This window comes from Mus caroli, unplaced genomic scaffold, assembly GCF_978045245.1.
Source record: "Mus caroli unplaced genomic scaffold, Mus_caroli_1 scaffold_9, whole genome shotgun sequence".
In the NCBI taxonomy this organism is placed as follows: Eukaryota; Metazoa; Chordata; class Mammalia; order Rodentia; family Muridae; genus Mus; species Mus caroli.
The window spans coordinates 80,749,642-80,821,730 of record NW_028227264.1 but is presented as its reverse complement, the minus strand read 5'-3'; the positions used below and the strand labels follow the sequence as shown (position 1 = coordinate 80,821,730).

General features: G+C 41.7%; 1 protein-coding gene across 1 annotated transcript; it reads left to right on the top strand.

Moving 5' to 3' along the window:
- Window positions 1-22,286: 22,286 nt before the first annotated feature.
- On the top strand, window positions 22,287-50,825 carry LOC110303098 (uncharacterized). Its single transcript, XM_021174035.2, has 4 exons — window positions 22,287-22,454; window positions 34,539-34,624; window positions 35,202-35,294; window positions 36,292-50,825. Exons 1-4 carry the CDS (start codon window positions 22,320-22,322, stop codon window positions 50,732-50,734), a joined length of 14,757 nt encoding a protein of 4,918 aa, XP_021029694.2. The 5' UTR covers window positions 22,287-22,319; the 3' UTR covers window positions 50,735-50,825.
- Window positions 50,826-72,089: the final 21,264 nt, after the last annotated feature.

Sequence of the window (72,089 nt, the reverse complement as noted above, 5' to 3'; positions counted from 1 at the left end):
GGTCCCGCCCCATATGGGATGCAGCTGACCAAAGTAAAGTAAAGGAAGGGAGCCTGTCCATTTTTTGTAGACTCTAATTAGAATTTTGTTAGAGGTTTTTTGTTTGGTTGGTTGGTTTTGTTTTGTTTTGTTTTGTTTTGTTTTGTTTTGTTTTGTTTTGTTTTGTTTTTAATGCCCTGTTTATTCTTTTTTATCTGGCCAGAACTCTGAGGTTTATATGCAGAATGAAGTTTTCAATCTATGTGTAAAGCTTTAGCTATTAATTGAGATATTTTGGCTATGAAAGCCAGGTCATTGTTGGATGCCATTGTAAGGATGAAGTCAAATCAGGGTACCAGTTCTTGGAGTAGTTTTGAGTAGTTTTAGTCTGTTTGAGGAACACTTTTACCCACCTGGAAAAGGTATGTATAAATACTAGCAGTTACTTTTATCCTCCCTTGTCAGGCCAGATGAAGTCAGTTTGCCCAGAGTTTTTCCAGGTGTTGGTCTATCATTTGGACCCTTTCCTGGGAAAGGGCTCTCTGTGTTTGATTCACTTGAGCACAAACCTGGCATCTGGCTCTGAGACATTCCACGTGAGACTATGTAGTCTAGGTATAACACGCCTTGATCTGAGCAACTCAGAAAGTTTTGTGGACCTCAGATGCACAGTTTGGTGGAGGTTATTTACCAGCAGTTCTGGCAGTTGTTTTTAGAAAACAATCTTTTCCTCTTGTGTCTTCCATTAACCTGTGGGTCTGAGCTGTGCATTTCTTCTTTACCTTGGAGTCTCAGTCAGGAAGGGGTCTTGGTATGTCATCAGAATATCAATAGGCCCATTGTTCTTATGGCCTTGAGTCAGGCAACCAGTTAAGAAGCCCAGCTGTGGAAGACAAAATTTATATAGGAAGCCAAATAGCCTCTAGGGAGGCCAAACTTTTCTTTCACATTTTTTATTAGATATTTTCTTCATTTACATTTCAGATGCTATCCCAAAAGTCCCCTATACCCTCCCCCCACCCTGCCCTGCTTCCCTACCCACTCATTCCCACTTCTTGACCCTGGCATTCCCCTGTACTGGGGCACATAAAGTTTGCTAGACCAAGGGGCTTCTCTTCCCGATGATGGCTGACTAGGCCATCTTGTGCTACATATGCAGCAAGAGACACGAGCTCTGGAGGTACTGGTTAGTTCATATTGTTGTTCCACCTATAGGGTTGCAAACCCCTTCAGCTCTTGGGTGCTTTCTCTAGCTCCTCCACTGGGGGCCCTGTGTTCCTTCCTATAGATGACTGTGAGCATCCACTTCTGTATTTGCCAGGCACTGGCAAAGCCTCACAGGAGACAGCTGTATCAGGGGCCTTTCAGCAAAATCTTGCTGGCATATGCAATTCTGTGTTTGTGGCTGATTATGGAATGGACTCCCCTCCATATGGGGCAGTCTCTGGATGGTCCATCCTTTCGTCTTAGCTTCAAACTTTGTCTCTGCAACTCCTTCCTTGGATATTTTATTCCCTATTCTAGGGAGGAATGAAGTATCCACGCATTGGTCTTCCTTCTTGATTTTCTTGTGTTTTGGAAGTTGTATCTTGGGTATTCTAGGTTTCTGGGCTAATATCCACTTATCAGTGAGTGCATATCAAGTGACTTCTTTTGTGATTGGGTTACCTCACTCAGGCTGGTATCCTCCAGATACATCCATTTGCCCAAGAATTTCATAAATTCATTGTTTTTAATAGCTGAGTAGTACTCCATTGTGTAAATGTACCACATTTTCTGTATCCATTCTTCTGTTGAGGGGCATCTGGGTTCTTTCCAGCTTCTGGCTATTATAAATAGGGCTGCTATGAACATAGTGGAGCATATGTTCTTCTTACCAGTTGGAACATCTTCTGGGTATATGCCCAGAAGAGGTATTGCTGGATCTACCGGTAGTACTATGTCCAGTTTTCTGTGGAACCGCCAGACTGATTTCCAGGGTGGTTGTACCAGCTTGCAATCCCACCATCAATGGAGGAGTGTTCCTCTTTCTCCACATCCTCACCAGCATCTGCTGTCACCTAAATTTTTGATCTTAGCTATTCTGACTGGTGTGAGGTGGAATCTCAGGGTTGTTTTGATTTACATTTCCCTGATGATTAAGGATGTTGAACATTTTTTTCAAGTGCTTCTCAGCCCTTTGGTATTCCTCAGTTGAGAATTCTTTGTTTAACTCTGTACCCCATTTTTAATGGGGTTATTTGAATTTCTGGAGTTCAGCTTCTTGAGCTCTTTGTATATATTGGATATTAGTCCCCTATCAGATTTAAGATTGGTAAAAATTCTTTCTCAATCTGTTGGTGGCCTTTTTGTCTTATTAACAGTATCTTTTGCCCTACAGAAGCTTTGCAATTTTATGAGGTCCCATTTGTGGATTCTTGATCTTAAGGCACAGGCCATTGCTGTTCTGTTTAGGAATTTTTCTGATGAAGACAAGCTTCATGGACACCTTAAGGAGACAGATAGACTACCGCTCTGGTAGCAAGTAGCAAAGCTTTACTGATTTCTTCAGCTTATAAACATGGGGTATGACTTTGCAATTTTTGCTCAAAAAATAACATCTTTACTTAGTTACACCTGGCACACAATATTATCATTTTTGGAGTCATTTTCTCATAACAAGGACATTCTTCAGAAGAAGGAACTATTTATCAGCAGACCCAAGGACATCTTCCTCTCCGGGTAAATATTAACTCTTGACTAGGAACAAGGAAAAACTTTGGCCCACAGAAAGTTATGTTAGGACATCCCTCCCTTCCAGGAGGGACAGCCTCTGAACTTTCCCCCAATTAACTGCTCTGACCCTTTCAGGCCAGAACCAAAGGGAAGCCATTGTTCTCCTCATCCCACCCTTTTTTCTTTAATTAAATGAACATGGGAGGCGAATGATCCTTTTCCACAGTAAGTTTTAACTTCTTCAATTCAATAAAGCCTTTATGAGTCTGTTGCACTGCCCCACAAATTAAATAGGGAAATAAAATACATCCCATTATTAATAATCCTGCCATAATTATAACACCAATTATCCAATTTTTAAAAGATGTAAAGGATGGAAAAGCAGATTTAAGAGCATCAACAAAGGTTTTAGTCTGTTCCACAATGCTAATATCAATTTTTGGAGTGTTCATAATATCTTGAATATGTTTTTTTTTAACTCATTTAAATCAAGGGTCGTATTAGAATTATCCCACACTCCTTGTAAATGGTTTTGTATCTTATCCCATGAGAACTTAGTATCATCATATGGAACTGGGGTAACACAAATGGTCTTAAATTCAGCATGACAAATAAGTGATTCTCGAGTAGCCATCATCTGCAATTGACGACCCAATAAGTCAACTGTATCCTTCAAAGAATTCACTCTCATTTCAATTTTTTCATCCCATTCTTCTTGAGCATATGAGGCTTTTGTAACATTAATAGCCAAGCTATTTACATATGCTGCAGTATGTATACTTTGCACTAAGGACACAGAAGCAATTGCCGTTACCGTAATAGCAACTATCAGGACAGCCATTCCTGCTATAATCATGCCTATGGCCCTTTTATTTTTTTTTTCAGTTTTATTTTTTTTTAATTAGGTATTTTCCTCAATTACATTTCCAATGCTATCCAAAAAGTCCCCAATACACTCCCCCCCCCCAGTCCCCCACCCACCCACCCCCACCCCTTGGCCCTGGCATTCCCCTGTACTGAGGCATATAAAGTTGGCAAGTCCAATGGGCCTCTCTTTCCAGTGATGGCCGACTAGGCCATCTTTTGATACAAATGCAGCTAGAGTCAAGAGCTCTGGGGTACTGGTTAGTTCATAATAATGTTCCACCTATGGGGTTGCAGTTCCCTTTAGCTCCTTGGGTACTTTCTCTAGCTCCTCCATTGGGGGCCCTGTGATCCATCCAATAGCTGACTGTGAGCATCCACTTCTGTGTTTGCTAGGCCCCGGCATTGTCTCACAAGAGACAGCTATATCTGGGTCCTTTCAGCAAAATCTTGCCAGTGTATGCAATGGTGTCAGCGTTTGGAAGCTGATTATGGGATGGATCCCTGGATATGGCAGTCTTTAGATGGTGCATCCTTTCTTCACAGCTCCAAACTTTATCTCTGTAACTCTTTCCATAGGTGTTTTGTTCCCAATTCCAAGAAGGGGCACAGTGTCCACACTTTGGTCTTCGTTCTTCTTGAGTTTCATGCGTTTAACAAATTGTATCTTATATCTTGGGTATCCTAAGTTTTGGGGCTAATATCCACTTATCAGTGAGTACATATTGTGTGAGTTCCTTTGTGAATATGTTACCTCACTCAGGATGATGCCCTCCAGATCCATCCATTTGCCTAGGAATTTCATAAATTCATTCCTTTTAATAGCTGAGTAGTACTCCATTGTGTAAATGTACCACATTTTCTGTATCCATTCCTCTGTTGAGGGGCATCTGGGTTCTTTCCAGCTTCTGGCTATTATAAATAAGGCTGCTATGAACATAGTGGAGCATGTGTCCTTCTTACCGGTTGGAACATCTTCTGGATATATGCCCAGGAGAGGTATTGTTGGATCCTCTGGTAGTATTATGTCCAATTTTCTGAGGAACCGCCAAACTGATTTCCAGAGTGGTTGTACCAGCTTGCAATCCCACCAACAATGAAGGAGTGTTCCTCTTTCTCCACATCCTCGCCAGCATCTGCTGTCACCTGAATTTTTGATCTTAGCCATTCTGACTGGTGTGAGGTGGATGTTTAGATCATAACGATTCTGTGGTCGCATGCTCAAGAATTGCTAGGCCTTTATCATCATATTAAATTAATTGGTAAATAAACATAATCAGGTTGCTTAACAATCAAAAAAAATTACTTAAAGTAGAATTAACACAATCGGTTATTTGACAGTTAGTACAATTAACAGTATTATTATCTATCAATAAATTCCCACTCAAAAAGGCATATGGTTCTGGAACATACGCACGTACAAAAACTTCAGTCTTATTTTGTTCATCCTGAAATGCCATGATGTTCCCGATAGGAATCCAGGTGCTGTTAATTCTTTTAACTCTTATCATCCCAAGGGCTGCAACGGCTTTCCATAATGAAGAAAAATAAGTTTCATTATTTTTTGTCCAAATCTCATAAACCAAATTAATAGGACGATGATTAGTATAATCCAAAATATTCCAATCACACAAGGTGGTATTAGAGCAAACAGTCTCATTAGCATGGCAATATCTCCAAAAGGGAGAAAAATCCGATTTCGGGGGCAAAACAGTCCTGCATACAGGAATCTGTTGAGGAGGACGTCCAGGGCCTCTTCTAGGATCATTTAATATCAGATAATAAAAGTCCAGGACCCAATGTATGCCTGCATTAAAATTATTGTCCCAATCATCTTGTATGTTAACTTGTTCACAATTTTCAGTCAAGTTCTTGCCAAAACACAACAAAGATCCTTCATATTTACCAGAATAATTTTAAAAGGCATGAAATTGTAATATATGACCATCAAAATACTGTCCTAAATATTTGATTTGATTAACATAAACAGGAATAGCTACAGTCTCATCCCAAGTGACGGGATGAATTATAGGTGGATTTAGAACATATGCCCAATAAACTTCTGCAGAGCAGCCTTGATGTAACATCTAGATAATGCTAATCAACAGGGCAATCAGCTGCATTCAATCCTGTGCTGTCATAGACGTTATCATTCGAGGTTCCTGGCGGTGGCGCTGAAGGGAAAGACGAGACGTCTGTCTTCTTAATTTTCCCATCTTGGTTTTTGGCATGGCATACACACCAAGATGCCAAACACCAAGGGGAAGGTGCGTCTGTTGGGAAAACACAAACACATCCATGGCCCCATAAGAGTACAGGATCTGGGCCATGTAATGAGCTGTCCATCGGCTCTTTCCAATAGACTAAAACTTTTGCTTTATCTTTGGGATGCCAATGCCTGTCAGCTGCAGACAACCCATCAGCATCCAAATTTAAAAAACTTAAAGTAAATAAGGTATGAGAAAGAAGAGATTTTGGAGTATCCTTAAATCCCCATGTCCCCCTTTTTAATTTCTTCAAAGGAGTCTTTAAAAGGCCATTCACCTTCTCAACTATTCTCTGTCCCTGAGGATTATAAGGAATTCCCGTTTTCAAAACAATGGCAAATTTCATACAAAATCATTGAAAAGCTTTTTTAGAAGTATCTTTAAAAACCTGTTTTCCTGGGTTGGCTCATGCCCCGTTTAGAAGGACTCCAACCCTGAGTTACCAATTTTAAGCTAACTTTCTGTTATAAGCAAAAATCTGTTGGCCCCTTTAAGAGCTGCTTATGTAGATAATCAGCCTCTAGCAGGGCTTTTCCAACTGTGCTTGACTCCCAGCCACAGTGCAGTGTAACTTATCACTTTTTTTTAATGCCTTTTAAACAAGTTAAACTAAATCAAAGGATGGACAACCAGCAGATAAAGTTTTAACCATTTTTTTCAACATGAAACACAGAACAACAATCATTCAAACAACAAAACAAAAACAAACATAAATTGACAGACATATGGACAAATAGGACAGACAATAGACGGAGAAGGAAAAGAACTTGATGTCTCAAAGGGACCCAGATATCCTAACCAGAGCTAAGAATATCTCCATAGGAGCCAGAGAGGAAGCAGGACGTCTCTCGATTTTCTCCTGTCCCGAGGAGAGCTTTGAAATAGCTTATTTCCATTTTCCTTCTCTTTTGCTAAAAGGTCCCAAACAGGGGATAACTGCTTTTCTGAAACCTATTCTCTCTCTCTCTCTCTCTCTCTCTCTCTCTCTCTCTCTCTCTCTCTCTCTCTCGTCTAATTGTAATTCTTTATCTCCTTCTTCTGGGAATTCTGCCAGAGAAGTGAGAGGAGTCACAGTGGTAGCTTCTGATAGTTGCTGCCCAGTGCCCTGCTTTTCTAACTTTCCTAATTACTCCTCAAACTTGTCAAAATTTTCATATATATATATATATATATATATATATATATACATACATCATTTCTACTTCTGGGAAATAAGAACAACATAAATGTACTTGAGCTAAGAATTTTTCTAACACCTGTTATTTTGTTTTTGTAGTTTTGTGGTTTACTCTTTTTATTTATTTTATTTTAAACCTATTCCTCCCATCTGGAGCAGCTCTTGGCTGTGAACAAATTTTCTTAACCCATATTCCTCCTGTCTTGAGGGATTCCTTGAAATCCCGTTAAAAACAATTCAGGTTTACTTAATGCTTGCCCCATAGTCTAGCCACTCTTCCTACCTTTCTTGGATTTACTGTCGACCGAGTCCCCTGTGCCCATTTCTCATCTCCTATATCTTCTCTCAAGCATTCCTTTACTAAGGACCACAAAGTAAAAACTTCAATGGTCTCCTTTTCAGGACCATGAGCAACATAAAAGCTTCTAATTCGCTCACCAACTTTATTCCATGTTTCCATATTAATAGTATCATCCCTAGGAAACCAGGGGCACACATCCTCTATAAAAGCAAGAAAGCGATGAATCTGTTTTGCATGTATAGAAATTCCTCTAGCTTTTATCAATGATTTAAGCATTCCTTCAAAAAGAGCTCTTTCGAAGCTAGCAGAAACTCCCATCTTTTAGTTTCACTGTATTTATAATTTATGACTGTTCCTATTTTTACTCTATTTCTTACCTCCGATTCTCTTACCTAGCTGTGGCTTTTGGAGGCAAGCAACGTTCCTTTGGTTCCAAAGTTCCCAGATTTCCACACCAAATGAAGAAGACCAGCTTCACAAACACCTTAAAGAGACAGACGGATTACCGCTCTGGTGGCAAGTAGCCAAGCTTTACTGATTTCTTCAGCTTATAAACATGGGGTATGACTTTGCAATTTTTGCTCAAAAAATAACATCTTTACTTAGTTACACCTGGCACACAATATTATCATTTTTGGAATCATTTTCTCATAACAAGGACATTCTTCAGAAGAAGGAACTATTTATCAGCAGACCCAAGGACATCCTCCTCTCTGGGTAAATATTATCTCTTGACTAGGAACAAGGAAAAACTCTGGCCCACAGAAAGTTATGTTAGGACATCCCTCCCATCCAGAAGGGACGGCCCCTGAACTTTCCCCCAATTAACTGCTCTGACCCTTTCAGGCCAGAACCAAAGAGAAGCCATTGTTCTCCTCATTTTTCCCCTGTGCCCATATCTTCAAGGGTTTTCCCCACTTTCTCCTCTATAAATTTCAGTGTCTCTGGTTTTATGTGGAGTTCTTTGATCCACTTAGACTTGAGCTTTGTACAAGGAGATAAGAATGGATCAATTCTCAAGCTGGGTGTGGTGGTGCAAGCCTTTAATCCCAGCACTGGGGAGACAGAGGCAGGTGAATTTCTGAGTTCAAGGCCAGCCTGGTCTACAAAGTAAGTTCCAGGACAGCCAGAGCTATACAGAGAAACCCTGTCTCAAAAAACCATAAAATAAAAAAATGAAGAATGGATCAATTCTCATTCTTCTACATGATAACCGCCAGTTGTGCCAGCACCATTTGTTGAAAATGCTGTCTTCCAAAAAATTTTAATGTCCTTTTTTCCCCCAGTAGTGAGAAGCCCTCTTTCTCTCTCTGTAGATCATACCGTGGACCTGCTGGTTTTGCCTCTCGCTGGTTGCCAAGATAGGTAGCTTTCTACAAATTGGGCTTCCTTAGCCCACATTTTGTAGCCTAAGGTTGGTAGAGTCCCTCAGTGGCTCTTATCATCTGTTTCACAGGAAATCTCTGAAGGAAAGGCAGGAACTCTACACTTAGTGTCTTTAAATCCTAGGGCAACCTGGTGCAGGTATGCTGCCCATTGGAACCTCCAACTGGGTTTTTCTATTTAAAAGCAAAGATGTTTTGATTCAACTCAACCAATGGGAGGCTGAAGAATGCACTCTCAATTCCAAGACAATGTACACCTGTTTCTCTGGAATAATCAGATTCAGGTGACTCAGAGGTCCCAGGTTTCTTCCTATGGAGGAGAGGGACATTGGAGGTTAACTGGCAGGCACTGGGATGCCTGTAGCTTCAAGTCAGATAATATGGCCTCCAATTTCTCTTTTTTTCCCAGGGTCATTAGGTATTGTTTATCTTTTGACTGAAGGCAGAACTTTGGGGCAGAGGCCACAATTTTGCTGGGTACCTATATATCTTATTGTATCTCATTATCAGAGAAGGTGACAGTGGCTTTCAGTTTATGCAAAAGGTCTTGTTCAAATAATCAGTTTTTTGTTGTTAAACACCTTTTGGACTCCCTCAAGTAGCTGGAACCTCTCTCTCTCTCTCTCTCTCTCTCTCTCTCTCTCTCTCTCTCTCTCTCTCTCACACACACACACACACACACACACACACACACACACACACACACATACACACACATCTTTAACCTTTTTTGTATTATCTTGGGCCAGTTGGGTTGCAAAGGAAATCTTTATAGCAGCTGTGATTAATCTTTTTAAAAATTACTTAGGGAAATTGTTTAAAGTCTCCATAGTCTGTATTAGACAGAAAGGAACATCTGCTCTGTTCAGGCTATGTTGCATGGCAGCAACTCCCCTGCCCAGCCCAGGGGCAGAGCTTTTACTTTTATCTGAGAATACAGGGTTGTATGGATCACTGGTTTTAAAAGACACATAATTATGAAATTATGAAAGAGAAAGGAGTAGTAGAACTTGTCTATTTTCCTTTGGGCTCAGCTCAGGGCAATATTTTCCCTTCCTCAGGACTGCTTAGAGCAGGCACAGAGTCTAGGGAATGCTCACCTATAGAACTGTTTCCTCCTCCCTAAGTGCATTCTGCGTAGGTGGCAGGGATGGGGCTCATATGAGAGTTGACCTCTCTTCGTCTTTATACGTGGAGCAACCCTGACTGAGCAAGACTCAAGTAATAAAGCAAGCAAGTGCTCCTCCAAATAGGAGTGGGACAGGTGGAGGTTGGTTTGTTTGTTTGTTTGTTTGTTTCTCTGAGTGACCTGACTGAGCTAATAGGATTCCTGTCCCCAACAGGATGGAACATAGGTCTCAAACCAGGTGCAGGAAGGTTTCATACCAGAGACAGCCACTGATCAATACAGAAAACCAAACTGATAGAAACACATAGAAAACATATAGAGATAAACATACACAGACAGACAATAAAAATAGCCAGTGTTGCCATCACTCATTCATACCCCTGAATAGACAGAACGATCCAGTGATATCTCACATGGTTCCAGGACACTGGATTAGCAGGTGTTGAGAGCCGGCCCGCGGCTCACATGGACCAGGTTTCACCTGGGAGGCAAGCCGGGGCAGAAAAGAGAGGGAAACTAGGTGGTCGAGAGAAAAATGGAGCTAAGTCAAGATTCCTGATCAAAGCTCAAATATTTAATAGGGATCTGTGCTTATAAAGGGGGGAGGCCCATCCCCTGCTAATCCATTCTTGGAGCCTGGAACCAACAGCAGGTGACAATGTGCAGGATAGGGTGTAGTCTCCGGAATAGCTCAGTGACCTCTCAGCAGGTAGCAGTGCCTTGAAGAAGAACAGGGGCATTGGCTGAACAATAGAGTCATCTAGGCAGGAAGGCTTCACCCTAGGTAATCTCTTTAGTGGCAGCAAGGTCAAGGTCTGGATCAGCCTGCTTCAGACTGGGGGTGTTACAAGCAGCAGTGACCTATCTCTTCTATGTGTCCCAACAGAAGGCCCCCTCATCTATACTTACCTCCAAAGGTGACAGAACAGGTCACTTTCTGATTTTTTCTCTTTTTGTTGGAGGTATCAGATGTGTCTTGAAATAGGCAGCCAATAATCAAAGGAAGCCCTAGAGACCTGAAATGTATCAAGTTATGCATCCCATAGGAGTTCCCTTACTAATGAACTCTTGCCCTCTCCAAAGGGTGCAAGAGATGCCTATGCCTCCATGTCTGCTCTCTGTAATCTCAGTGGGACCTCCAGAAAAGTTGTTGGGTGATCACCAGAGAAGATTGCTAGGGAATGGGTTTAATCCAATAGAAAGTCCTTCTTAGGTTTTGTTTGAGATCCCAGTGTCACCCCAACAGTTTCTCAGGGTGAGCTTTTAAGCACAAAACTTTGTTGTGAATTGACATACTTCAGTCAACAAGAACAGTTAGCTAGAAGTGGAACTACAGAAGCTAAAAAGCAAGGTTAGTACATGTAGAGACTTTCCCACAGCTGTCAACTTTGATGAATTAGGCCTTTAGTTTTATTTTGGCAGGTGGTATACTCTATGTACTGTATTTTTATAGCCGGAATCCCACTTTCATCATGAAGTTAGTTGTGCTAACGCCTGCGGCCCGGTTATAGTGCTAAGAAGGTTTATTCTTTTGTGTTTGGTGTAGTAGAAAATGTTAATCCCAATCTGGGGTTTCTAAACATGCCTTTGACCATTTAGTTCCCTGATAAAAGATACACACAACCTTTATATTTACAATAAGCCTAAAACAGCGCAATAGCTGGGCAAATATCAACCCACTATGCTACTAGAATCTACTTTCCTATGGATAACCCTGTATTATTACTTACTATCTTTCATCTGGGCTGCTCCTAACTCCAGTGGACCAGCCCTCAAGGCGGCCATGTTCTCTTGAAGTCACCTAAGCCATGGCAGTGGCTTCTTCCTCCTCCATCTTCTTTCCCCTCCTTATTGCCCAGTTTCCTGAAGATGTCCAGTTTTAAGTGAGTTCATACCAAATGTGACTTTCTGGGTCTGCATTACCTCACTCAGGGTGATATTCTTAAGTCCCATCCATTTACTGGCAAAATTCATGATGTCTTTGTTTTTAATAGCTGAACAGTATTCCATTGTGTAGATGTACCACACTTTCTTTATCCATTCTTCAGTTGAGGGCCATCTAGGTTGTTTCCAGTTTCTGGCTATTACGAATAAAACTGCCATGAATATAGTTGAGCAAGTGTCCCCATGGTATAGTGGAACATCTTTTGTGCTGTAATCCCAGCACTTGAAAACCTGAAGCAGGAGAATCACTACCGGCTTGAGGACAGACCAGAGGACACAGTGAGACCTTTCTCCAAAAACACAAACTAATTTTCTCATTATAAGACCAAGAGAACAAGCTGTACAAATTCTGCAGTGTGTTACTGAGAAACAAAATGCAAAGTTTCCTAAGGCAGCAGGAAATCCAGTGGTGACGCCTCTTACAGGGTAGACTTTTCATTGGCAAGAGTTAAAAATTTTTAAAACTGGGCGGTGGTGGCGCACGCCTTTAATCCCAGCACTTGGGAGGCAGAGGCAGGCGGATTTCTGAGTTCGAGGCCAGCCTGGTCTACAAAGTGAGTTCCAGGACAGTCAGGGCTATACAGAGAAACCCTGTCTCGAAAAACCAAAAAAAAAAAAAAAAAATTTAAAACTAATCTATCATTTTCACTTCTTCTTCTTCTTTTTTTTTTTTTTTGCAAATTCTTTAAGAAGTTACCATGTGTGCATGTGTGTGTGTGCGTGCGTGTGTGTGTGTGTGTGTGTGTGTTTAATTAGTTGAGCATGGAGCTTTTACACCCATCATCCTAGTACTTTGGAGGGAGACTCGGGAAGTCCAAGATTCACTTGGTCCAAATACTAAATTCCAGGCCCTCTAGAACTATAAAAATGTTCTGTCTCAGTTAATACACACAAAATTACAATGTGTGTAAATATAAGTATGAGACCATCTGTGGTCAGAATTTGACCAAATAGTTCTGGTAACATGTAAGAAAAGTGCTTGGTATGCAGGCCTGATGATCTGAGTTTGACTCCAAGAACCCTTGGTGAAAGGGGTAACCAACTCTTGAATGTTGTCCTTTCATCTTCAAATTCACAACATGGCACTCTTATGCCTGTCTTGACACATATATCACCCATATACAACACAGATACACACAATAGTAAATTTCTTAATTGTCTGAATATGAAAGAAAAAAGACTTTTGGGTCTTGGATTATCCTTAACCATTGTGATGGGATTGAAATGTCTTGTCAACCTTTGTGTAGATATTTCAAATAAATAATACTTGCAATGAGAATGAAGTGGGTTTTTGTTGTTGTTGTTGTTGTTGTTTCTTTGTTTTGTAGCACTATTTTCTCCATTTCTCCTAGAGCTTCTTTTAATCATTCTTTATGTGTGACCTTAGAAAGACTTTGTTTTGTTTTATGAGATAGGATCTCAAGTGGCTGATCTTGTATTCCAGATTCTCTTGCTTCCACTTCCCCATTGGTGTATCATGGCTTTTGTCCAGAAAGTTGTCAAGGTTGCACTGGCAGATTAGAACCAAGGAACACTACAAAATCATACCATGTAACAGGCCTCAAGGGAGAGGATTATTGTGTGTTGTATACAGAGGTTATTTCTGAGTGAGGGTGGACAGAAAAAAAGAGAGTGGGCAATGAAGGCACTGGCTTTTTACAAAGGAATACATAGCATATATGCATAGGGAAAATACACTACTTGTGGTAACTGCAAAACTGTGTTGCTTTTCAATGACTGGTGGTAATGTCTCTCTGCTGTTTGTCCATTATTCAAGGTGAACTTGGAGGGGAGTAGTTCAAAAATTCCTTCTCTTCTTTATCATACAATGTGAGGAAATATTTAGACATGATTTATGAGCCAGGGATAGGGGTGCTGTGCTCTTTAGTTCACTTGCTGCTGTCTGAGGGAGGCAACATCTTTGGAGCATTGTTGGTCTTCATTATCAGGACATATTTGGTAGTCATGAGTCCCTGGTTCCTTTGCTAGCCATTGGTAATCCTGTAGCAATAACTGATTAATTGTTTGATTAGAGATTTTTTTAATTTGCCATTGCAGAATGAAGAATATAAATTAATGTAGGGGTACAGTTAGAGCAGGAAAACAAGAAGAAAGTGGTAGGAGTTTTACCCAGTTGAGGTGAAATTCTTGTGAGAGTTCTAAAATATTTTATAAGGAGTAATTAGTCATTCAGTTTTCACTGAGTAGTTGGGGTTGGTAGGGAATATGGAAATATCAAGGGTGTTGAAGCCTTTGGACAATATATGGCCATTGTCCAACTTGAGGGAGGTGGGGATTTATCTCCAACAGTAAAGGTTGGAGTCTGTCTTGAGCCCTTTTGCTGGCAGTGGCAATGCCTCCACCTACCCTGAGAATGTGTCTACCAAAAACTGGAGGCACCTAACACATTTAACTGTGGGCATATTGGTAAAGTCAAGTTGCTCATCAGCACTGGGGAAAGAGCCTCTGGGCTGGTAAGTAGGAACAAGGGGAATATGATAATGAGTTGGGTTCTGATTCTTGACATATTTTACAAGAGGCAGTAGTAACCTTTAAATGGGTTGCAAATGAGCCTTGATGAGATGAGACTTGGCTATTAGGATGAAAGAGCTGGTATAGATAGAAAGAATTTGTTGAGTGTGGAGGGTTTTGGAAATGATAGTGTGATGATGTCCTATAGTGGGTGGGACAGGTCTGGGCCTCTAAGGGCTTCAGTTTTAGCCTCCTCATCAGGTCTGTTATTTCCCTTAGACATTATAGAATTTTGGGTGTGGTGGAACCAGCCATGGACAATTTCTATAGCCATGGGGAGATGTGTGGCTTGTAGCATGGCCATAATTTGGTCTTAGTTGGTTATTGATCCTCTTCTTTTTGTAAATAGTTAGCACTCTTTCCAGATGGAAGTGTGAGACAGGGGAATATGAAAGGCTTATTTGAAATCTGTGGGCAGGAGATGGTCTGTGCTTCAAATACCTCAGTATCTGACACTATGGCATAGCCTGTTTGTTTGTTTGTTTGTTTGTTTTCTGCTTCCCCTCCCTTTGTAAAAAGGATCTGCCACTTGTGTACTAGGAATACATGGCCTGAACAATGTGCATCCTGTGTATGTAAGGAGTGGAGCAGTAGTTTCTCTAAGGTTTCAATGCAAGAGTGAGATGGAGAGTGGTTTGTGTTTGGTCTGGGAGGAAGATTTGAGATGCTTTCTTACCCAAGTTGATTTTGGTCATGGTGTTTATTACAGCCATAGAAAACCTAAAATACTCAGATACCCCCTTTTTGCAAATATAGCCCTCTTTGCTGTTCAGATTTGTTTTCACTATTCAAACAGTAGCAGAATATCCTGTCTCACAGTCACATCTCCAATGCTTCACTGTAATAGCCAGTTCCATTATCTGTTTTCATCTGATTAGGAACATCAAGCATAGAAAAATAATGCAAGCAATGACTAATTACATTTTTAGTTGCTTCTCCTGTTAAAGCAGTTACAACTAGAAAGCCTGAAAAGATATCAATAGTCATATGTGCATATTTTAAGTTTATAAAATCAGAAATATGAGTAACATCCATGGATGCAGCCAATAAAGAATACATTACTGTAAATAGCTCATCTAAGGGGAGAGAAGTATATATAATTGGCTCACATGTTTCTTGAGTTTCCCTCCACTTCAGCACAAATAATTGAATTATGTGCTGCAGCCACTGTTTTTGAAATATTGAAAAATCAAGCTTTTAATTTGTAGACTGATAGTCAATATATAGCTCATGGTTTGCAATTGCTTCAACTTGTTACTTTTTTAGATACTGCTAATTCTCAAATTTTGCAATTATTTATGCAAATGCAACTCAAGTTAAGAGAAAGTACTGTTCCTTTAAAGGACTGTCCTGGTCATTTAAGAGTTCATAATGGATTGCCTGGTCAGTCCCCTTAGGGCAATGCCATAGCAGATTTGTATACCAGGCAGATTATAAGCCTTACACAGGAACAATTGGCCATACAATCACATTCTTTACATCATAAAAATAGTAATAGCTTGAGACAATAATTTGGTATTTTTAGAGAATGTGCACATCAAATTGTAAAGACTTGTTCTCAGTGTCCTCAATTTCTATCTTTACCACATAGTGGTGTTAATCCTCGAGGTCTTATACCTAATCAATTATGGCAAATGGATGTTACTTGCATGGAACACTGGCAGTTTAACCATAATTTTTAAGTTTCTTTTGCAATATTAGAGCATAACCATAACTTTGAAAAGCAAAATTCAACTTCCAACAAACAATCCAGTCTCTCCAAAATCACCACTAAGTGTATCACCCCCATGCTACAAAGTTTTTGGCCACCAGTTCCTGTGCACAATGGTGCAGCCTCCAATACCTCAAAGAAATGCTGCCCTAAATCCTAGTCTTATTTCTAGGATAAGAATTACATACAATATTATCCCAATTTAGAGGTATCTTTAGAGACCTGTTTTCCTGGGTTGGCTCATGCCACGTGTTGTTGTTTAAAATGACTCCAACCCTGAGTTACCAGTTTTAAGCTATCTTTCTGTTACCAATGTTACAAAATTTCTAATACCCAATAACTTACAAGCCAGTACTCTATTGCCAAGATGTGCAGAACATATTTATACTTTTAAAACCAGTCAGAAACAAAAATGAAGTGGCTACACATCTTATATATTTAGACCAAATAAAGTTTTCTTTCTTTTTCTAGCTGTAATTTCAAGAAAGGAGCACCTGTTACCTTCTGAACCCAATAATCACAAGTGCATGGAATTTTCTAGAAGAAAGCAGCCATCAGCTTATTTACCATAGAACTTGAGAAGCTGCTGGCCCCTTTAAGAGCAGCTTTTCTCCGGCTGTGTTTGACTCCCAGCTACAGTGCAGGGTAACTTGCAGCTTCTGCTGTGCAAATTGAGACTACCTTCTAAACAAGTTCAACTAAATCAAGGAATGGACAGCCAGCAGATAAAATTTTAACCATTTTTTTCTTTTGAACATGAAACATAGAACAACAATCATTCAAACAACAAAACAAAAACAGACATAAATTGACACGTGGACAGATTGGTGCACCAAAGACAGACATTAGACAGAGAGGGAAGAGAACTTGTTGTAACCAGAACTAAGGATATCTCCAGTAGGAGCCAGAGAGGAAACAGGATAGCTCCTGATTTCCTCCAGTCCCTAGGAGAGCTCTGAAATCCACTTTCCTTCTCTTTTGCTAATGCATCCTGGATAGGGGACAACTGCTTTTCTGAAACCTATTCTCTCTCTCCCTTCTCTTTCTCTCTCTTTCTCATGTCATTTGTATATTTACCATTCCACTTCTGAGAATGATGCACAGCATAAACTTACTTGAGCTAAGAATTTTTCTAACATGTTTTTTATTGTCTTTTTTTTTGGGGGGGGGGGATCTCTCTCTCAAAAAAAAAAAAAAAGGAGAGAAAGAAAGAAAGGAAAAGAGAAAACTGCTCCTTTTGCCTGCACTGTTGACTGCAGACAAATGCCTATATAGAATTCCCCTGTCCCAATTGTACTGTCACATCCTAGGTGAATTCAACACTGACTCAGCCTGTATCCTCTCTTAAATGCACCTCCTGCAACAGCCTCCAAAAGCTGAAATGTATGGCTAGCGCTAGTGTTAATGCTGTTTGTTGCTTGCCACCCTGCAGGATATCATTACTTCTTCTGTTTTCTGTGGATCCACCAAGACAGTGTTTCTCAGTTCATCCCTCACCCCAGCCTCGTGTTCAGTGCCCTTGTTCGGGCATCACCCGTAGCTGCCCAGCAGCCAAGGAGAACTGGATACCTGAAAGGGAGACTGGAAATGAAAAAGGACGGGCAGGTCAGAGAAGGATGAAGCCAAGACACAGGTTCCTGATCAAGGCTCAAAGTTTAATATTCACTCAGCTCTGCGTTTATATAGGGAAAAACCACAGACCCATCCTTTGTTTCAGCTGGATTATGTTGCAAAGCTTGCTGCTCCTGTGCAGCAAGGCAAGAAGACCTCCACTTAGGTCGGGAAACTCCACCCTAGGTCGGTTAGGTCAGTGGAAGACCAACTGTGGCAAACAATTAAGGTCTGTTTAGCCTGCTCATGGTTAGGGGAAGGGCATATCTGGGACCTTGGAAGAGTCTCCGTCTAGTTCTGAGGTGACTTGTGCCAGTAATACACATTGTGGGACAAACTCAGTTTCTGGTGGGTGGGGCTCTAACAGCCCAGAATTGGGGAAGAGTCCTGTTGTCAGCTGGGTCATTTCTATTTTTACTGGCATCTTCTGATCTCAGAAATAAAACTAACTGTCTTGTGTTGGAACCCAACCTTTTTAATTAGTAATCAGACTTACTACACAAATCAAGGAAAGCAGGGGCTTCAGGTATTCCCAGTTAGAGAGAAGCTGTGTTCCAGATGTCATTCGAGAGAGAAAAAGACAATGCCAATTAGACAAGATCCTTGGGGACTAGGATGAATGCCACATCCATTCAGAGACCAGTGAGCAGGGACGTTGGCTACATCCTCTCCCCGTGTTTGCAAGAAAAAGTATAAGGAACTCTGGGGGGTGTTGGGCACCCTTTGGTGAGAGAATCCAACAAACAGTTGAAAGTTGTCTGCAGTGCTTTAGGCTGAAGCTGTCATGGGTTTTGATAAATCAAAGGGACCCAGATAAATCCCAGATCCAATCTTAAGGTGCCTGCAGCCAAGGATCTCACTATTGAGATCTGGCTCCCCTTTGTGACAGAAAAATAGCCAATTAATAGATTTCCCCCAGATGCTCCCCCATGGAGAGCATTCTGGGAACTTTTAGTGGCTAGAGTTATCTTGGGATATGACAGAGGAGGTCAAGAATCAAGGAGAGTTGTGGAACAAAGGAAGTTTAAGTGCGACAAACAAACTCTGAGAATGTCTTCCTTCAGGCTTATAGTGGTTATGCAGAGTGAATAACGGAGAATTGAGGCTTTGTCCAAGGATTCTGGGCTCTAGGCAGAACTAAAGACGTTCAGAAACGTGTTAGAATAAGTGGAGAAGTGAATGTCTGCAATCCCTTCACGTGGGAGGATGCGGCAGGCATGCGGTGGAACAGGGTGTGCCCTGGAAGCTGCATAGCAAGATCGCTCTCCCTCTCAAAAACTTATTCAGAGACAAATGTGCTACAGCTTGCCTTTAAATAGCTAGCACTATTTGAAGAAAACAACATTTGAGGGGATGAAAACAACTGAAGAATAGGCTGTGGTGGTGCTGAAAGGATAAGGGGGCAGGATGTGTAGGAGGAGGGGAAGGGCGCAGATGACCCAGAAAACTCAGGACCAAAGAAGACAAAAGGAAATGATCTCTGGGATACCCAGTGACCAGATCAAAACTGAGAGGACTTAGAGTAGCAGACAATTGAGTATTGAGCGCATATGAAGTCTAATGTGTTGAAAAGGGAACTCACGGCCATGCTGTCAGGTCATCCAGCAGCTGTTTTTCAAAACTTAGGTCAGCTAGCTTGGATCTTGGATATGTTTGTTAAAAAGTCTGTAAGATCAAAGAAGGGAGTTTGAACCAGGAAGGGCATGAAAGGACCAACCTAGCTCCATACATGGCCTCAACAAACACAGCAAAATGCCTAGTGTCCCATCTAAACTCAAGGTAGGGTTTGTTCACAGGGATTAAATCTTAGTGTTTCAAGAGCAAACTTAGCATATAGAATGTATTATAAAACACTCCCTTTGTAGGAGGGGGAAGAACTGGGTCTCTTTTCAGCTAGTGACTGAAGGCTACAGAGGGAGAGACATAGAAGGTGAGCTCTTTTTTATAGGGTACCCAGATCCCCCAGTGATATGAAGTGGAAACCGCTGGTTTATTTAGAAAGTCAGTTTTGTCAAATGATGTTTTCCTGAGGCACAGAGGTGTAGGGATGTCTTACTAAAGTAAACAGGTAAAAGAATGTTTTCTTGAAGCAGACACATGGAAGGACCCATGATAGAGTATAAATATGACCCCACAGAGTTGGAGAGGAGCATTGAGCATTGGTTTGTTTTGCTCTGCCTCACTATTCTTTGTTAATGATACACATATACTGTTTTGTCTTACACACTGTCTTAGTCAGGGTTTCTATTCCTGCACAAACATGACCAAGAAGCAAGTTGGGGAGAAAAGGATTTATTCAGCTTACACTTCCACATTGCTGTTAATCACCAAAGGAAGTTAGGACTGGAACTCAAGCAGGCCAGGAAGCAGGAGCTGATGCAGAGGCCATGGAGGGATGTTTCTTACTGGCTTGCTTTCCCTGGCTTGCTCAGCTTGCCTTCTCATAGAACCCAAGACTATCAGCCCAGGAATGGCACCACCCACATGGGTCCTACCCCACTGATCACTAATTGAGAAAAATGCCTTACAGCTGGATCTCATGGAGGCATTTCCCCACCTGAAGCTCCTTTCTCTGTAATAACCCCAGCTTGTGTCAAGTTGGCACACAAAACCAGCCAGTACACATAGCATTGTTGAGCCAGCTTGTGGTAATGATGCCATAGAGAGAAACTCGCTAAAGAACTTCTCAAGTTCCTGTGGCTTCTTGCTGCTTCTGCAGCCTTGCCTCGGGTTGGTTGGCGAACCTTGCAGTTTCTTCAGGATTGAACTATAGCTGCTGGTTCATGTGTAGTGTCTACTTGCTGAGAGGACTGGACTGCAGCTGCTGGTTTGTATCTGGTGTTTGCTATGGGACTGAACTGCTGACATGAAGACTGAGCTCACCCCACAAAGAATTATTGCTGAACAGGTCCATGTCCTCCATCTCTTAATAACTTTTCTCTTCCACTACCTCTGGCCAGTGGTTGGCAAGAGGAGAGGTTGAATGTTTATTAAAATAGGCTGCAAAAAATTTATACCTACAATGATGAAGTCTATCAAAAGCAAGCAGGCAAGAAGAGCTTCCCACATATAAATCTGGAAAAATGGAGCAAGAAATTGAAGGATATTACTAAGTCATAACACCAAGTACAAAAGAAATATCCATGCATCCATACCAATAAATATAAATGAACAAATAGAAGTGGTGAGGGTGTGGCAAATCCTTCTTACTCAAGAATTTCAAGTAGTATGTGTTTTATTATTCCTCCAGAAGATGGGGCTTAATCATGCTAACCCCATACCTCCAATAGGAGTTATATTTATAGGACACTTCTGGAAGCAAAGTATAAACAAAGGAAAATAGCAACGTCAGGTACAGAGATGCAGCCTGCATGCTCTGTAAATGGCTTGACACTAGTGTTACAAGTTAATAGCATGTTCCTCTTGATCTGCTGGAATACAGAGGGTGGACCACTGCTATGTGTTCTCCATTCTTACCCCTCCCCAAACACAGAATCTCAGCCTAACAAAAAGAGAACATCGCAAAGACTCAAATGTAGGGACTTTTCTTTGTTGGTGTAGTGGTAGAACATTTGCTTAGGACTCAGAGGGCTCTGGGTTGGGTCACCAGGAACATGGTGCTCCAGGTTGGATCCTGAATACTGGTGGGAAAATATGAGATGCAAGGGAAAGCTGGAGTTAATGTACAATGTACCCATGTTTTCATTTTATTGAGATAGGGCTTATGCAGCTCACACTGGCTTTGAACTTTCAATGTAGCCAAGGATGCCCTTTGAGATTCTGGGTCCTCCACCGCCCATTTTAATCTCATGGTCTTGAAAAGTGTGCTGAAGTCATATAAGATGTGAAGAGTGGGGCTGGGGAGACTGCTCAATGGTTAGAGCACTGGCTGTTCTTGCAAAGGACTTGAGTTCCAGCACCCACATAGCCTCTCACAACTGTCCCTAACTTCAGTTTCAGGGGATCTGATGCTGACTTCTGACTCTCTTGGGTATACATGTGGTACACAAACACAAATGCAGGCAAAATATACTTACACATAAAATATATCTTTTAAAAAGGTGTTAAGGATAGATGAGAAAAGGTAAGTGGGATTTACTGTACTACTATTGCAGCTTCTGTGGTTACTCCAAAATAAAAGGCATAGATAAACTTGGCAGTAAGACAGTAGGTCTTAGGATAAGGTGTTCCTCTAAGGCCACTACTCAATTTGATGTATCCCAGGTCAAAAGCAAGTAGAGAATATGGACCTGTAGACTTAGAAAACCAAGCACCTCATAGTGTATGAGGGTTCCCACTCCAACTTTTCTAACTCTCTCTGGTTCTGCTTGATTCTGCTTTCTAACCTGCAGTTTGAAATGTATGGCACAGGATCTAATCCAAACTTTAGACAGTGACTAGCTCCAGAGAAGATGTGAGTCTGAACAAGCCACTTTGGAAGACTTTGAAACTTTGCCTCATCAGTTCTTCCTTTAATGACACTTTGTCAAGCTGGACCTCAGAAGATTCATAGATATATTCTTCCCTGAGACTTGGAATATAGCAGCTCTGAAAGCCAGGGGCAGCCTCAGAGAAGGGCAGTGCCTGCAATGTACAGTGAAGTACCTATTATGACATACCTATTATGATGTCATGTGGAGAAGCTCTGCAGGCAGAGACTCTTGAGTTTAGTTTAGTTTAGTCTAGTTTAGTTGGGCTTGAGTAATGGAATCAATCTGGGTGCCGGCTATACCACTTCTGGACCATCTCAGCCTTATTCTACTTAGTTTATTGTTTGGTGGCATCTGGGTGTTGTTTTCTAGTTATTGGAGCCGAACACAGGTGGCATCCAGGACAGAGGTATGTGATAGCCACTCTCTTTCAAAACCCACTTCTCTCTATGCTGAATCCCTCTAGGTTAGTATAAATACTTAGCCTCTGGGCATCTGAGGGAATGAGCAGAGGGTAGAGGAAGTTGAGATAATGTCCATAGATGTCTTTCTCTTAATTCATTTCAAGAAGCTTTAGGTACACACCTTTGATGTCGGCACTTGGGAGGCAGAGGCAGGAGGGTCTCTCTGAGTTCAAAGTCATCCTAATCACCATAGTGAGTTCTAGGACAGCAAAGACTACTGTTTCAAAAAGCCAAGAGAAGAAGAGGAAAGAAAAGAAAGAAGAGGAAGAGAAAGAAAAAAGAATAGGAAAGAAGGAAAAGAAGGAAGAGGAGAAAAAGGAAGGGGAGGACAGGAAGAGGAGGTGGTGGTAGTATTAGTAATAGCTTTAGGATCATGTTATCAAAAAGACACTGAGGAAGAACATACACAATATTGAAGAAGTGCTGCCTAGGAACCTGAGCTGAAGGGAGACATTCAGACTAACATATATAAAACTTTGATTTGGTAAAACATTTGAGAAACTACAAAAACAAAAACAAACAAACAAAAAACTGGTGAATTATGGAAATTTTTTCTTGATTTAATACAAAGATGACAGATGCCCACAGCCTCTGCATATCATACCCAAAGTCATAATCATGAAAGCAAGGAGATTAAAAACACAAGGATTGGAAAATAAATAATAAAGAATAACAGAAAATAAATTCAGGTCATTGCTCATGCTAGGCAAAGCACTCTACCACTGAACTACATCTCTGGTCCATTTTTCCTTGATTTTCATTAAGGATAATTTCAGGCAGATTGGTAATGTTCCTAGCATGTGCAAGGCCCTATGTTCTATCCTTAGTTTAAGGGGCGGAAAGGCGGTCTGATGACTCAGCTCACTGACCTTTCATTCTGTTCCAACCCTTGCTCCATTATTTTGAAGCAAACCACAAATAATTTTGTGATAAATATTTTAGTACATATAGTTTGAGATCCTGCCTCCACTCTGCAAAGGAAAAAAGGAAAAGAAAAAGAATTAATCATATCATTATTACACCTAAAATTTATCAATAAAATGTGAACTGTTCCTTAATACCCCAAATATACATCAGTGTTTAGATTCCAATAGTCATGCAGTGACATGAATTATTCTTTAGCCAGACTCAGTATCACATGTTGGTATTGAACAGCTTTTTTTTATGGTTTTTCGAGACAGGGTTCCTCTGTGTAGCTCTGGCTATCCTGGAACTCACTTTGTAGACCAGGCTGGCCTCGAACTCAGAAATCTGCCTGTCTCTGCCTCCCCAGTGCTGCTGGGATTAAAGGCGTGCGCCACGCCCGGCTGAACATCTTATTTCTTTACTCTCCTCTAGTCTACAGATTATTTTTCTCCCTTCTAATTTGTTCTATTAATGTATTGGAGAAAAGGGTCATTGCTCTAGATTTCACAGCCAACATTTTGTTGATCAAATACCCATGCTGTGTAGCCATGTATATATGGGCAGTGCTAGTTGGACTTAGTGGATTATCAAAGAAACAAATAAAACATAAAATTGGAAGGTGGACATTTGTGGGAGGTGAGGGAAAAGCTGGAAGGTGAGGAGAATATGATTATACTTTATTGTATACAGGCATACAATTTTAATAAGAAAAAATTATAATAACCCCCTTCATGTGATTTGACACATTCTAATGCTTCTTGGACTTCCTGTGAGTTGGGATTTCTCTAAAGCTCTTGTGGAAACACATTTGCCAGGGAAGCAGGTTGGGAAGTATAACCTTCAAGAGAGATGAACTGCCCCCCACGCCCCCCACGCCTCCCACCGCCGCGTTTTCTTCTGCCAATGCCGTCAATGGGAGCACAGGGCGAGCTGAGGGTTGAAAGGGAGCGGTTCGGGCTGAGTGGATGCGTCGCCCTCTTGCCGGCTCCCTGTTGGAACAGCACCTTCTTACTAAATCATGGGTTGAGGGGGGGAATGGTCAGGTCTTAATTAGATTTTAGAATGAAGATTGTTCCAGCTTCCTCAATTAAAAATAGAAACAAATCTACATTTGCATCTCATTAGTCTAACAGACACCCTCAACATTAATGGAGTCACAAGGGATTTTGGAGTTCTGTACTTAAAATCTAGAACAGAGACCAGATTGTTCTCTCTCTCTCTCTCACACACACACACACACACACACACACACACACACACACACACACACACACACACTGGATCTCATAGCTCCTCTGAAATTCATAGACAAACTTGGTAAAAGCTAGTGTCATTGTCCTGAATCCAAAACACGCAGGAAAGGGCAGACTAGGAAAATGGCTACACTTTTTGTGCTTCACTCCTGTGGAAGAATTCTTTTCTCTTCGGGGAGTTCTGGTCTCTGCTCTTAAAGTCTTCAGCTGATTGGGTGATGCCCACTCACAGTATGGAAAGCAATCTGCTTTAAAGTGTACGGATTCTAAATGTTAATCATATGTAAGAATTACTGTCAAAGAAATGTTCTAGGCTAAAATATGACCAAACTGGGTTCCATAGCCTAGCCATGTCGACATAAGATTAACCATTATAATTCTTTCTCCTCTTTAGGTTTATTTTTATTATTTTTTAAATTGTGTGTTTTTAATTGTGTATTGTGTACTTGTATGTAAGAATATAAGCACAGGTGCCAGCAGAAGCCAGAGATGCCTGGAACCCCCTGGAACTAGAATTCCAGGCTATAATGAACCATCTGACATAGATGCTAGGAATTGAACCCAGGTGCTCTGAAAAAGCAGTAGGTGCTGTTAACTGCTGAAACCATCTCTCTATGCCCTCCTCCTCCTCTTCTCCTCTTTCTCCTCTCCTCCTCTTCCTCCTTCTCTTCCTCCTCCTCCTTCTCTTCCTTCTCCTTCTTCATTTGTAAAGAGTTTCATAATTTTAGTTTTTAGATTTAGGTTTTTACTCTATCTCAAAATCGTTTTTAAAAATGATATGAAGGCCCAACTTCATTCATTTACATGTGGTCTTCCACATGTAAGTTCTGGCCAACCCAAAGTAGGTGTACTGTGTTTATGCTTGAGGAACAATTTCATTTGACATTAAATAATGGAGTAGCATCTCTGTCTAATTCTAGACAAGCAGTTGTTTTCTTTTAGCACATTACAGAATGTTATTCTGTTTTCTGGTACCCAGTGTTGCTAATAGCACACCAGTTCTTCACTTGGATATGATAACTCTTTTGTTCGGGTCAGGTTTTAGAACTCTCTTTCATTCTTGGCATTTTTGAATGTACTTAATTCAGCTATTTTGGGGGCTTCTGTTGTTGTAATACTGACATATCAATGTTTCTCAGTTCTCACAACTTTCTAGTTATTAAGTCAAAGAACAGACGGCTGCAAAGCTGTTTTTACAGATGAGGAGATATGTCAGTTTTTACAGATGAGGAGATATGTCAAATATGTCAGTTTTTACAGATGAGGAGATATGTCAGATATGTCAGTTTTTACAGATGGGGAGATATGTCAGTTTTTACAGATGGGGAGATATGTCAGATATGTCAGTTTTTACAGATGGGGAGATATGTCAGATATGTCAGTTTTTACAGATGGGGCGATATGTCAGATATGTCAGTTTTTACAGATGGGGAGATATGTCAGATATGTCAGTTTTTACAGATGGGGAGATATGTCAGATATGTCAGTTTTTACAGATGGGGAGATATGTCAGATATGTCAGTTTTTACAGATGGGGAGATATGTCAGATATGTCAGTTTTTACAGATGGGGAGATATGTCAGATATGTCAGTTTTTACAGATGGGGAGATATGTCAGATATGTCAGTTTTTACAGATGGGGAGATATGTCAGATATGTCAGTTTTTACAGATGAGGAGATATGTCAGTCAGTTGGCAAAGTACTTGCTTGCTTTGCAAGCATGAGGACCTGACTTTGCTCCCTACAATTATGTAAGAGATCTGTGTTCAGTGGCACACACTTGTAATCCCAGCACCAGAGGTAGGGGGTAGAGACAGGTATTCTTGGGGCTCCCTGCCCAGCCAATTTAGACTTCCTGACAATCCCCAGACTAATGAGAGGCCTTGTCTCAAAAATAAACAAACAAACAAACAAGCAAGCAAACCAGTGTGGGTGGCACCTGAGGTTGACTTGGGCCTTCGTGTACACATGCCCCATAAGCAGGTATGCCTCTGCACATGTATCCTAACATGCACATGCACACACACACACACACACACACACACACAAATGAACAGTTTTTACAGTCATGGAAAACTGAGCAGACAGTGCTGAGTTCCCATATATTTCAGTGTTACTGATCTGCAAGTAAGGTCTTGCTACATTCTCCCCCACTTTCCTTCGGGGGCTCTCGTTACTGTCTCTTCTGTTTCTTGGCTATATTTTACCTGTCCATCTACACACCATTCTTCAGATCTATCATCACATGGGAATTCTAAATTGAACAGGAGAGATTTTCAAGATGTGCCTTCATTCAGTATCCCAGGCTGGCTGGGAACTTAGGAGATATCCTAAGCTGGCTTTGAACTCATTATAATCCTTTTATGTCAGCCTCAAGAGTGGAGTGTTTACAGGCATGCAACACCACAATCTGGCCTTGTGGTGGATTTGAAGCCTAAGAGTCAAAGTATTCCCTTTACCTTTAATGATGGGACCATCAATCCAGACACTAAAATTCATGATCTGAAGGTGTTTGAGGACCTCTCATAATGTGAACTCAACATTATCGACAGTCTGCTAAGAGATAAATGTGCAGTCATACTTGTGAGGGAGCATCTAGACTGGGCTCACTGAGTTGGGAAAACCCTCCCTAACCCTGGGCAGCATGGCTCCATGGGCTTTGAACATTAGAAGTAAGAAATAGAAACTTTGAACCACACAATCAGCCTGCAATTAACAGTTTCTGGGGACACCCTTTAGTTTTTACACTTTTCAGTGTGAAGGCCACTTTCCTAGTATTTCCCAAGGGCTAGAAGTAAATGGTAAATTTGTCATTTGGAGCTTCTAAGTGAGCATGTCAAGGGATGTCTTCTGCTGGATTGAAAATGTTATAGCTCAGTGGTAAAGAGCACTTGCTGCTCTTGCAGAGGACCCAGGTTCAATTCCCAGCATTCACATGGTGAGTCACAACCATCTGTAAACCTAGTTCCAGGGAATCTAACACCCTCTTCTAGACTCAGCAAGCACCAGACATGCAAGTGGTATGCACACATACAAGCAAATACTCACATGAAAAAGTTATGTTATATTAACAAATGCTCATACATAATTATGGAATATAACAGTTTATGCAGTGTGTAATAACTAAATCAAGATAGCTAACACATTTTTCACTTCAAGTTTTTTCATGTATATGATGAGAAATTTAGATCGATTCTTTTAGCAATTATGGTTTTCAAAAAAGTTTTCTTTAATTAGTTCTTTGACCAAGGTGGTAAAGATTTTCTCTCTTATATTTTGTCTGTTGTAGTTTTTCACATTTGAATTCTTTAAAATTCACACTACTTTTCTTTTTTTCAAAAGCTTGATTTTTATTTTGTAAATTCATGACATAATTATACCAATTACAGTTTATTTTATGAATTAATTTTTTCCTTTTTTATTAGATATTTTCATTATTTACATTTCAAATGTTATCCCCTTTCCTACTTTCCCCTCTGAAAATCCCCTACCCCCTCCCCACCTCCCCCAGCTCCCCAACCCACCTACTCCTACTTTCTGGTCCTGGCATTGCCTATACTGGGGCATAGAATCTTCACAGGACCAAGGGCCTCTCCTCCCAGTGATGACCAACTAGGCTATCCTCTTCTACATATGCAGCTAGAGCCATGAGTCTCCCACCATGTGTTTTCTTTGGTTGGTGGTTTAGTCTCAGGGAGCTCTGAAGGTACTGGTTAGTTCATGTTGTTGTTTCTCCTATAGGGCTGCAAACCCCTTCAGCTCCTTGGATGCTTTCTCTAGCTCCTTCATTAGGGACCCTGTGCTCCATTCCATGGATGGCTGTGAGCATCTACTTCTCTATTTATCAGGCACTGGCAGAGCTTCTCAGGAGACAGCTTTATCAGGCTCCTGTCAACCAGCTCTTGTTGGCATCTGCTGTAGTGTCTGGGTTTGGTGGTTGTTTATAGGATGGAACCCCAGGAGGGGCAGTTTCTGGATGGTTGTTCCTTCAGTCTCTGCTCCGAACTTTTATCCTTTTACATTAATCCTGATAATCCATGAGCATGGGAGACCTTTCCATCTTCTGAGATCTTCGATTTCTTTCTTCAGAGACTTGAAGTTCTTATCATACAGATCTTTCACTTCCTTAGTTAGAGTTACACCAAGGTATTTTATATTATTTGTGACTATTGTGAAGGGTGTTGTTTCCCTAATTTCTTTCTCAGCCTGTATATCCTTTGTGTAGAGAAAAGCCACTGATTTGTTTGAGTTAATTTTATATCCAGGTACTTCCCTGAAGCTGTTTATCAGGTTTAGGAGTTCTCTGGTGGAATTTTTGGGGTCAGTTATGTATACTATCATATCATCTGCAAATAGGGTTATTTTGACTTCTTCATAAGAGAGCATCAGATCCTCTGAAACTGGAGATACAGTTATAAGCCACCATATGGGTGCTGGGAACCGAACCTAGGTCCTCTGCAAGAGCAGCCAATCAGTGCCCTTAACTGTTGAACCATCTCTCCAGCCCCCTCACATTTGAATTCTTAATTCACTCAGAGTCCATCTCTGAATCCCATATTAAGAAAGCATCCACCTTATCTCATTATTGCCATCATCTTAGTTTCTTTTCTGTTGCTGTGATAGAACACCCTCACAAAAGTCACTTCGTTGGGGAAGGGTTCGTTTCAGCTCTCAGTCATTCAGAATTATGGTCCATCCCCCCACCATGTGGGGAGAAGAAGGCATAACGGTAGGAACTTAAGGTAGTGATTCACTGTGCATCCGCAGTAAAGAAGCAGAGAGCAATAATGAGTCCAAGCTGCTGCTCACTTCTGCTTCCCGTCGGACACCGTTCAGGGTCCCAGTCATAGAATGGCGCCACCCAGAGGCACCTCGAGACTGTTATGCAGACAGTTCCCTGCAGGCATGCTCAGAGGCTCATCTCCAGATGATCCTGGACTTTGGCAAGTTGACATTTGTCATCATAGCGGTGCGTGCAAGTGTTCTCTTGTTGCTCTGTGGAGCTCTCTTCTTAAGCTGTCCTATTGTCACATGTAAGTGAACTTGCCTCAGAGCTGGTGTTTTGTTTTGTTTAGAGACAGGTTCTCTTTTTGTAGCCCTGGGTGTCCTGGAACTAATTATTTAGGCAAGGCTGGACTTCAGTGCACAGAAATCCTCTTCCTCCTGGTATTTGGGACCCTTTAAAAATTTAATCCCACCTGCCTATTCCTGTTATTAACTATGCTTTTGTAGCTATTTGAATTTTTGGTCCTGCAAGTCTCTCCCTCTCTTCTTATTCTCCATTAAGAAGGCCTCAAAGTAGAATTTAACTTGGGGAGGACTGACATTTTTGATGTTAAAATCATCCCAGCCAAGAGTCTTGAATATCTCTCCAATTATGCAGATTATTATGGATATCCTGTGTTAAATGTTTATGATTTTATATATAAGGCCTTCTGGGTTATTTATTAATTCAATACTTTGATATTTTATACTTTTTATTAGTATAAAGGATATATTTTATTACTTTAACTGTTATACAGTTTTTACTGAAGTTAAAAGGGTGTGTGTGTGTGTGTGTGTGTGTGTGTGTGTGTGTGTGTGTTGTCTTGTTTTAGTTTTTGAGATAGGATCCTGCTTTATAGCCCCAACTAGGCAGGTGCTCACTGCTCACTACATAGTTTATCACAAACCTGTGACAATCCTCCTCCTTAGCCCAAGTGTTGGTATTTCAGGCATGTGCCACTAGATTCAGAAGCTATTAATATTTATAAGTTGTTTTGGATTCATAAATTTGGTGAAGTATACTGTATGCACTATACATAGCTTGGTTTGGTAGTGTTTGCCTGGAATCTCAGCACTTGGGAGGCAGAGGCAGGAAGATCAGGAGTTCAAGTTCATGTTCAGCTAAATAAGAAGACCAAAGCAGCCAAAGCTATATGAATCCTTATTTCAATATAGCAACAAAGGCAGGGCAGAGTGGCCCATACCAGTAGCTTGGGCTGGAATGCAGGCAGAAGGATCAGGAATTCAAGGTCACCTTCAGCTGATTAACAAACTCGGGGCCAACCTGGGCTACATGAGTCCTTGTCTCAAAAACACAAATCAAACAATATGTATGTGTGCATATATTAGATTTGTTGGGAATGTCTATTACCATCACTTTCATAGCTATTGGTTTAATCAAGTAGTGTATGTCTTCGTAAATTCTGGTCACTTACGTTGCATTGAGGAGCAGACTTTCCACACTTATGGGACATTTCAGTGGAAACATGAAATGAGATCGTTCTTCCTCACCTGATGAGTAGGCATTTTATAGCCACCATTGGCCTAAATAACCATCAGAGAAAGAAGGGGGAGAGGAGGGGAGGGGAGAGAGGAGGGAGGGAGACAGAAATAAATTTTGAGTAGCAGATCACTGTAGGGAAATATGTATAAAATAGTAAATTATGGCTGGATTCAAAAAAGCCAAGACAGAAGAGAACTCTTAAAGTCAGAGAGTGAGAAGTTGGGACTGGAGATATGGCTCAGAGGTTAAGAGCGCTGGCTGCTCTTTTAAAGGACCTGGGTTCAATTCCCAGCAACCACATGACAGCTCACAGCTGTCTGTAACTCCAGCTCCAAGGAATTCAACTCCTTCACACAGGCACATATGCAAGCAAAACACCCATGCACATAATCACACAAGTGTACATGCAAGCAAAACACCCATGCACATAAACACACAGGCGTACATGCAAGCAAAACACCCATGCACATAAACACACAGGTGTACATGCAAGCAAAACACCCATGCACATAAACACACAGGCGTACATGCAAGCAAAACACCCATGCACATAAACACACAGGTGTACATGCAAGCAAAACACCCATGCACATAAACACACAGGTGTACATGCAAGCAAAACACCCATGCACATAAACACACAGGTGTACATGCAAGCAAAACACCCATACACATAAACACACAGGTGTACATGCAAGCAAAACACCCATACACATAAACACACAGGCGTACATGCAAGCAAAACACCCATGCACATAAACACACAGGCGTACATGCAAGCAAAACACCCATGCACATAAACACACAGGCGTACATGCAAGCAAAACACCCATACACATAAACACACAGGTGTACATGCAAGCAAAACACCCATGCACATAAACACACAGGCGTACATGCAAGCAAAACACCCATGCACATAAACACACAGGCGTACATGCAAGCAAAACACCCATGCACATAAACACACAGGCGTACATGCAAGCAAAACACCCATGCACATAAACACACAGGCGTACATGCAAGCAAAACACCCATGCACATAAACACACAGGCGTACATGCAAGCAAAACACCCATACACATAAACACACAGGCGTACATGCAAGCAAAACACCCATACACATAAACACACAGGTGTACATGCAAGCAAAACACCCATGCACATAAACACACAGGCGTACATGCAAGCAAAACACCCATGCACATAAACACACAGGCGTACATGCAAGCAAAACACCCATGCACATAAACACACAGGCGTACATGCAAGCAAAACACCCATGCACATAAACACACAGGTGTACATGCAAGCAAAACACCCATGCACATAAACACACAGGTGTACATGCAAGCAAAACACCCATGCACATAAAATAAAAATAAATGAAAACTTTAATAAGAGTATATATTTTTAAAAGAATGAGAATTTTATGTGGGCTGTTTGGAATCAAAATTCGTGGATCTGAAGCATGAGTTTGCATCAGTAAGGGCTGTCACTAGGCAGATATTCTGTTAGGAGCATCTTGACTATACGGTTGCAGTTTTAGAGAACATAAAGATAAACCTGTGTACATACTGAGGCATACAACACACATGTGATTCATGAAGAATAGTGGTTCTCAACTTTCCTAATGCTGCAACCCTTTAATCAAGTTCTCTTCACGCTCTGGTGACCCCCAACCATAAAATTATTTCACATCATAGTGTAAATAAACTGTTTTCTGACGTATTAGGTGACACCTGTGAAATGTAGAAGGACTCTCCTGTGATGCATGTAGTCTTTGGAACTGTATTTATCTCCACCAGTCAGGAATCTAACAGGAGTAATTTTATCTCTGTATCAGCATCTTCTTGACATGTGTCCTCTGATCATGTGGCACTCTAAGAATCTTGATTTTCTTTTTTTTTTAAATGAGATTTTTATATGGGACATTTCTTTGTCCCAACACTGTTACCAACACTTTTTTTTTAAAACAGTCTGACAGTGAAGTGAGTTAGGACCTCAAAATAGCCTCTGAATTTTCACTGTTGCTTTTCAGTGTTTTTCCAGTAGGCAGGCTCTCTCTCTCTCTCTCTCTCTCTCTCTCTCTCTCTCTCTCTCTCTCTCTCTCTCTCTCTCTCTCTCTCTCTTTCTCTCTCTCTCAATCATTTCAACCAGAACCTTGTAAAAGGACTTCTTTGAGATTCTATAAATAACAACTCAGGAAACATAGCTTCAGGAGCCTTTGAGTCCATGTTCTAAAGAAAGCAGGGAAAAGTGGGAGTTGGTATGGGCAAGCAGTTCTGGCTGTGGAGTGCTGGGGAGGAACAGGATTCATGTGACCAATAGAAGACAAAAGAAAAGCATCTACACACCTAGAAAAATGTCCATAAAACAGGAGCCAAATACCTACATATATGTGTCCCAAGTCTCTAGTCATCTGGTTTGTTTCAGATGTCCACAGTACAGGGTAGAGGTGAGCAAGCTCCCTAAGCAGCAGCATGGGACAAGAAGAGGTTCCATCAGTAGCTTCTTGAACTCCATTTTGAAAAACATTCAACTGAGATTTTATTCTAACCTTTTCACAGAGGATAAAGTCTACATTTTAAAAACATGCAGGGTTCTATCCAGTATCTGTAGTTGTTTCATCATGAGGGTGTTTCCAGATTACTCAGGTCTGTAATATTTGTAGATTGTGTGGAGATATAGATGCAGAAGGATCATAGGTAGACATATTAACTGAGATTTCACCACCAGTTTTCTTTTACTTTGTATCTTTACTTAATGGTTCCAGCACAAACAGATGTTATTAAATAATGCATGATTAAGCAAGCATAAAATAAGTTTTAAAAAAATCTATCAAAACTACCACTAGATTATTTAGCTCTGTGTTAAACTGTGTTAATAAATCATAGACATACCAAATGCTCCAGAATTGTCATCTAGGCTCTTTAGACATTGATGCCCTGAAGCAAAAGGAAGGAGTGTATATTTGCTTTATTTTAATGGTGACAAATGTCATTAGTACTCTTAAACTGACTGATGGCATTGCTGCAAAGTCCCAGGAGTTTACTACTTTCTAGGAAGGCATTACGGAATAGAATTGAACTCCTACCACCAAGCTTCCCCTGCTTCTTACCTTCTCAGCCCCATCTCCCACAGCTCAGCAAAAGTTCACCTCAAATTTTAGCAGAGCTCCAGACCTTAGCACAACTCACTCCATGATGGAAGTGCCACTCAGGCCATAAAACTCAGCACGTAGATAGCACCACCTACCAAAACTAAAACAAAGGCCCAATCCATCAAAGTCCATAGTTCTGGGAGTCTCAAAATGTACTAGTCTCGATTTTTGGCTTCTGCTTCTGGCTAATTGTTCTTGTTAACTGAAGTATGTCAACACAGAACATGGTTTTCGTGCTTAAAAGGTCATCCTGAAAAAGGCTTGGGGTTACACTTGGATCCTGAACATCCATTGTAGTTGCCGGGTGGCAAATAAAGACTTTTTGTTGGCATAAAGCTATGTCCATCCAGTCTTCTCTGGTGAATTCCCCACAACAAAAATTACAATATGCCAGTTTCAGTGATGTCTTACTTGCTTATAATGTTCTTTTTCACCCAGAAATCAGCTGACTCTCTGAGATCTATCACAAATAGAAATTTGTGGAAAAATTATTCTACTCTGTCTAAGGAAATTAATCTGACAAGGTAAGCAGAGTCTGTCTTCAGACTGTCCTACTGACTGTTCATGTCAACTTGATACAAGATAGGATCATTTTGGAAGAGGGACCCTCAATTGCTCCTTCCAGATTGCCCTGTAGGCAAGCCTGGGATGCATTTCCTTAATTGGTGACTGATGTGGGAACATCCAGCTCACTGTGGGTGGTGCCACTCCAGGCTGGTGGTCACAGGTGACATAAGAAGGCAGGGTGAGCAAGCTGTGAAAGCAAATCAGTAAGCAGAGTCTCTGCGTCAGCCCCTGCCTCATGGATCCTGCCCTGAGTTCCCACCCTGATTTCCCTCCGCAATGGAGTATGACTTGAAAATTGGAAGGTGAAACTAACCCTTTACCTGCAAGCATTTTATGGTCATGGTGTTTCATCACAGTAGAAACCCTGACTATGACATCACCTTAATTATAAGTGCTTTAGTATAAAATACCTGGTACCTTTACTTCATTTACTATGAGAGCAATTGTCTCGGTCCTAAATTAACTTTCTATTCTATTAGCTTACTGGTACTTTGATATCACTTCAGTTCCACTGACCTATCCTGCTGTGTCCAGTATTTCAGGTCTTCCTATGGGCTGGACTCAGGACTATATATTCTCAATAGAAAAGAGCCTTGAACAGATCTTCCAACATCTGGAAAATGCAAGGTCAGGAAACAGAGTTTCTGGGTAGAGGGTAGAGAAATATTTAAAATAAAAGAAAGGAAGGAAGAAGAGTAAAAGGGGGAGGGAAAAGAAAAAATTGAATATAAACAACTATTTTTTGAGATTTATTTATATTTTATGTGTATGAGTGTTTTGTATGCATGTATGTCTGGGCACTACATGCATGCCTGGTGCCCTCAGAGGCCAGAATAGGGTATGTGATCCCCTGGAACTGGAGTTCCTGATGTTTGTGAACAACCATGTGGGTGCTAAGAATCAAACCTGTGTCTTCTGGAAGAGCAGTCACTGCTCTTAACTACTGACCCATCTCTCTAACCCTCAAAACAGTGAAGTTGGTTTTTTTTTTCTTATTAAAAATACATTTATTTATTTTTAACTTTTTTTGTACGTGTGTGTACATGTATGCCACATGTTTGCAGAGGTCAGAGGACAAGCCACAGGAGTCAGTTCTCTAACATGCAGATCTTAAGTATTGAACTGAACTCAGATCATCCAGCTTAATGGCAAGATTAATGGGAACGTGTGTGTGTGTGTGTGTGTGTGTGTGTGTGTGTGTGTGTGTGTGTGTATAAAACTTACGTGTTATTCCTTGGATCTATCCACCTTGGTTTTTGGAATAAAGTCTCTCAGTGGGACTCACTAATTAGCCTTGACTGGCCAGTGAGCCCCAGGGATGTGCTTGTCTCTGCTTCTCCAGCACTGGGGCACCATGTGCTTTTATTATCGTGTGTGCTCTGGCAATAGGGCACAGCTTCTCTATTTGTATGTTGTGCACTTTACTGGCTCATCTCCCTTGCTCCTGGTAGAGGGGTTCTTTATGGAAAGAACTGATGCTTATGAACACCACCCCTTTTCCACCCTCACCTCCCTTAGACCAAAATTTTTTTGGACTTGCAATGACTACTTTCTTTCTTTGTCCTAATTTTCCCACTACTGGTTCCAAAGAAAATGAAAAAAAAAAAATTCTCTTTGTTTTCAGCTCAGCACTTATGGAACTGAATTTTCCAGAATCCTATGATACATCTTCTTCCTCCATCTCTGACACTATGGCTCAGGAGAGTGTCCCACCTTGCTGTTACTGTGAAAATGAGAAATGGTCTACTGACTACAGCATATGCTCTGAATCCTCCAACAACAGCTCCATCCTGTCTTATCTTCCAATCTTTCCTGAAAGTACAACTTGGCAAATCCAGAGCAATAGTGCCCCCTATTCCCCAGAAAAGGAATTGTCCGTGTCCAGGGGCAGAAGCACACCACTGCCTACCTTTCAGCTGATGGATACTGAGAAATCAGATCTTTCCCAGAATTTTGCAGTCCTTCCTCCCTTACGTGATGTTCCATCAATTCATCTCCATGTGAACATCGGGGTGAATTCTGGAATAAATAGGACAGAAGCAAGAATGTCACAGCCACTTACCTCCAACAAACAGTTAGAATCTGAGAATGACCACCAAATCATTAGATGCAATCCTTTAGTTATATCAATGGATGCACCTTCCAGAAATGTAGAAGTTAATGCAATTCAGGAAGAAACTTCTTTACTGAAAAAGGATCCAAAGCACGTGTTAGAGCTGAATACAGAACAGAGGGTCACAGGTCTTCCAGAAGAAAAGATAAAGTCACCTAAGGCACAAGGAACTAATGTGGAGCTGACACCCAAGGCACCATGCCCAGCCACAGACAGCATAAAGGTCACTCCGATGGCACTGCTTCAGGTTATGGATTTAATGGGAATAATCCCAGATTCACATTCAGAGATAACAGACTCCGTGGGGAAAACAAAAGATAAGACTGACTTATCACAGCAATCAAACCAAGTTGAAAAAGTGATTATACCTCCGGAGTCATCAGTAGCAAGTCCTGTGCATCAAATGAGGGAATCAAAGAGTATGGCCTCAAGACCAGATAAAATCACAGATATCTCCAAAGTAATTCCTGTAGCATTGTTTAATATTGTGGATTCTAGGGGGCTGATTAATGAATTATGTTCACATGTCATAGAATCAGCAGGAATAGCCCCAAAGCCACAACACCAAGTCACAGAATCAGTGGGGGTAAATACATTGCATAAGTATCAAGCTGTAGAACCAGCAAACATGAGTCTGGGGCCACATCATACAGTCTTCAAAGGTGGAGAATGGATTCTGCAGCCTCAGCATAAAGTCACAGAAACATTAAACATGGAGTCAGGATCACAGAATCAAGCCAGGTTTACTCCTAGTTCACCCCAACCTCCACAGACACCATCTAAAGTCCTGGAGTCATCAAAGATGAGTTCAGAGCCATCAGAGAATGCTCTTAAGGTAAACTCAGTGGTACAGGGGTCACCCATGGAAGTGATCACAGGAACATTAAACATGGACTTAGGGTCACAGAATCAGGCCAGTTCACCCCAACCTCCACAGACACCATCTAAAGTCCCGGACTCATCAAGGATGAGTCCAGAACCATCAGAGAATGCTCTTAAGGTAAACTCAGTGGTACAGGGGTCACCCATGGGAGTGATCACACCACTACAAGTTGGTTTGACTGCTCAAGCCAAAGAATCTCCAGAGTTGCCTTTTGTGTCCCAGGTTCAAGTCAGAGACTCCATAGGAATGACACTACATCAAGGCACAGAGAATATGTCATCAACTCCAAAACTGCCTCATCAGGTCATGGACCCTTTGCAGTTCACCCCTTGGCACCAAGACTTAGACTGTTCAGAGGTAAGACAAAGTCATAAACTGAAAGAACCTATGGGGTTGACCTCTGATACCTGGCCACAAAGGAAGAATCCTACAGAGAGAACACCATCACTTCAAATAACAGCCCCAGGGGCACCAGATCAAGAGACAGTACCTATAGGGACGAGCCAACAGCATCAACTTACAGAATCTGAAGTAGTGCCAGCTACTCTGAAACTTGAAGAAGTAGAGTATTTGGGGGAAAACACAACCCCACAATCTCAGATTATGGAGTCAGTGGACTTACTCCCAGAGTTACAGAATATAAACTCTATGAACCTAGTCCTAGATCCAAGATTGGAAGGTATGAAACCTGTGGACATATCCAAAGATTTAGTTTTAATTCCTGAGACCCTGGTGGAAAGTATGAAAGTTGGTGAGTTACCCACACACCTTTATGCATCAAAATCTTCAAATGTGAGCCTCAACTCAAGTTATTCTTTCCCAGAACCTGAAGGGCTGACTGAACAACAACAAGCCTCAGAAGCAGGGGTGACCTCTGACACTTGTCATCAGGTGGAAGAATCTGCTGAGTTGACACAATCAGAAAGAGTGACTCCAGCACTACTCAGCCAAACCTCAGAATCTATGGAGATGAGCTTACCACCACTCCAAGATAAACCAGAAGTGATGGTCCCTGAACCACAGGCCCCAGATGTGAACTTTGCTCATGTGACACCAGAACCATGCTCAGAAGTTATTAACCCATTAGAACTAAGTCTACCTGAATACACAGAAAGCACCGAATTGACATTGCCTGAAGTTGATGATACTCAGGAGACTGTTGTAGAAACATATTCAGAAATGGGATCTCAGGGGTTGAATCTAGAATTAAGCATGCAAATTGAGGAATCAGAGTCATTGGTAGAAAATTTGAAATGTGAAGAATTAATCCCTGAACCATCTGTACTAGTTGTAGAACCTATGGAGTTAACTACAGGACCCACACCACATATTATAGATGTGATCCCAGGGCCACAGCTCCACAATGTAAAGTCTATGCAAATAGACATAGGATTCGAGTTACAAAGTGAGTTATCTGTGGATTTACCACAACAGTCATCTATAGGAGTGGTAGATACTGAAAAGGCAAAACCAGAGCCAGGACTACAGAGTTTGTCACCAAAGGAGTCAGTTGAGGGAATACAGATTCCAAATGTGAAATCCCTGGATTTGAATCTGGACCAAGAGCCGCCAACTGTCAAATCAGGATTGATTCCAGGGCCACAACTGCAAAGTGTCAGATTTCCAAAGTTATATCAAGGGCTACTTCTTCAAGAGGAAAATCCATCAAATTCTATCTCGGGCCCCCTACATTATAGTGTGAAATCTGATGAAGCAATACCATGTTCCCCAATGCCAGACATCAGATCATCTGGTTTTATTCCGGGACCAAAGGTTCCAGAACCACAACTACATGTGAAATCTACGGAAGTAAATCTAGGACCATGTTTGCAAGATGTGAGATTTTCTGATTCGATCCCAAATCCCAAGCACCATGGTTTCAAATATACACAGTTCATACCAGGTTTTCCGCTTCAAGAGACTACATCTCAGGGATTTATGCCAGAATCATTTATACCATTAAGCCAAGAGCCACAGTTCGAAGATAGGAAGCTTGCTCTAGCTACACAAGGATCGGAGTTTCACAGCATGAAAAATGCAACACAAGCTTCCGAACTACAGCGTTCATGCGGGATTTCTGAGGAGGTCAACATAGGACCTTGGGAACAAGATACCAAATTTTCTGAGCTGGCTTCAAGACCAAAACTTCAAGGGGTCAAATTTGGGGAGCAAATCTCAGGGTTGATGTTTGATAGTGCAAGTTCTATGACTTCAGAGTTAGGGATGCATGACTCCAAATTGGCAAAGATGACTGCAGGGCTACAGGATAGCAGGCATCTGGGTTTTAACTCAGGGCCATGGCTTCAAGATGTCAAATTTTTGGATGTAATACCAGGAACTCCACCTCAAGGTATGAAAACTCCAGAGCTAAACTCGGGGCCACACTTAGAATGTATAAAAATTTTTGAGTTGACCACACAGCCAGAGAGGCAAGGGATGAAGCCAGAATTGATAGTACAAGAGTCCCCATTTCAAGTTGTCACAGGGAATCAAGAACCAAGCTTTGAAGACAAAATGTCTTATAAAATGGTACCTGAACCACAGGTGCCAACGGCAGAAACAATGAAATTGGCTACTGAGAGACACTTAGCAAATGTAGATCATTCTGAGTTGATCAGAAGCCCACAGACACAAGGCATAGCATCTTCTGAATTGATTGAAGGACAACTTTTGGGACATATAAAACCTGTGGAGAAGAACACAGTCTCAAAACAAGAAGCTCTGACATCTGTGGGATTAACACCAGGGCTACATCTGGGAGACATTAAATCTACAAAGTTAAAGTCAAAGTCAGAGCTGGAGCCTGCGGAATATGTGCTGTCAACCCTGGGGATGCATGCAGGAGATAAGAATCTTGAGCTGCCTCCAGGCCCCAGCTTGAAGGGTTTAAAACCAAAGTTACTACCTTCAAAGCCAAAAATAGAAGATAGGAAATCTGTGATCTTAACTGTAGAAGAATGTCTCAAGAGAATAAAATCCACTGTGGTATCCCCAAGTAATTCCCTAAGAAGAGATATGAAGTCTGTGAAGTTGATTCCAGGTTCAAAAATTCAAGATTTGAAAAATAAGGGGTTGGCCCATGGTACACATGTTCAAGATGTAAATGCCATGGACTTGAAACTTGAGCCAAAGAAGCAAGGGGAGAGTCCTATGACTTTTGTACCAAGGATGCTTTTTCAAGAGAAGTCTATGGAGGTGTTTCAAGAGCCTCAACTGCAAGATATGAAACCCAAGGAACTGACTTCACAGCCACAAATGCAAGATAGGAAACCTGTGATCACCCCATGTTTGAAACACCAGAGTCTAAAACCTGTAACTGTAGCCAAAACACAAGGGATTCGAGGAGTAAAATTTGTAGATTTCATCTCAACACAAGGGTGTCAAGAGATGGCACCCATGGACTTAAATCTTAAGTCTAGACAGGATGACCAGATAACTGTAAAGTCACTAGAGCGGAAAGGTGGGATTTTCGACCAACAGAAAAAACAGCTTGAATCAGAAAATACATCGCCCATGGAGTCAGATCAAGAACCCAAACCTGCAGATATGACACCCATAGAGATCAAATCTAAACTACAATTCAAAGATACAACCTCATTTGAATTGGCTCCTGAGCCAGTTGTTCAAAATGTAAAAGCAGAAGAGTTCCAAAATGAACTACAGGTGCCAAGTATGAAACCTTGCCAGTTGATCCCAGAGTCCCAGATGCACCAAGAGAAAGCTGTGGAGTCAACGTTGGACCCACAACTTCAAGGTGTGGAAACTGTGGCACTAAATACAGAACCCCAAATTGAAAGCACAAAGTCTATTCAATGGATACCAATATCTGAGTTTCAAAGTGAGAAAGGTATAGGGTCAAACTCAAAGTCACAGTCTCAAGAAGCCAGACCCACAGAACTGAAGCCACCTGTGCTATGGAGAGGTATGAGGTCACCTGAACTGACTGCCAGGTCAAAAATTCAAGGAGAAAAATCTGTGGCATTTCAGCTTGAGCCACAGTTACAGGCTCAGGAACCAAAAACATTCAACTTGACTTCAAAGCCACAGCCTCAAGCCACCACAACTGAGGAGCTAAACAAAGAGCTACAGGCTGAAAGTGTAAGATCTGTCCAGTGGATAACTCAACAGGAGTTCCCCAGTGTGAAGTTTTTAGGATCCAATAGTGGGTCACCATTTCAAGGCGTCAAATGGACAGAACAGAAACCCTCCATAAAATTGGGAGGTGAGGAGTTGATGACAAGGCCCAAGACAGAAGGTAAAGCATGTGACCCAACCTTAAGGTCAATGATCAATAACATAAAATCAATGACATTTAAACCTAGGTTCCATGTAGAAGACAGGATCGCTAATGAACAAGTAGTGAAACCGTTAAAGTCATCCCCAGGAGTACAACAGCCTCAAGACATGACACCTTTACTGTTCAAACAAGAGTCACAGTCTTCAGAAGCAAAATCTGGGATATTAGGCCAAGGGTCACAGTCACCTGAGCCCCAGTGGCAAAGTGCAAAATGTTTTGACTTGATACCTGAAACAAAGTCCCAAAATATGAAATTTAAGTTAAGTTCCAGCCTACCATTGAAAAGTAAACCATTTACTGATTTAATCATGGAGACCAAAATTCAAAGGGTTAAGCTAGACTCTAGACCTGGGCCACAGTCCCAAGGTATAAAATCAGATTCAATTCTGAAGACAATGCCTCAAAAAATTGAGATGGAAGACTGTGAATCAGGCCCACAGTTACAAGATCTGAAATCTCTGAGGACGATCATGGGTGTAAAATTCCTAGATGTCAAATCTATGAGCTTCAGTCCTAGACCACACTTAGAAGATATGCCATCTGAAGTCATCACAGAGAAGAATGTTCTTGGTATGAAACCAGTAGAAATCAAACCTAGTCCAAAATTACAAGGTGAGAAACCTGAGTTCACCCCAAAGGAGTTGTTTTTAGGCACACAATCTATAGGATTGCATTCAGACCTTAATTTGCAAGATTTGAAATATCCCCAGCTGATCATGGGCATGAAACTTCAAGGTGTAGACTCTATGGAACAACACTTGACAAATATAAAACCTTCTGAGGTGATTACACAAATAAATTCTCAAGGTGTAACATCTGTGGACTTTGATTCTGGACCACAGACACAAAATAAAAAGCCTTCTGAGTTGTTTCAAGGGGGAAAGCTCCAAGATATGAAATCTATAGAGTTTAATCAAGGCCCAAAGTTACAAAGTATGACTGTGGAGTCAAGACTAGAGACAAAGCCCCAATGTGGGGAATCTGTAAAGTTAAACTCAGGCCCTCAGTTGCAAGATCAGAAATATTCTAAGTCAACTCTAGGGACAACTCTTCAAGATGCAAGATCTCCAAAGGTCAATTCTGGCCCACACTTACAGGGTGTAAAGTCTTCAGAAGGGATTTCAGGGGACACAGTTCCAAAAGAAAAACCCATAGCTTTTGTTTATCAGCCACTGGGGCAAGATGTTGAATCTTTTAAATGGATTTTCTCTAAGGCACTTGATGGGAAACCTTTGCAGTTCCAGGTACCCTCTGAGTTACAGTACAGGAAACTATCTAAGTTAAAACCAGAATTACATCTTCAAGGTATGAAGCCTGGGGCTTTCAACCTTGGATTGAAGTTGGAAGATGTGAAAGCCAATTCCACAAATCTGCAAACAACAAAGGATAAAGAGGTCAATTATGATGCAGACTTGCAAGTTATGGGATTCTCTGAATTGGCCTCACCAATTTATAATGTGGTACTTTCTGGACTCAAAGCCACAAATCAGAAGCAAGATGGGAAACCTCACAAATTAAGTCAAAAGCAACAGCTTCAAACTATGAAATCAACAGTGTTCAATCATGAGCCACATCTGCAACATATCAAGTCATCAGACTTATGTACAAAGCTTCAAGACCTGAAATCAGTGGAATTCAACTCAGAGCAACAGTTGCAAGATGTGAAGCCCTCTGAGTTGGGCCTGGGAACAGGTACACAGTCTTTAGGGTTCAACCCTGGGCCACAGTTTCAAGAACTAAAATCTTCTGCAGTGAGCATAGAGGTCAAGCTGCTGGAAGAGTCATCTCCAAAATTCAAGCATGAACCTAGATTGCACTGTAGGAAATCCTGTGACTGGAGTCACAGTAAAAATGTTATGGCACCCAAAACCGAGATACAAGATGTAGAATTATCTGAGTTGCACCCTGGTCCAGACCTTCAGGGTATAAACTCTAAGGAGTTCATCCCTGGGTCACACTTGGAAGATCTGAACTCTGCTTGTACTCCCAATATAAATTCTCAATATGTAAATTCCAGTGAGTATATATCTAGGCCATATTTGCAAGATACAAATTCCTTTGCATGCATTCCAGAGCCAAACGCTCAGTGTATAAGCTCTGAGTACAATCCTGGAATACATTTGCATGGAACGAATTCTTCCTCATGCTTTTCAGGATCAAAATCACAATGTGTAGATTCTACTTGGAGCAACCCTGAGTCACATTTGCAAGACATAAATTCTGTCGAATGCATCCCAGGGCCAAGTCCTCAGTGTGCAGATTCTCCTGCATGCATCCCAGGGCCAAGTCCTCAGTGTGAAGATTCTCCTGCATGCTCCCCAGGGCCAAGTCCTCAGTGTGCAGATTCTCCTGCATGCTCCCCAGGGCCAAGTCCTCAGTGTGCAGATTCTCCTGCATGCATCCCAGGATCAAATCCTCAGTGTGCAAATTCTTCTGCATTGTCCCCAGAGCCAAGTCCTCCATGTGTAAATTCCACTGAGTGCAATCCTGAATCATATTTGCAAGGTGTGAATTCATCTGTATACACCTCAGGGCAAAATCCTCTGTGTGAAAATTCTAATAGGTATGATCTTGGGCCACTTTTTCAAGGTATGGATTTTTGTCCATTTCCACCACCACAAATTCTGTGTGTAAATCCTGTTTGGTGCAATACTAGAGTACATTTTCAAGATGATATAAATTCTTCTGCATGTACTCTAAGTCAAGAATCTGAGTCAGTAAATTCTATTGGCTACAACTCTGGGACACATTTACAAGCTCCAAAACTTCAAAAACAACACTTGAATTATTTGAAGTCTGAATTAACTCCAGGGTCAAACAATTTGGGTATAGCACCTATGGAATACAACCCTGGTCCACAAAGTCAAGAAACGAGTTCTTCTGGGTTTAATCCTGAGTCAAAACCTCAGTGCATAAGTTCTGTAAAGTCCAGTTCAAGGCCACAGTTGCAAAGCATAAAGTACTTTGAATTGGACCCTGGTTCAGAGTCTCAAAGTACAAAATCTGTTCTGTTAAACTCTGGATCACCTTCTCAAGGTGTGGATTCATCTAAATGTATGCAAGGGGCAAAGTTTCAAAAGATCCCACATTTGAAGAGCCAGCTTGGATCATGGCAGCAAAGTACACAACCAATATTTACTTTGAGGCCTCAGTCAAACGGTGTGAATTCTGTGATTTTACCAACGTCGCCTCCTGAAGATAGAAAGTTTCCAGAGAAGAGTACACAGACATTGTTTTGTACACATGCTGTAGAACCGACATCTAGCTGTGATCTGAACGACTTGAGGAGTAGGATGTTTTCGCCAGAACCTTGTTTTCAAAATGTTGACGTTGTGCAGTTGAAGCCAGTGTCACAGTCTCAAAGTGTGAGTTCTTCAGAATTTATGTCATGTTCACAACATCCTATGTCTTCACTTGCACCAAAGCCATGTTTTCAAGATACAAACCCTAAGGAGCTGAGGATAGGATCCAAACAGGAAAGTCTGAATTGCCAACTATTTCCTTCAGAGGAGAAACCAATGATGGTATTGGCACCACAGTCCACCAGGAAGCTCTTAGCAGGACCAGCACTGACTAGTGTCAAATTTTCAAATTTGTCACTGAAATCACAGCAGCAAAATACAAAATCGTTGGTATTAACTTCAGAGACAAAGTGGCAAGGTGTAAAACAGGTGAAATTGTCATCAGTGTCTCTGCCAGAACCTGGAAAATCTGTGGAGGTAGCACCAAAGTCAATTCTTCAAAACATGAAATCTAGGAACCTAATGCCCCAGACAATTGATCCAGTCACAAAATCCACTAAAGTCATTTATAGACCAGAGCAACAGGTGGTGGACTTTGCAGGGATGAGCATGAAGCCTCCTAGGTGTCAAGTCCCTAAATCAGCGAATTTTACTTCACCACCAATTTATCAAGATGTGGGGTCTTTAGAAATAACAAAGGGGTTGGAACATAAAAGCACAGAAATGATGGAGAAATCTGTGAGGTTAAGCTCCAAACCAACAGATCAAGTCAAAGAATCATCAGAGATGCCCCTGAAGCTTGATCTTCAAGTACCAGAATTTTTTTACCTGACTCCAACACTAAGTAATCAAGATTCAATATCCTCAGAACCAGACCTACCAAAAAGCTACCAGATCCCAGAAACTCCTGAGTTACATTCATCACCGTGGCCTCAATTTCAAGATTTCAAGAAGTTACAGATAAAAGAAGTTACAGAATCTGATAGAGTGACCCTCAGTGTCAAGAATCATGTTGTAGACATGATAGAGTTGACTTGTGAAGCAAGACAGGGAGGGAAAGAATTTCTTAGAATGACTCCAAAGCCAGTAAATATAGAGCCCGGATTTGTAGAAAAATCTCCAAGGCCATGTCCTCAAGACTTAGGACCTCTGGGGGTGGGCTCTAAGAAAAGATCTCAAAGGGAACAATCTGTAGTATCAACACCAAGGACATCCTGTCACATCCCAGATTCTGTTTCAGGAATAATACCAAGAGGACCTCAGATTCCCAATTCTACAAATTTGGCCTCTACACTGTGGCTGCAAAAAGAATCCTTTGAGTTGTCATGTAAGCAAACCAGTCAAGTTGAGGGAAATACAGACTCTGTAGAGCTCACCTTTGGTACACAGCAGCCAGGAGAGGTAGCAGCTAAGCTAACAAAACATCAGAATTTGAACCTGGAAAATGCAAACATAACTACAATAGAATCACTGGACCAAATGATAAACTTTGTAGGGGCTAGTCCAAAGCCACAAGATCAAGTAATAGAATTTGCAAAGGCATCGCTTCCAGTTTCTCAATCAGTTGCCCTCCCAAAAGTTTCTGAATCTGTGACCCCCAGAGTTATAAAGTCTGTGATGATTCCAGAGAGTGCCCCTCAAAAGTCAAAATACAATGATTTAACTCCCAGAATACATGATATGATAAGTTCAGAATTTGTTCCAAGCCTTTGGCTACAAAATGTGCAATCCAAGAAGTTAATCATAGAGCCAACACATCAGGTTTTAGAAACAAAACGACGAACAAGCTTTCGAATTATAAAAACTGTATTAATTCCCAAACCACTGGTTCTGATTGTAAAATCTGAAGAAGTGGCACCAGGACCATGTGCTCAGGCTGTAGAACCAATAGGACTCTCAGCAAGATCGAGCATTAAAGAAAAGGAGTGTTTGAATTTACACCCAAGACCCCATCTTCAAGACCTGGTAAAACCTATGGAGTTAACTCCAAGGGCAGATATTCAAGTGACTTCTGCAGAAGTAATATTTCAGCAAACATCTCCCCTTAAGGAACCTACAGTGTTAATTCATGAGCAAAGACTTCAGACTGAAAAATCCCTAGGCCTCAAAACAGAATCTCCTAAAGAAATGAAAATCAAGGATTCGAATCAAGAATTGGTGTGTCAGAATAAAGACTCAGAGGTGACCACATCAGCAAAATTACAGACAGAGAATTACTTATCTAGTTTCATACACAGCCCTTCAATCCCATTTCTTTCAAGTGTTGACAAAACAACTGAATTAGGGCAACTTCAGGATTCTGGGGTGCCTGAAGTTTCAAGAACTTTTGGTACGGAAAACCTTGGTGTTGATATTTTGCAGTCTTCAAAGTCCTATACAGACACTATTATAATAAAATCTTCAGTTCTTCCCTTGGTCCTTCCAAATCTACCCTCTGATAAGACAGGAGACACCAAGGGAACCCCATATCCTGAGATCTGGGGCATGAATATCTTATCTAAGGAAGAAAGAGTAAAGGAAAAAATGGAGGAATTCCAAAGGTATTCTTCATATTCATTCAAACTACTACCAGAGGAGTTCCAGGAAGGATTAGGGGCTCGAAGAAGCTCTATCCGTTCTTTCCTGGGCATACAACAGAACATCTGGGAAAGTCATGTCTGTAGGCAGCGACTACCTAGGAAATATCTCTCCAGTATGCTAATGCTGGGGAATGTCCTGGGAACCACGATGGAAAGGAAGCCTTGTTCTCAATCATTTTTAACAGAAGGATCCACTATGGACATCTGTCAATCTATTCAAAATTTATTTGGGGTTCCAGCTGAACTAATGGAATTTTCTCAAAGCCTGCAAGAGAGGGTTCCAAGGACCATTTCTCAGACTTCAGTGGTTAAAAACTATATTCAGAGACATATTTTATGTCACAGTAATGAGAAAAGAATGCCTTTAAAGATGTGGACACGTGGCTCAACATCTTCCATAATACAGCAATACTCTGGTACTAGATTGGGAGTAAAGAAAACAAGCTCTAAGCTCAGTGATATATTCCAGAAAGTCACTGAGCATGTGTCTGTCTCATGTAGTGGAGCCAGGTTTCCTGCCTTGATGAAATCAGAGTCTACTCTTGAGATACTTTACACTAGGGAAGATCCTGTTTCCAAGAAGCAGAGTAAAATTTCACCATGTGGTTCACCTACTAGGACTTTTGAGTCTCGGCATTCCCTGAAGACAAGTTCTCTCTCCCAGTCCAAGAGTGATATCTCAGAACAGTCCCAACTACTAAAAGGACTACGGCTAAAAACAGCAGGAAAACTACTAAGAAGTCAAATACCCCACAATGTCCCTCTGCCTCTAGAGTCAGGTCTTGTCCTAAAGTATCCCATCTGCTTACAATGTGGCCGATGTTCAGGATTTAATTGCTGTCATAAGTTACAGTCTGCTTTTGGGCCATACCTGCTTATCTACCCACAGCTCCACCTTTTAAGCACCCCTGAAGGCCATGGTGAGATTCGGATGCATCTTGGATTCAGATTACAAACTGGGAAAAGACCTCGAGTCTCAAAGTATCATACAAGAAACCAAGCAGATCCACGGAAGGGTGCTGCATCACCATCAAGAAGGAAAGCTAGATTCTCTACGCCAGTTTCCAAGAGTCCTAGTCCTAGAAATTTCCAGTCCAGTTCTTCCCTATCTCCTGCTTCTGTACAAGTCCACACTCAGCAAAAGCAATGGCACAGCCATAGTGTGGCAGGAAAGACAACCGCCAAAGACTATGAATGTCAGGTTTACTCTGTATCAGAGAGTGAGTACGGAAGCATCCTGGATGAAAGATTTGTTAAATCAAGTCTCAGAAAAACCTCTGTCTTAACATATCCAGTGAAGAAATCCAAGGAACCTAAATCACTAAGCACAAGGCTCTACAAAATCAGTACAAGCACAAAAGACAGTCATCATAGAACAATAAAGGGTCTGTCAAGCAGAATTGAAACCACCCAGATGAGCGATGTTTCTGCCAAGAGACAACCTAAGAAATCCTCCCAGCCCAAATTCATCCAACTGCTTTTTCATAGTTTAAGGCAGGCATTCCAAGCAGCACACAGAACTGTGATTTTTACCAGCAAGAAACTTAAGTACAAGATGAGGCCAGACAATTTGTGGTCAATCAAAAACTTGCACCCCAAACAAAAAGGGAAGGACCATTGTTTAATGGAAGATAGCAAAGGAGCCAGGACACCAGTTGTCAGGCACATGTCGACAAGCTTAACCCCCAAGCAAAAGGACAAGTTGCAGGAAGCAAGTGAGTGCTGTAGACAAGCTCAACAGGCCAAACAAGTGAGCTCTCTCCTCCCCAGACACTTGAAATTGCAGACCACCATGGTTTGTGGAAGAGAGGTCTTTAACCAAGCTACTTCAGTCCCAGAACCTTTCAAGAGAGTTCAAAATGTCCCCAGTATAGCAACAAAAAGCTGTAGTGATGACGTATCCAGTCAAGAGTCTAAGAACTGTTCTAATGTAGGAGTCAAATTTCATGTCCAAGAGAGGATTGTATCTAATCCCCTCTTGAAGGAAACCCTGCAGAGTCACTTTGGAAAGAAACCCATAAACCAGGAAGAAGAACAAGGCTTCTTCAGGGAGAGAACCCTACCTAATAAGCCATCTGAAAGGACCCATCACAGGCTTCTTCAGAGAACTCATTGGCAAAGTCTCTCTGAGAGGAGACATCGCAGTCCCTCCCAGAGAAACAGTCTTAGCTCCTCTGTAAGAACCTATCATAGTCTCTCTGACAGAAGCCATAACAATCTCTATAAGGGGAGAGGCCACAGTCCCTCAAGGAGGAGCCCTGGAAGTCCCTCAAGGAGGAGCTCTAGAAGTCCCTCAAGGAGGAGCCCTGGAAGTCTATCAAGGAGGAGCCCTCGAAGACCCTCAAAGAGGAGCCCTCGAAGACCCTCAAGGAGAAGTCCTTGCAGTCCCTCTGGGAGTAGCCATCATAGCCCCTCAGGAAGTAGCTTTCGAAGGCCTTCAGGGAGGAGCCCTCGAAGTCCCTCAAGGAGAAGCCCTCGAAGACCCTCAAGGAGAAGTCCTTGCAGTCCCTCCGGGAGTAGCCATCATAGTCCCTCAGGAAGTAGCTTTCGAAGGCCTTCAGGGAGGAGCCCTCGCAGTCTCTCATGGAGGAGCCCTCACAGATGCTCAAGGAGGAGCCCTTGTAGACCTCTAGAGAGAAGAGGATACAGTTCCTCTGTGAAGAAGAATCTACACAGTTTTTCTGAGAGGAGCCAACAGAGTCCCTCTTCTCTGAGATGCCTCAGTCCCTCAAAAAAGAGCCATGTCAGTTTCATGCAGAGGTCACTGGGCAGTTACTCAGAAAGGAGCATTCCCTCTGTCTGGAAAGAACATAGTTGTAGATTAAGCCAGTACAATTCTGTGCCCTTCCTTGGGTTGGCTAAACAAGTCTCTGATGGCTGGAGTCCAGCAGTGCCTGGCCTCACTGCATTTACATCTTCCTGCCAGAGCCTTGAGAAGCTGATCACCTACTGAGATTACTTTGCAACAAAATCAGCTGAAATGAAGGGATGGGTTTTGGGGGTTTGCCTATATAAACGCAGACTGGAAAATTAAAATTTGAGCCATGATCAGAGAAACTTTGTCTTGGCTAGTTATTTCTCTCGTCCGCCCATCCTATTTCATCCCTAGCTCTCCTTCCAGGTGTCCCCGGTTTTCCATGGCCACTGGATGACTACACAGATTGTCTAAGCCCAGGCTACACAGGCATTCTTCCAGACTCATCTACCGTCATTCTGAGAGAACCCAGTATAGTCCCTCTCAGAGCAGACACAGTCATTGTGAAAGGATGCACCTAAGTCACTCTGAGAGGAACCAGCACTGTCACTATTGAGAGACCCTATCACAGTGCCAAGGAGAGGCTCAAGCATCATCTCCCTAAGGAAAGATCCAGATGTAGCTTGGCTAAAAAGTTCATGTCTTTCAGGGACCACACCAAAAAATCCAAAAACTGGACAAATTTGGAGGCATGAAGTTAGTGGATAAGAAGAGATCTGTCCCTTAACCCCAGCAATGAAAGAGCTATTGGGGAGGGAAGGGGAAGAGAATGGGTCTGTAATTTAAGATCAATAAGGGGGTGATTTGAACTCCATTTGCACCTGTAAGACCACTTATGGAATGTGTGGGACTAGGTTGCAAACGGGGGTTCATGGGGACCCCTTAAATCTTAAGACTCCTCCCATTTCCTCCAACCCTCTCGCCCTGACAGCCTCCCTACTCCCCTGTTGCGATGGGGGCGGGGTCTTAATGGAGGAAGATGAGTCATTCCTTGACTCATTTCTTGCCGCAGCCCCCTCGGAAACCGCTAGGAGGAAGTAGATGTTCAGAACTTGGCTAGTTGCTGCAGAGACCACATCCAGGAGAGGAAAGGAGAACAGAAGTGGCCTTGGTTTGGCCGGAGCCCTTGGGTGAAATTGTTAGGCGTGGAGGGGGAGTGATGTCTTCCAGACTCGGTGCAGTCAACACCATAAATTTCTTGGTGTGACCATTATAGTTTAGAGATAGAGCTGTCCAGCTGAGAACACACGGTCCTTTGCTTTTGTCTTGTACTCAGGGTTGGGTTTTTTTTTTTTAACCCATTGTAGGCCCCACCCTTTACTATAAGATCCACTTAACCCCTCCCCCCTTTTTATTTTTATTGCCTATTCCTCATATCCTCAGACGCAGTTCCTCGACAGATTGTAATTATTTATATTCCTTCAGCATCCCCAGTGCCTCCCATTTCATACACACACACACACACACACACACACACACACACACACATTCACATTCCCGTCTTTCCCCCACCCTCCCCCCCTCGAGCCTTTAGGATAGGGTTTTGAGAATGGGCAACCTGTCTTTACATTGTAGAAAAATAGAATGGCACATGTTTCCTAAAAAGTGTCGCCTTCGGTCCACTTGAAGTAGTTGCTCAGGACAGCTTCACATCTAGGCACAAGGAGGATTCATATCTCTGTGGATGAGCTTCAAAGGTCTCTCGCACTCATTCATGTGCTTGTGATTTGCTAGACCCTGGGGCCCACATCCCTTAAGCAGCAGAGGAGCACCAAGATCGTGGGAGCTAAGAAGTAGGTTTTCAGAAGACATTTTTGTAATTGTGTAGAGAGTGCTGCTAACTGTGGAGCACAGTGTCTGCACTGTGGAGCACCAGAGCCACCAGACAGGTATGGCTTTGGGGCACTTGGGATATGGCTAGTGCAATTGAAGAACCGAATTCCAAATTCTATTTCATTTTAATGGACTAAAACTTCAATAGCCATGTGTAAGTAGTGGCTACTGGATTGGACAGTGCAGATAGAAGCCTAGTTGGGGGTGGGGGGGAGAAAACTTGGATTGCAATAAAAATGTAGTCTAATAAAAATGGAGTGTGTGTTTCAGTTAGTGATATTTCTGCATGTCCTCTGTCCCCACATCAAATATGTGCTCATAATTAATTTGATGGACGTAGGGAGGGAAATTAAAATAGCTATAAGCAACCTTTATATTTCCAAGCTACTTGGTTGCAGCTCTGATTTATTATTTTGTGTAATGAATGTGCTAAGTTTTTCCATGGCTAACACAAAAGGAAAGATTTTAACTTAGACCTCCCTGTTAAGTTCATTCACTTAGATAACACTTATGAACTGTCTGTTCTGTACAGCTGTGTGGTAGGTTGGGCACCCAGGCATGAAAACAGAGCTGTCCATTCAACAGAAGAGATGGGTAATCGTGGCAACACAATCTAGTGTGATAGGAAAAAACTATTTTTTGTAGTAGAGGCTCACTGTCTGGAAATTCCCTGTGACACTTAGGTTGGCCTGTAACTTGTAGTCCTCATGCATCTGTCTCCTGAATGCTGGGATCACAGGCCTGTGCCACCACACACTAGTATTTTTTGTGTGAGACAGGATTGCACTATGTAGCCCAGGCTGGACTTAAACTATTTCAGTTTCTGCCCTCAGCCTTCCCAGTGTGGGGATCACAGTCATGTGTTATGCCTTAATCTGTGCACTGCTAGTAAATATTTTTATAATGGAATTTAACACCACTTTTGGGAAGCAGGGTGATGATTTCAGTATTACCAGAATAGTCCACTCAAAGACAGGCTTGAAGCCGGGCAGTGGTGGCGCACACCTTTAATCCCAGCACTTGGGAAGTAGAGGCAGGCAGATTTCTGAGTTCGAGGCCAGCCTGGTCTACAGAGTGAGTTCCAGGTCAGCCAGAGCTACACAGAGAAACCCTGTCTCGAAAAACCAAAAAGAAAAAAAGACAGAGGCTTGAAGGTCAAAGAATAATTCAGTTAGCTAGTGAGGAGTCCCCTCCTGTCCCAAGAGATCAGTGTTTGAGCTGATAGAACTTTGTAATAACTACTTCTGTATCATTGGCATGGAGGCTGATAGCAGGTGAAGGGCATTGTGGGGCATCATTAAGAGGAGGTAGCAGGGGCGAGGATGTGGAGAAAGAGGAACACTCCTCCATTGTTGGTGGGATTGCAAGCTGATACAACCACTCTGGAAATCAGTTTGGTGGTTCCTCAGAAAACTGGACATAGTACTACCGGAGGATCCAGCAATACCTCTCCTGGGCATATATCCAGAAGATGTCCCAACCGGTAAGAAGGACACATGCTCCACTATGTTCATAGCAGCCTTATTTATAATAGCCAGAAGCTGGAAAGAACTCAGATGTCCCTCAACAGAGGAATGGATACAGAAAATGTGGTACATTTACACAATGGAGTACTACTCAGCTATTAAAAAGAATGAATTTATGAAATTCCTAGGCAAATGGATGGATCTGGAGGGCATCATCCTGAGTGAGGTAACATATTCACAAAGGAACTCACACAATATGTACTCACTGATAAGTGGATATTAGCCCAAAAACTTAGGATACCCAAGATATAAGATACAATTTGTTAAACGCATGAAACTCAAGAAGAACGAAGACCAAAGTGTGGACACTGTGCCCCTTCTTGGAATTGGGAACAAAACACCCATGGAAAGAGTTACAGAGATAAAGTTTGGAGCTGTGAAGAAAGGATGGACCATCTAAAGTCTGCCATATGCAGGGATCCATCCCATAATCAGCTTCCAAACGCTGACACCATTGCATATACTAGCAAGATTTTGCTGAAAGGACCCAGATATAGCTGTCTCTTGTGAGACAATGCCGGGGCCTAGCAAACACAGAAGTGGATGCTCACAGTCAGCTATTGGATGGATCACAGGGCCCCCAATGGAGGAGCTAGAGAAAGTACCCAAGGAGCTAAAGGGAACTGCAACCACCCCATATGTGGAACATTATTATGAACTAACCAGTACCCCAGAGCTCTTGACTCTAGCTGCATGTGTATCAAGAGATGGCCTAGTCGGCCATCACTGGAAAGAGAGGCCCATTGGACTTGCCAACTTTATATGCCCCAGTACAGGGGAATGCCAGGGCCAAAAAGTGGGAGTGGGTGGGTAGGGGACTGGGGGGGGGAGTGTATTGGGGACTTTTTGGATAGCATTGGAAATGTAATTGAGGAAAATACCTAATAAAAAAAAAAGAGGAGGTAGCAGGATCCAGGGCCATTAGGGCATGGTAAGGTACTGCAATTGTAATTATCCTGTAAGGGAAAGGTCACTTTTGAAGAGATAGATTGAAAGATGTGTGAAAACTGGTACCAAGACTATTTTACCCAGACCTAAGGAAGAAAGTGAAAGGTGGCCTGTGATGGTAAATGTATGTGAAACGTAGCATGTGATTGTAACTATATCATAGATGCAGGCGATGAGAGGAGGTAAGATTAAAGGGGGTGGGGAACGGTGTGTCGACAGGTTTCTGTCTTTGGCAACAGTTGGGTTTTGGATTCATAAACCAAACTGGGAATCTTTGAAATAAGACTCAACATTACCAACAAAATGAATTTGCATGTAAATGAAGAGCTGATCTGAAGTGCAGACTTAAGAATTACCTTCTGTGAAAAATAGTTGGGATCATGTTATTTTTTTTTCTCCACAAAATGAGTGCATTCATAAGCTCTTCTAGGAATTATGGTAAAAGTGGTGTGTGTGTGTGTGTGTGTGTGTGTGTGTGTGTGTGTGTGTGTGTGTGTGTGTGAGTGTGTACCTTGAGAAAATTGTTAAGTAGTATGAAGGCATATGGGTCTGTCTCTTAACCAGGGTTGGAGTCACTGGGAGTACTCACTTAAAACTCTAGATTTATTTATGTGTTCATGATGCTCTCACATGAATGCCTGTGCACCACAGACCCATGGAGGTCAGAAGAGGCCATCAGGTCTCCTGGAACTGGAGTGATGGATGACTGTGAAGCTCCATGTGGGTGCTGGGAATAGAATCAGGTCCTCTGCAGGAGCAAGTGCTCTTAAGCACTGAGCCTTGCCTCCAGTGCCAGGAATGCTCACTCTTAATTATCTTCTTAGGACACTGCAAAGTTTGGGAGCTGATGGTTCGAAGTGAGACCCCAAAAAGAGAGAGAAAACATGGAATGTATTATTCTTTAAAGATAAGTCTGATAGGAGAAGACTACAAAGGATGCCGAGACAAACCAAAACTTTTTTTTTAAAAAAATGAAATCGACTGAGGAAAATACCTAATAAAAATATTAAAAATAAATAAATAAATAAAATGAAATCTACATATTTGTAGTTAGAAGAATAGGCTACAGAGCAGCGATTCTCAACTTTCCCAATGCTGTGACCCTGTAATACAGATAGACCCTCATGTTGTGGTCACCTCCAACCACACAATTATTGGCTTTGCTTCTGCATAACTAATTTTGCTACTGTTATGAACAATAATGTAAATATCAGTGTTTTTCACTGGTCTTAGAACAAACACATTTAGAACCACTGGGCTAGAGGTTCTTAAAAATTCTTAATCCAGGCTGGAGAGATGGTGCAGTGGTTAAGAGCTTTGATTACTCTTCCAGAGGTCTTGAGTTCAATTACCAGCAGACACATGGTGGCTCGGAACAGTCTATAATGGGATTCAATTCCCTCTTCTGGTGTGTCTGAAGATACAACAGTATGTTCATAAGTCATTAAAAAATTCTTAATCCAAAAAGAGTTGAAAATAGGCTAACCTTTTCATGTGTGATTAGAAGCTGAGATTTGCTATACCAGTGATTAATTATAAAGTCACTAATCACTTTCCTATAGGAGGACCAGCAGTCTTAATCTGAACCCCCGAGATTTTTCAAACACTGGACCACCAAACAGACAGCATACACCAGCTGATATGAGGCCTCCAACACCCATACAGTAGAGGACTTACAGGTCTAACTCTCTAACTCTCAAGAGACTGGAGGCCCCAGGGAGTTTAGAGGTCAGATGGGGTGGAGGGTAGGGGTGTCCATGTGGAGACTGGGTGTAGTAGGGAGGAGATGTGGGATGTGGAGCATTTGGAGGGTGGGAGGGGAGAGGCAGGGGATGGAATATGGGGTGTAAAAAATGAATTACAAATAAAATTAAATTTTAAAAAGTCACTAATCATGTTAAGCATTGCATCATAATGGAGCACATATTGTTATAATATCATTTAGTATCATTTTTAATACATAGAACTGCCTTGGGTTGATAGATTATACAACATATGTGAGAATTGCTTTTTGTTCAGTCTTTTAAAAACTAAGGTAGTAGCCCAGGCGAGACTCTTAACAGTCTTGACTTAATCTAGCATGTTAATCCTGCTGATCCTGTAAACTATGCATTTCCCCCATGCTCACGCTTATTCATGAGACAGAAGATGGAGATTTCTAAGTCCTCTCTTGATAGTAAAGAATTCTCCAGAAGACCTTTCTAACAGGGATCCTGTGGGATTTGTCTCTTAGTGGCCTATTGGTGATGTGACCTCTTCATTAACAGAGATGGCTCTTGGCACTTGGAATGCTGAGCTTCATCTCTAGAGGTCTGTTAATTCCTCTTATTAAGGTGTAATTGACATATAAGGTGCATTTGCTTTATGTGCACACTACCTTCAATATTGATATGAGAACAAACCTGTAAAACTGCAACCACAATGACAGACATTTCCATCTCCCCTTTTTTTGTGTGTGTTGTTTTCTGCTTGTTGAGACGGGGTTTCTCTGTGTATCCCTGGCCATCCTGGAACTCACTCTGTAGACCAGGATGGCCTCGGACTCAGAAAACTCAGAGATCCACCTTCCTCTACCTCCTGAGTGCTGGGGGTAAAGGTATGCACCACCACCTGGCTCCTCCCAATATTTTTTAAGTATTCAACTTAATTTAATATGTATGGGTATTTTTTTTCTTGCTTGTATATCTATACCATCTGTGTGCCTGGTGCCCAGTAAGGCCAAAAGAGAGCATCAGATCCCTGGAACTGGAGTTATGGACAGTTGTGAGCTGCGATGTAGTTGCTGGGAGCTGGACCTGGGTAGGCTGCAAGAGCAGGCACTGCCCTTTACTGCTGAGCTCTCTCTTCTGCCCCTCAGAAGTGTTTTTTAAGATTTAGTTTTATTATTTTAAATAATGTTTTGCATTTGTATCTGTGTGGGTGTTATGTTTGTGAGTGCTGTAAGCATAGAGGTATGAGAGCTGGATCTCCTAGAGCGGGGATTACAGGCATTTGTAAGCCTCCTAGTTTGTGTCCCAGAAACTGAACCTGGGTCCTCTGGAAAAACAACAAATGCTCTTAACTGCTGAGCCATCTGTCCAGCCCCTCCCAAAAGTTTCTTGTGTGCTTTTGCAGTCTGTTTCTCCTTTACCCTGTCCCTAAGCACTGGTGATCTGCAACTGTACAGAGGTTTACATGTTCTACAATTTTATATAAATTAAGTCACATCTCATGCCCCTTGTCTTTAAAGAATTCTTACCAGACAATAATTTTAAGTTGAAAGCAGTTATTCATTACCAAGTAGAATTCCATATAGTTACATCATAATTTGTGTAGTCTTTATGAAAATTTGGGTTGGTAGGCTATTTTTCATTTGGGAATTACAGTAAAACTGTGAGATTCCTGTGTTAATCTTGTGTAGACAAGTGTTTTCATTTCACTTGGTAGACAGCTAAAATAGCATTTAAATACTGCGTTGACTGGGTCACATCACAGCATTATGCTTAATTGTTTTATTTAAAATTTATTTTCATACCATGTATTTGGATCCTATTCTTTCCCCTCCACAACTCCTCTTAGATCCTCCCAACCTCTCTACCCACCCAACTCCATGTTCTTCATGTCGTTTGTATATGGTAAGGCTAATAGTGTGTGTGTGTGTGTGTGTGTGTGTGTGTGTGTGTGTGTGTGTGTGTGTGTGTGAAAGAGAGAGAGAGTTAATTTCGCATCTAGCTACTGTGTTTATCATCCCTAGGAGCTTCCTGGTGGAATTTTCAGGGTCACTGATGTATACTATCATGTCATCTGTAAGTAAAGATACTTTGACTTTTTCCCTTTCAGTTTGTATCCCCTGATCTCCTTTAGTTGTCTTACTGCTCTAGTAAGACTTCAAGCACTATATTGAATAGGTATGGAGAGAATGGACAACCTTTTCTTGTTCCTGATTTTAGTAGAATTGCTTTGAGTTTTTCTCCATTTAAGTTTATATTCGCTATTGGCCTTTATTATGCTAAGGTGTGTCCCTTGAATTCCTAATCTCTCAGAGGTTTTTTTTTTTTTTTTTTTTTAATCATGAAAGGTGTTGGATTTTACCAAAAGCCTTTTCTGAATCTGATGAGATGATCATATAGTTTTTGTTTCAGCTTATCTATACAGTGGATTACATTGACAGATTTTTGTATGTTGAACCATCACTGCATCTCTGGGATGGCGCCTGCTTGATTGTGGTGGCTGATCTTTTTGATGTGATCTTGGATTTGGTTTGCATTGAATATTTTTGCATGTATGTATATAAGAGAACTTGGTCTGTAATTCTCTTTGTTTGTTGGGTCTTTATGTGGCTTGTGTATCAGGATAACTGTGGCCTTATAAAATGAATTGGGCACTGTTCCTTCTATTTCTGTTTTGTGGAATAATTTCAGTTTTTTTGAAACTCTCTTACATTCTGCACTATACCATCAGGTGATAGGCTTCTTTTAGTTGGAAGTCTTTTAATTATTGCTTCAATTTCATTAGGGTTTGTTCAAATTACTTATCTGATCTTGATTTAACTTTGGTAAGTTGTATATATTGAGAAAATTATCCATTTCTTGTTCTTTGGTTGGTTGGGTTTTGTGTGTGTGTGTGGGTTTTGAGACAGGGTTTCTCTGTGTAGCCCTGGCTGTCCTGGAACTCACACTGTAGACCAGGCTGGCCTCAAACTCAGATCTGACTGCCTCTGTCTCCTAAGGTCTAGGATTAAGGCTGTGAGCCACCACTGCCTACCTGGAGTATAGGGGTTGTTGTTGTTGTTTAAGATTTATTTTTATTTTATGTATGTGAGTACACTGTAGCTGTCTTCAGACACACCAGAAGAGGGCATTGGATCTCATTACAGATGGTTGTGAGCCACCATGTGGTTGCTGGGATTTGAACTCAGGACCTCTAGAAGAGCAGTCAGTGCTCTTAACTGCTGAGCCATCTCTCCAGCCCTGGAGTACAGGTTTTAAAAGTATGGATATGAAACTGGGAGACTTGGACTTGGAGGTATGGAGGCAAAAGGGAGGATCTGCGTTTGCCAGAGTGACCTACAGGTCCCAGGGAATGCCTGTTGGAAGTTGGGGGCTAAGCAAAAGCAATAAATTGGGCGAGAGGGAACTTAGGAGGGGAAGATCAGTGTGATCAACTGAAGATAGAGACAGTGGTGTGAGGGTAGAGGGAGGCTGCAGCGGATAGTTGCTACAGAGCTGGGGATAAGACTGAAGAACTGGTTTTGGAAGAGCCAAGAGAGAGGTGGAGATCTGCAATTAACGGACCACTCCCCTGGTTGGAGTGCCAGAGGCCTTTGTAAAAGTATTCATTTGCGTTTCTTCTTTGTGTGTGTGTTGAATAAGTGCAGGTGCATGTGCCTGTGTGTGTGCCTATGGAAGCTAAAGGTCCTAGGTTGGTGCCCTCCTCTATTTTTTGAGACAAGGTCTCTCACTGAGCCTGAAGTTAATGTTTAGATTGGCCAGTGAGCTTCTGGGATCCAGTTGACTCCTCCCCTTCCCCCAGTGCTAGAGTAATAGACACATTCATCCACAACTGGCTTTGATGTGTGTGCTGGGGATTTGAACTCAGGTCCTCATACTTGCATAGCCAACACTTTATCCACTAAGCTAGCTTTCAAGGTTACAACTGGGTTTCTTGATTTTAAGGATCCTATTTAAGAAATCTTTGCCTCCCAAGATGGCAGAGATTTCTCTTTCATCTAGTTTTTGTTTTGTTTTGGCTTTTGTTGTTGTTTTGTTTGTTCATTTGTTTTGAGATGGGATTTGGCCAGGAGCTTGCTATGTAGACCAGGCTACCCTCAGTCTCATAGAGGTCAATTCATGGTTTTGTGCATGCTAATCAAGCCCTGGGCTATATTCTTAGCCAAGGTTCTCCATTTAATGCCTATTTCAAAGCATCAAGAGTTTCTCTCCCAGTACTGGAGAGATTTCTCAGAGGTTAAGAGCATTGGCTGCTCTTCCAGAGGTCCCAAGTTCAATTCCCAGCAACCACATAAACATCTATGAGGTCTGGTGCTCTCTTTGGCCTGCAGTCATACATGCAGCCAGACTGCTGTATACATAATAAATTAAATGTTTTTTCTCCTAGTTTGTGCATTAAATTGTTTTTCCTTCTTTGGTTAAGTTTGCTTTTCTTTTTTAAGATGTCTTTAATGACCTTATGTCCTTGACGTAGAGTCCTCCCGAAGGGAGTTTTGTGTTCCCTCCCAGGTGCCGTGTTACTTGTCTCACACCTTAGGGTAAGTGCATCTCGGTTGCTCACTATATGGTATCTCCAGTGTCCTTACGATTTCATTTTTGCATGTGAATTATTTAGGAGTAAGTTATTAAATTCCTAAGTATTTGAATTTTTGTGTTTTGTTTTTTAATAGCTTTTTGTTTTGTTTTGTCTTGTTGAGTTGAGATATGATTTCTTTGTGTGACAGCCTTAAATGTCCTTGATTCACTTTGCAGACCAGGCTGGCCTCCAACTCAAAGAGATCTACTTGCTTCTGTCTCTGGAGTGCCAGAATTAACATGCCCGGCTTGTTTTAGAATATCTTACTACTCTTAGTTTCTAACTTGATTCTGATATGGTCAAAAAACACATAGTCACTTTCCTCCCTTCAATAAAAATTTAACATTTGAGACCCAAAATATTCTCCATATTGGTGAATACACAAACGTGAACTTGAGAAAAACGCATCTCCTTAACATGGTAATTTTGCAAAAGCTACTGGCCATGAGGGATTCTGTAAATGCTAAAGACTAATGATGTGATTCAGATCATTTATTTCTTCACTGAAGTTTTTGTCTTATTGTCTGATCAGTTGCCGAGACAACGACAGTCTTTAAGTTTATTGAGTTACTTGATTTGTCTAATGCTGTCAGTTTTCAGTATGTGTAGTTTGATGCTCTATTATTAGATGTTGTAACAGATCATTATGTCTGCTGAATAATTTGACATTTTGTCATTAGGAAGCCTGTCTTTTATATCTGGCAGTACTCTCTGTCCTGAAGTCTGTTTTATCGAAATTAAAGTAGCTATCTCGGCTGTCTTGTGTTTGGTGACTACATACTATACTTTCGTTGATGCGTTATTTTAAAATTTATTGAATTTAAAAGTGTGTGTGTGTGCTATGTGAGTATGTGCATGCGAGTACAGGTGCATGTTAAGAGCAGAGGCATCAGATCCCTCTGGAGCTGGACTTGCAGGTAGTTGTGAGCCACCTGATGTGGGTGCTAGGAATCGAACTCAGCTCCTCTGGAGCTTAGTACACACTTTTAAATCATGAGCCATCATTCCAGACCCATGGATTTTTTTTTAATATATGTATATTACAAGTCACCAATAGTAGGTAGCATATACAAGTAGGATATCATTGTAGTGACTCTGTCAATCTAAACTGGTGTCTTAGTGAGAGTGTTACCGCTGTGAACAGACACCATGACCAAGACATCTCTTAAAAGGACAACACTTAATTGGGGCTGGTTTACAGGGTCAAAGGTTAAGTCCATTATCATCAAGGCAGGAATGTCGCAGCGTCTAGTCAGCCATGGTGCAAGAGGAGCTGAGAGTTCTACATCTTCATCTGAAGGCTGCTAGCAGAATACTGGCTTCCAGGCAGCTAAGATGAGGGTATTAAAGCCCACACCCACAGTGACACACCTACTCCAACAGGGCCACACCTTCCAATAGTTCCTGCTCCCTATACAAACCATCCTGAGCCTATACAAACCATCACAACTGGAGTGTTTAGTCTGAAAGCATTTGAATTAACATTAATAGGTTTGGATTTGGGCCTACCTTCTTCTTATTGGCTCTCTGTCGTGGTTTGTTCCTGTACTTCTTTTGGGTTAGTTGAATGCTTAGAGTCACATTCAAACTTTACTGTTAGTGGCTAGATAGATGACACTGGTTAAGAGTGCATTCTGCTCTTGTAGAGGACCTGAGTTGCGCCCACATTGGGGAATCTGCACATCCTTTCATAGTCTATTTAGAGTTATTGTCTGCTTCTGCTTAAAGGTAGAAACCTCACAAACTCATAAATTCCTTCCATCTCCTGCCACTTACCCTTATATAGTAGTTTTGGATGTGCAGTCTATGTGTAGTATACTGAAAAAATTATCAAATAATGTTAACATTTTCCTTTAAATTACTTGAACATCTTGTAAAAATGTTTCCCAAACTATTTGGGTAAGCATAAATTCTCATACTGAGAATGCAAAATGTGCACCATTGTTCCTGTCAATTGTTTTCTTTCTCTTCTCTCCCCCTCTTTCTTTCTTTCTTTCTTTCTTTCTTTCTTTCTTTCTTTCTTTCCTTCTTTCTCTCTTTCTTTCTTCCTTTTTTCTTTCTCTTCTTTCTTCCTCTTCCTCCTCTTTCTCCTCATTCCTCCTCTTTCTTCTTTTTCTTCTTCCTCTTCCTCCTTCCTCCTCCTCCCCCTCCCCCTCCTTCTTCTTTCTTCTTCTTCTTCCCTGCCCCCAAGCAGGGTTGTATTCTGTAGCTCAGGATGGACTTGAACTTGAGGCAGTTCTCCTGTCTCATCCTTGTAAGTACAGGGATAATAGTTAAGAGCTTATATATCTGGCTGTCTGCTGCCCCTTCCTTCTCCCTTACCCCCTCTATTTAATTCATCTATCCTTGAACTGTCAAGGTGGCCCAGTGGGTAAAGGCCAAGCCTAAAGACATGAGTTCAGTTCCTAGGATCCATATGGTGTAAGAAGAGAACAAACTTTTATCTCCACACAATTAACTTTCTCCTTTTTATGTAGTCCAGGACACAGGAACTAATGTCCACTTCTCAGGTGGATCTTCCTACCTCAATTAATGAAGTCAAGATAACCACTCACAGGCATGCCCAGAGGCTGATATAATCTGGATAATCTATCACATATAGTCCCTTTGGTGATTCTAGATCCTGTCATTTGATGTTTTAATGATCAAAACTCTACCCCTTGTCAACTTGACCGAAACACATCAACCATATTTTTTATCACATTTTTGTATATGTTATGTGCATACTTGGGTACCAAGGTACATGTGTGGAGATCAGAAGACAACTTTCAGGAGTCAGTTATCACCACCATGTGGACCTGAAAAATCAAATTCAGGGAGTCATGTTTGACAGTAGGCAGCTTTACCTGCTGAGCCATCTCGCTGACCTCAAACACATCAGTCTTTTTTTTTTTTTTTTCTAATCTTTTTTTTTTTTAACTGTTTTTTTAATTTTTATTAGGTATTTTCTTCATTTACATTTCCAATGCTATCCCAAAATTTCCCCATAACCTCCCCCCCTCCCCACTCCCACTTCTTGGCCCTGGCGTTCCCCTGTACTGAAGCATATAAAGTTTGGAAGACTAATGGGCCTCTTTTAAAGTGATGGCCAACTAGGCCATCTTCTGATACATATGCAACTAGAGACAGGAGCTCTGGGGGTACTGGTTAGTTCATATTGTTGTTCCACCTATAGGGTTGCAGGCCCCTTCAGCTCCTTGGGTACTTTCTCTAGCTCGTCCACTGGGGGTCCTGTGATCCATCCAATAGGTAACTGTGAGCATCCACTTCTGTGTTTGCTAGGCCCCGGCATAGCCTCACAAGAGACAGCTATATCTGGGTCCTTTCAGCAAAATCTTGCTAGTGGATGCAATGGTGTCAGATTTTGGAGGCTGATTATGGGATGGATCCCCGGGTATGGCATCCTCTAGATGGTCCATCCTTTCATCTCAGCTCCAAACTTGGTCTCTGTAACTGCTTCCATGGGTGTTTTGTTCCCAATTCTTTTTTTTTTTTTTAAAGATTTATTTATTATATGTAAGTACACTGTAGCTGTCTTCAGACACTCCAGAAGAGGGCGCCAGATCTCGTTGCGGATGGTTGTGAGCCACCATGTGGTTGCTGGGATTTGAACTCTGGACCTTCGGAAGAGCAGTCAGGTGCTCTTACCCACTGAGCCATCTCACCAGCCCCTTGTTCCCAATTCTAAGAAGGGGCAAAGTGTCCACACTTTGGTCTTCGTTCTTCTTCAGTTTCATGTGTTTTGCAAATTGTATCTTCTATCTCGGGCATACTAAGTTTCTGGGCTTATATTCACTTATCAGTGAGTACATATTTTTTTTTTAATATTTTTATTACATATTTTCCTCAATTACATTTCCAATACTATCCCAAAAGACCCCATAGCGCCCCCCACTTCCCTACCCACCCATTCCCATTCTTTTGGCCCTGGCATTCCCCTATATTGGGGCATATAAAGTTTGCAAGTTCAATGGGCCTCTCTTTCCATTGATGGCCGACTAGGCCATCTTTCGATACATATGCAGCTAGAGACAAGAGCTCCAGGGTTCTGTTTAGTACATCATGTTGTTCCAACAATAGGGTTGCAGATCCCTTTAGCTCCTTGGGTACTTTCTCTAGCTTCTCCATTGGGAGCCCTGTGATACATCCAATAGCTGACTGTGAACATCCACTCCTGTGTTTGCTAGGCCCCGGCATCGTCTCACAAGAGACAGCTATATTTGGGTCCTTTCACCAAGATCTTGCTAGTGTATGCAATGGTGTCAGCGTTTAGAAGCTGATTATGGGACGGATCCCTGGATACAGCAGTCTCTAAATGGTCCATCCTTTCATCACAGCTACGAACTTTGTCTCTGTAACTCCTTCCCTGGGTGTTTTGTTCCCAATTCTAAGAAGGTGCACAGTGTCCACACTTTGGTCTTCATTCTTCTTGAGTTTCATGCGTTTATCAAATTGTATCTTATATCTTGGGTATCCTAAGTTTTGGGCTAATATCCACTTATCAATGAATACATATTGTGTGAGTTCTTTTGTGATTGTGTTACTTCACTCAAGATGATGCCCTCCAGGTCCATCCATTTGGTTAGGAATTTCATAAATTCATTCTTTTTAATAGCTGAGTAGTACTCCATTGTGTAAATGTACCATAATTTCTGTATCCATTCCTCTGTTGAGGGACATCTGGGTTCTTTCCAGCTTCTGGCTATTATAAATAGGGCTGCTATGAACATAGTGGAGCATGTGTCCTTTTTACCGGTTGGGACATCTTCTGGATATATGCCCAGGAGAGGTATTGCTGGATCCTCCGGTAGTACTATGTCCAATTTTCTGAGGAACCGCCAGACTGATTTCCAGAGTGGTTGTACAAGCTTGCAATCCCACCAACAATGGAGGAGTGTTCCTCTTTCTCCACATCCTCGCCAGCATCTGCTGTCACCTGAATTTTTGATCTTAGCCATTCTGACTGGTGTGAGGTGGAATCTCAGGGTTGTTTTGATTTGCATTTCCCTGATGATTAAGGATGTTGAACATTTTTTCAGGTGCTTCTCTGCCATTCGGTATTCCTCAGGTGAGAATTCTTTGTTCAGTTCTGAGCCCCATTTTTTAATGGGGTTATTTGACTTTCTGGAGTCCACCTTCTTGAGTTCTTTATATATATTGGATATTAGTCCCTTATCTGATTTAGGATAGGTGAAGATCCTTTCCCAATCTGTTGGTGGTTTTTTTGTCTTATTGATGGTGTCTTTAGCCTTGCAGAAGCTTTGTAGTTTCATGAGGTCCCACTTGTCAATTCTCGATCTTACAGCACAAGCCATTACTGTTCTATTCAGGAATTTTTCCCCTGTGCCCATATCTTCAAGGCTTTTCCCCACTTTCTCCTCTATAAGTTTCAGTGTCTCTGGTTTTATGTGAAGTTCCTTGATCCACTTAGACTTGACCTTAGTACAAGGAGATAGGAATGGATCGATTCGCATTCTTCTACATGTTAACAACCAGTTGTGCCAGCACCATTTGTTGAAAATGCTGTCTTTCTTCCACTGGATGTTTTTAGCTCCCTTGTCGAAGATCAAGTGACCATAGGTGTGTGGGTTCATTTCTGGGTCTTCAATTCTATTCCATTGGTCTATTTGTCTGTCACTATACCAGTACCATGCAGTTTTTATCACAATTGCTCTGTAGTAGAGCTTTAGGTCCGGCATGGTGATTCCACCAGAGGTTCTTTTATCCTTGAGAAGAGTTTTTGCTATCCTAGGTTTTTTGTTATTCCAGATGAATTTGCAGATTGCACTTTCTAATTCGTTGAAGAATTGATTTGGAATTTTGATGGGGATTGCATTGAATCTGTAGATTGCTTTTGGCAAGATAGCCATTTTTACAATGTTGATCCTGCCAATCCATGAGCATGGGAGATCTTTCCATCTTCTGAGATCTTCTATAATTTCTTTCTTCAGAGACTTGAAGTTTTTATTATACAGATCTTTCACTTCCTTAGTTAGAGTCACGCCAAGATATTTTATATTATTTGTGACTATTGAGAAGGGTGTTGTTTCCCTAATTTCTTTCTCAGCCTGTTTATTCTTTGTGTAGAGAAAGGCCATTGATTTGTTTGAGTTAATTTTATATCCAGCTACTTCACCGAAGCTGTTTATCAGGCTTAGGAGTTCTCTGGTGGAATTTTTAGGGTCACTTATATATACTATCATATCATCTGCAAAAAGTGATATTTTGACTTCATCTTTTCCAATTTGTATCCCTTTGATCTCCTTTTGTTGTCGAATTGCTCTGGCTAGGACTTCAAGTACAATGTTGAATAGGTATGGAGAAAGTGGACAGCCTTGTCTAGTCCCTGATTTTAGAGGGATTGCTTCAAGCTTCTGACCATTTACTTTGATGTTGGCTACTGGTTTGCTGTAGATTGCTTTTATCATGTTTAGGTATGGGCCTTGAATTCCTGATCTTTCCAAGACTTTTATCATGAATGGGTGTTGGATCTTGTCAAATGCTTTTTCCGCATCTAAGGAGATGACCATGTGGTTTTTGTCTTTGAGTTTGTTTATATACTGGATTACGTTGATGGATTTCCGTATATTGAACCATCCCTGCATCCCTGGGATGAAACCTACTTGGTCAGGATGGATGATTGTTTTGATGTGTTCTTGGATTCGGTTAGCAAGAATTTTATTGAGGATTTTTGCATCAATATTCATAAGGGATATTGGTCTGAAGTTTTCTATCTTTGTTGGGTCTTTTTGTGGTTTAGGTATCAGAGTAATTGTGGCTTCATAGAATGAGTTGGGTAGAGTACCTTCTGTTTCTATTTTGTGGAATAGTTTGTGAAGAACTGGGATTAGATCTTCTTTGAAGGTCTGATAGAACTCTGCACTAAACCCATCTGGTCCTGGGCTTTTTTTGGTTGGGAGACTATTAATGACTGCTTCTATTTCTTTGGGGGATATAGGGCTGTTTAGATCATTAACCTGATCTTGATTCAACTTTGGTACCTGGTATCTGTCTAGGAACTTCTCCATTTCATCCAGGTTCTCCAGTTTTGTTGAGTATAGCCTTTGGTAGAAGGATCTGATGGTGTTTTGGATGTCTTCAGGATCTGTTGTTATGTCTCCTTTTTCATTTCTGATTTTGTTAATTAGGATGCTTTCCCTGTGCCCTCTAGTGAGTCTGGCTAAGGGTTTATCTATCTTGTTGATTTTCTCAAAGAACCAGCTCCTTGATTGGTTGATTCTTTGAATAGTTTTTCTTGTTTCCACTTGGTTGATTTCACCCCTGAGTTTGATTATTTCCTGCCGTCTACTCCTCTTGGGTGAATTTGCTTCCTTTTGTTCTAGTGCTTTTAGGTGTGTTGTCAAGCTGCTAATGTGTGCTCTCTCTAGTTTCCTTTTGGAGGCACTCAGAGCTATGAGTTTTCCTCTTAAAAATGCTTTCATTGCGTCCCATAAGTTTGGGTATGTTGTGGCTTCATTTTCATTGAACTCTAAAAAGTCCTTAATTTCTTTCTTTATTCCTTCCTTGACCAAGGTATCATTGAGAAGAGTGTTGTTCAGTTTCCACGTGAAGGTTGGCTTTCTATTATTTATTTTGTTATTGAAGATCAGCCTTAGTCCATGGTGATCTGATAGGATGCATGGGACAATTTCTATATTTTTATATCTGTTGAGGCCTGTTTTGTGACCAATTATGTGGTCAATTTTGGAGAAGGTCCCATGAGGTGCTGAGAAGAAGGTATATCCTTTTGTTTTAGGATAGAATGTTCTGTAGATATCTGCCAGATCCATTTGATTCATAATTTCTCTTAGTTTCACTGTGTCCCTGTTTAGTTTCTGTTTCCATGATCTGTCCATTGGTGAAAGTGGTGTGTTGAAGTCTCCCACTATTATTGTATGAGGTGCAATGTGTGCTTTGAGATTTACTAAGGTTTCTTTAATGAATGTGGCTGCCTTTGTATTTGGAGCATAGATATTCAGGATTGATAGTTCCTCTTGGAGGATTTTACCTTTGATGAGTATGAAGTGTCCCTCCCTGTCTTTTTTAATGACTTTGGGTTGGAAGTCAATCTTATCAGATATTAGAATGGCTACTCCAGCTTGTTTCTTCATGCCATTTGCTTGGAAAATTGTTTTCCAGCCTTTCATTCTGAGGTAGTGTCTATCCTTTTCTCTGAGATGAGTTTCCTGTAAGCAGCAAAATGTTGGGTCTTGTTTGTGTAGCCAGTTTGTTAGTCTATGTCTTTTTATCGGGGAGTTGAGTCCATTGATATTAAGAGATATTAAGGAAAAGTAATTGTTGTTTCCTGTTATTTTTGATGTTAAAGTTGGCATTTTGTTCTTGTGGCTGTCTTCTTTTAGGTTTGTTGAGGGATTACCTTCTTGTTGTTTCTAGGGCGTGGTTCCTGTCCTTGTATTGGTTTTTTTCTGTTATTATCCTTTGAAGGGCTGGATTCGTGGAGAGATAATGTGTGAATTTGGTTTTGTCGTGGAATACTTTGGTTTCTCCATCTATGTTAATTGAGAGTTTGGCTGGGTATAGTAGCCTGGGCTGGAATTTGTGTTCTTTTAGTGTCTGTATAACATCTGTCCAGGATCTTCTGGCTTTCATAGTCTCTGGTGAAAAGTCTGGTGTAATTCTGATAGGCTTGCCTTTATATGTTACTTGGCCTTTTTCTCTTACTGCTTTTAGTATTCTATCTTTATTTAGAGCATTTGTTGCTCTGATTATTATGTGTCGGGAGGTATTTCTTTTCTGGTCCAGCCTATTTGGAGTTCTGTAGGCTTCTTGTATGTTCATGGGCATCTCTTTCTTTAGATTTGGGAAGTTTTCTTCTATAATTTTGTTGAAGATGTTTGCTGGTCCTTTGAGTTGAAAATCTTCATTCTCATCCACTCCTATTATCCGTAGGTTTGGTCTTCTCATTATGTCCTGTATTTCTTGGATGTTTTGAGTCAGGATCTTTTTGCATTTTACATTTTCCTTGATTGTTGTGCCGATGTTCTCTATGGAATCTTCTGCACCTGAGATTCTCTCTTCCATCTCTTGTATTCTGTTGCTGATGCTCGTATCTATGGTTCCAGATTTCTTTCCTAGGGTTTCTATCTCCAGTGTTGCCTCATTTTGGGTTTTCTTTATTGTGTCTACTTCCCTTTTTAGGTCTAGTATGGTTTTGTTCATTTCCATCATCTGTTTGGATGTGTTTTCCTGTTTTTCTGTAAGGACTTCTACCTGTTTGATTATGTTATCATGTTTTTCTTTAAGGATTTGTAACTCTTTAGCAGTGTTCTCCTGCAATTCTTTAAGGGATTTTTGTGCTTCCTCTTTATTGTCTTCTGCCTTTTTATCAGTGTTCTCCTGCATTTCTTTAAGTGTGTTATTAAAGTCCTTCTTGAAGTCCTCTATCATCATCAGGAGATATGCTTTTAAATCCGTGTCTAGCTTTTCCGGTGTGTTGGGGTGCCCTGGACTGGGCGAAGTGAGGGTGCTGGGTTCTGATGATGGTGAGTGGTCTTGGTTTCTGTTAGTAAGATTATTACGTTTACCTTTCGCCATCTGGTAATCTCTGGGGTTAGTTGTTATCGTTGTCACTATTTAAAGATTGGAGCAGAAGCTGTGTTTCACTCACCAGCAGTCTCTATATCCTGCGGCGGGGGTCGTGGGTAGCTGACGGTACCCCGGTGCTGGTCCAGCCAGAAGAGGCCTGTGGTCCTACTCAGGCCGTTTTTCTGCTTCCCTAACTAATGCAGTCTCTGGTCCCGCGTGCAATTGGATTGGAGCAGAAGCTGTGTTCCACTCTCCAGAAGTCTTAAGATCCTGTGGTGGGTGTTGTGGGTAGCTGGTGAGTGTCAGCCGACCCTGCGCCCCAGCTGCCCTGGTGCTTTTCTGACCGGAAGAGGGTTGTGGCCCAATGTAGGCCGGATTTCTCTCTCCCCAACCAGAGCAGTCTCAGGTCCCGCGTGATTGGACTGGAGCAGAAGCTGTGTTCCACTCACCAGCAGTCCCAAAATCCTGCGGCGGGGGTCGTGGGTAGCTGGTGGGTGTCAGGCAACCCTGCGCTCCCGCTACCCTGGCGCTGATCCGGCCGGGTGAGGCCTGTGGCCCTACTCAGGCCGGTTTTCTGCTTCCCTAACTAATGCAGTCTCAGGTCCCGCGCAATTGGATTGGAGCAGAAGCTGTGTTCCACTCACCAGCAGTCCCAAAATCCTGCGGCGGGGGTCGTGGGTAGCTGGCGGGTGTCAGGCAACCCTGCGCTCCCGCTACCCCGGCGGCCGGGTGAGGCCTGTGGTCCTACTCAGGCCGGTTTCTGCTTCCCTAACTAATGCAGTCTCAGGTCCCGCGCAATTGGATTGGAGCAGAAGCTGTGCTCCACTCACCAGAAGTCTTAAGATCCTGTGGCGGGTGTTGTGGGTAGCTGGCGAGTGTCAGCAGACCCTGCGCCCCAGCTGCCCAGGTGCTTTTCTGACCGGAAGAGGGTTGTGGCCCTATGTAGGCCGGATTTCTCTCTCCCCAACCAGAGCAGTCTCAGGTCCCGCGTGATTGGACTGGAGCAGAAGCTGTGTTCCACTCACCAGCAGTCCCAAAATCCTGCGGCGGGGGTCGTGGGTAGCTGGCGGGTGTCAGGCAACCCTGCGCTCCCGCTACCCTGGCGCTGATCCGGCCGGGTGAGGCCTGTGGCCCTCAAACACATCAGTCTTAATTCACACTCTTCTACTATTTGTCTTCATAGGTTCATGCTACCTCCTAACACAAAAATATACTCAGTACAACTTCAAGTGTCTGGAGTCTAACAGTTCTGAAACTTCTAAGTCTCTTGTGACATTTCAGGGAATGTCCTAACTCTGAGCTTCAGCATAATTAAAAACAAGTTACATCCTTAAAGCATGAAGGTATACAAAGTAAACACTCCCAGGCCAAAGAGAAGAACCTGAGCACAGCAGTGATCAGACCAAGACAAGACA

Coding starts and splice junctions, on each gene's coding strand:
- LOC110303098 (XM_021174035.2), top strand. CDS start 22,320: ATGGAATCAATCTGGGTGCCGGCTATACCACTTCTGGACCATCTCAGC. Junction 22,455..34,538: donor AGGTGGCATCCAGGACAGAG/GTATGTGATAGC, acceptor TTTTTCACCCAG/AAATCAGCTGACTCTCTGAG. Junction 35,295..36,291: donor CAACATCTGGAAAATGCAAG/GTCAGGAAACAG, acceptor CTTTGTTTTCAG/CTCAGCACTTATGGAACTGA.